Below are 59,286 nucleotides of genomic sequence, written 5' to 3'. Positions count from 1 at the left end.
ATAATAAAGTTTATCATAGTCAGTTTCTTAGTTTTTTTTATCAATGATTGTTTCAGGTTTTTTGTGGGACTTAAATTTGATTGTTACGGGTCAAAAGTTGGTAAATAAATTGTGTGGTACGAGTTAATTACATTTGGCTCAAAATTTGTTACGGGTCAAAAAGGGTTATATGAGTATTTTTAAAAGTTTGAGAATACAAGTAGATTAAAATCATTTTCATGGTGTAGAAAAGCCTTTTTTGAAATTGGTTCATAACCAAAATTCTTTCAATTATATATATATATATATATATGATACTGAGAATTAAATTTCCAATAGATGGACCGTTCTCGGGTATGTTTTTGTACTTGCGTTATTATTATTATTATTATTTATTAAGTTCATTTTTTTTGAAAAAAAAATCATTTTCTAATATAGATATAAGTGTAGATGTAATTATTTTTTCATATATAGTATTACTTATTTGTTTTATTTATAAATTTATTATTTGGATTATTTCGTGTGTTACACGAGCTATAAAGCTAGTTATAAATATATGACGAAGATAGTTGAGAAGGGGAGATATTTTTCTTCTAAATTTATGTTATTATAAGCTATTATAAGTATTATTGTCTTCAACACTTAAGCTTCCTTATGTTACATTGAGTATACACCAAGTTTAATTAATGCCTAGTTTGAATTTAAATAAAGTCAAAACTAGAAATCTATTTGTGTTCATCTTCCTTGAAGGTAACAAATTTGATTTTGAAAATCAATTTAATATAGGTTGATAATTAATCAGTTTTTTCATTCTACAAGTCATAACAAAAATACCAAATCCACTCTTGCAAATTACAAGTTTATAAAGGTCAAACTAGGTTGGGTGGTGAGTTAATGCATATTTTTCTATATAATTTTATGGATATCCATAAAGACACATGATTGTTATTAAATAAATAAACAAATTTATAAGTCAATAAATCAATTGGGAACCAAATTTCCGGGTCGAATTAAATGTAAGGAGCACATGAATTATAATATCTAGAAAGGTTTAACAATAATATTAGTGATTTATAAGTTTATAGGTTGCGTTGTTATTTGGCAACTCATAACTCATTTGAAATTCACTCGTAGTTAAACTCAATGAGAATTTAATTCAGCTCGAGCTAGCTGGTTGTTATAAAAATGCGAGTAAAATCAAAAATTAATGTTGTTAAATAAATTTATTTTTTATATTTATGGTAGGTTAAAACTCTGTTGTTTGAGACTTGTACAATTTGATATTATTGGTAATATTCTTTTAGACTTGTGTATCATATATACTTGATGATATTGTGCATTTCTCGTATCTTTGGTATGGTAGTAGAATCTGAAATTATAAAATTTCAAGAACAAAGTGGTTTCAAAACCCACTTTTATACATGTAATTTTTACTTTCCTAGCTTATTGCTAGTTTTTTAGTTATAAAGTTTCGTCTTTCAAAAAAAAAATAAAATCCGAGCCTGTAGCACACCAAGTTACAAGTTGACTCAGGTTGAAGATTACAGGCCAAGATATCTCGGCTCGTATAGTTATAAGTCTCGACCTGACCCTGGCTGGAATTCGGCTAGACTTGACTTGCTGGTTAAATGTTGATTGATAATATGAATGAAAAATTTTGGTGAGTTTGAACGTCTAAGCGTCACACGTGTTTCTTATTTATATGTGAATAGAGCTCATATTTTGCATTTGTTCCAAAAGGCAATGGCCCAATTGAAGCCCGATCAATGTATTTGTCTCACATCAAAGATACGTATCTAACATTTATGAATATGAATAATGAGCTCCAGTTATGTTTGTTACGGTGGATGGTGGGCATAGGGAAGAAGAATAGTGAGGTGGGGCCTACTTATATTATTATTATTATTATTATTATTATTATTTATTGTTAGAGGATAGTTTGATCATTTTAAACAGACATAACATAAAAGTTTTATGGCATTAGCGGGAAACAACTACCATAGTTAATTCATATATATGGACCATGTTGCTAAATTCGCCAGAAGACCCCAAAGCTACGAATTGGTTCATGATGAACAAAATCCAAATTCGTTACCTTTTAGCTCGCTCCGGTACAGCGTACCAAACGAACGAATCCGGTGCTCGATTTCGCTCCAGCACGTTGTGTTAATTTCTTATGCCGGTGTCGCCATTTATGCCGGAAAAGGAGGAAGGTGGAAGAGAGCGGCACATATGAAGTCAAGAGCGTGGGTTTTATTATTTTAGGTTTTCATAAGCTTAGTTATTTTGACATTTAACCCCTTAATCTTTCGTTAGTTTACATTTAGTCTCTAAAGTTTATAATTTTTGCATAAAAACAAATAAAAAAGTAAAATTAGTTGTGTATTTAAACAATTAACCCCCTCTATTTTCAGTAGCTTATATTTAATCCTTAAACTTATTTTTTACACATAAAAAGTATAAAATTAACATTATATATATATATATATATATATAATAAATAACTATTTTTTATTGGGTATATCGAACCGAACTACATGGTGCAGCGTACCGGTTCGTACCGAAAAGAACCTACCCTCCCGGGTACCGAATACATTACCTTTAGTGAATTACGTACCCGATTCACGTACGTGTACGGATCGAATCGCGACTTAGGTAACTATGATCTAGACCACCTTAGTAGCAAGTTTATATAACTATTAAGAACAAGTTTATAATTAGTTAAACTTTAGAATCAAACATTCAATTTCTACGAATCATAGGACCAACCATGCAATTAATTCTTTCCTGTTATATATATATATATATATATATATATATATATATATATATATATATATATATATATATATATATATATAATTCCCCTCTATTTAACCCTAGAATGCCCCGTTCGATCCTCAACTAAAAACCCTTTGTGCTATCTATCGATTTGCCATCGCTGTGACAACCAACAACATTGACTATTTATCCAGGTAACTAATATTATATGGGCATTGTTTTACTATCATCTAATTTGAAAAAAAAGAAAAACTGATTGTATTGGGGTTTTCCCTTGGATATCAAAGTTTCTTATTTAAATAAGTGTATTGTTTAAATAGTCATAGTTTAATTAGTTTGGATTATTATTATTATTATTATTATTATTATTATTATTATTATTATTATTATTATTATTATTATTATTATTATTATTATTATTATTATTATTATTATTATTATTATTATGCTAAACGTTTATAAGTTTGAATTCTTATATTATTTTGTTAGATGGAGCAAAAGCAGATTTCTTGTTATCAGTCTACTTCCCCGTTCTCAACATATCAGTATTTTGTACGTCAGAAAACCGGGAATCTTACAATTGGCGTGGAATCAATGAGCTCCCGGGGGACAAATCCGAGCATGTTTCCATGGTTGGGTGATTCTGTCTAACCATTCGGTCGACACCTCTTTTGGTTTCTTTGGAACCCACTCACCTCTAAGTTGATTCACCTCCCACCTTTGAATCGTAAAAAAGACGACGAAGAAGAAGAAGAAGGAGATTTTCCCTATTTTTGTTTGTCATCTCCTCCTGGGGATCAAGGTTCGGTTTTCTTGTTGTTATCATACAAAACTCCTACCATTATTTTTTGTCGGCTAGACTGTAAAAGTGAAGGAGGATTAAAATGGATTGAAATGTCATACGCTGAACAACTCCAGAGCATAACTGGCATGGATGTCGTCCAACTAGCATGCCCAACTTGTTACAACAGTAAAGTATATGCCAGGACCAGGGGTAAGGAATCGGATTATCAGTTCGTCATACAAGTTGACATTGAGGATAAAGCGATGGAAGTTGTTATAAGTCTACAACAGTTTGTGAAAATCCCTCAGGCATATACTCGTTTTTCTACTCGTAACAGTGATTGCTTCACATATCCTTTTCTTAAAGGATCTTGTACAGAATTGTTCTACATTGTAGTATGTTTAAAAGATGATAAGAGGATTGGTATGGTGAGTTTGTTTAAACTTAATACGACTAGTATTGCGTTTGAGGAAAAGGAATACCTCGAAGACGCTATATTTTTCGTGGAATTATCTACATCCTCAGTATTCTACAAGTCCGGAGTTGCCTCGGACGTAGGGGGTTATGTACATGTTCTTGATCACATGGACAAAATAATGTACTCATTCAACGTCGAAGATAGAACGATGTCTCTATCTTTAATGCCTTGTACGTTACGAGAAAGCCAGCCGTTAGTGTGGGCTATGCTTGAATGCAGGTATTGCTTATTATTTATTTCTTTTAGCTATAAAATGTGTTACTTATTATCATGTATAATTTGTGTAGGTTAGAAGTTGATTATTGTAAATCTAAGCAAGAAGAAAAAGACAAGGACATTGAGATAGTCATAAGACAAGTTAAGCCTGATGAGACTAAATCTGATAGCAAAAGCGAGTCACACTTGCTCAATGTTCCGTTTCATGTTTTGGAAATGATTATGGAGCACTGCGTTGGTGTCGAATACATGAGGCTTCGTGCTACATGCAAACTTTGTTGTTTAGCAGCGCCTCAGATTCAATGGAGCAACGAAAGAACATTAAGGAAATGGCAAATGTATTCATTAGTTTCGCCATGGTTGATGGTGTTAGATAATTATGCAGGCATTGTCACTTTCAATTTTATTGATCCGATATGTGGTGACGAGTATTTTATACTAAAACCTCGCGAACTGAACGATGATTGCCAGATATGTTATTCCATGTATGGTTGGTTGTTGCTGCAGGATAGATTTAATATGATACTTCCTCAGATGTGGCTCTTCAACCCACTTACAAGTGATGTCATTCAGCTTCCAGTGATGCCTGGTGATTTTCGAACCGTTTGTTTTTCAGCACCTCCTACTAAAGATGGTTGATGAAACCAAACATGGATGGACCTGGTATTCTAGTAACGGGTTGTCAGTCACGGTGGATAACACCCTCAGTCCTGCTCGTACACTTGTTCAGATCGTTTATCGTGATAAAAAGGACTGTTGTATGATGTAATGGGAACTTTAAAAAGATTACAACATTCAGGTACTCATGAAGGTTAAAATTCACGGGTGACAATTTTTGACACGACAATACGACATGATATAATCAATCACAGTTTAATAACCCGGTCGTGTTCGGGTTGGCCTGTTTAACCCATTCATTTAACCATGTAACCTTCAATCCATTTTAGGGCCAACTGTTTAGTACAAGATTCATAGTAAATTGAGTTCAAGTACATATTAATAGAGGATCAATGAGAGGCCACCCATGAATTTGAGTTAAATCAATGAGAGACCTCTATTTAAAAATCAAGCAATTTGGTGGCTTCCATAAAAGGGGGGAGCGACCACATCACGACACGTATGATTTTAGGGGTTTCGTTTACGGTGGTTGTTTTACATTATTCGTTTTTAATATTTATATATGTATATTTGGATTTTAATTTTATTTATTGTAAGAAAGTTAATAATTAATATACTTGAGGTTTGATGATGAAATGGTTTCACAAATAAATGATATGTTATAATCTGGTTTAAAAGCAATCTGGGTTTGGGGATACTCATTACCCGTTTATTTTCTTTATTATAAAATTATTTCTTAATTATAAATTATATCATTTTTTTTAAATAAAATAGGATATTAATTTATAGTATATTCCTATTTTATAGGATTTTCATATCAAATATTTGATGAGATTATTTTTTAATATAATGAGATGTTATAACCCGTTTAAGAGCTATCTGGGTTTGGTGAGACCTTTACCCGTGAATTCGGGTCAAATGCTTGAGAAACCTTCATTTACAAATAAATCAATCTGATGGCTTAAGAGAATGGTTGTTTTACATTTTTGTTTTTTAATATTTGTTTTTTGGATTTTAATTTTCTTTATTGTAAGAAAGTTAATAATATACTTAGGGTTTGATAATGAAAGGGTTTCATAAATAAATGATATGTTATAACCTGTTTAAAAACTATCTGGATTTGGTGTAATTGGCTAATGACCCGCTTATGTTTTTTACTATAAAATTGTTTATTAATTATAAATAATATCTTTTTCTTTTTAAATTGGATATCAAATTTTAACATATCCCTATTTTATTGGATTTTCATATCAAATAACTGGTAAGATTAATTTTTAATTTAATTAGATGTTATAACCCGTTTAAGAGCTATCTGGTTTTGGTAAGACCCATACCCATGAATTTGGGTTAAATCAATGAGAGGCTTCCATTTAAAAATCAAGAAATCTGATAACTTCTATAAAAGGAGGGAGCGACCACATCACGACACATTTAAAGGTTTCGTTTATATATATTATACAGATATAGATTAATACATATATAGAGATGATATATAAAATGCAATTAGTTAATAATATTTTAAAATGTTAAATTTAACATATTCCAACTACAAAATAGTAATACAATAACATGTTTAGTTTTGCGTCATTTGGGTGTCTATTATCATCCTATTACTATTTTTTTAAATATTATTATGCATATGAAGCTAATTTTAAAAACCCATTTTTCTATGCATTTACTCAAATTTGATTTAGTTTAAACTCATTAAACAGTTAAACCTGTTTTCAGGTCCCATTTTTATTACTTGCATAGGGTTCCACTATTTTAGGGTTTTTGGAGACGGCCATGTTCATGGCGTTAACGTTGAGTTGGCAAGGGTTAATGAGTGACATACCACTCTCCTCATGAGTTAAGGGTGTTAAAATGCAAAGCGGTTTAAAAGGTTAATGGATTTTAAAATCCTCTACACATATACACACACTAATTTAAGAGTTAGTTAGAGAGGTAAATAAGGTTAAATAATTTTCTTAGGATAAGGTGGAGTGGAATGGGGTAAATTATGTAATGTGATGTTTACGTGGAGTTAAGGAGCGTGAATGTATACTCCATGGCCTTACAAACTTGATTTTGAAACACAACTTAACATAAGTTGAAATGTAATCAAGTCTTTTAATTCGACAAGCATACCAAATCCACATTTATAATTTCTTGGTGGCAACCTTTATATTTTCGATATACATGTGTATGCTTTATAATTTTAGTGGTCAACTAGAGGTGCATAAATCGGTTTCAAACCTTAAATCGGTTTGGTTTAGTAAGCAAAAGTTTAAAACCGGTTTATGACTGATTTATAACACTATTGCATGTATACAATACAAACAATTGCATATATGCTATTCAACACTATTGCACATATTAAATTACACACTAGTGCATATATGTGATAAAAAAATCGATGTATTGCATATGTGCACTACAAAGAGTTTTTTTTGTTTTATTTTTTTATTATTTTTAATTTTTATATTTTTTTCTAGTGAAGTATGATAACAAATAAGAAGGCTGAAAGAAAAAAAAAATCTAAAATATATTTTTTAATTAAATTAAAAATATTTGTTTATTAGTTCTTTAGTTTTCTTTTAATAAAGAGTTCTTTCTTGATCCTCTCCCTATATATATATATATATATATATATATTAGCAACAGAGTAGACATGGATTAGTAAGTTTTACAAAGCCATAAACCGTCAATAAGTTTATCATTGTTTTACAAAATAATAAACCGTCAAGGTAGTTTGTAAGGAATGAAAAGGCGTCCTAAAAACAAATTAAACATACGGACAAAGTTTCCTTACATACTAACTGCTAGTCTATAATTTTAACTTAGTCAGTAAATTGCTTTAACCTTTACTTAATTATTACAAAGATAATATCAGAACCATTTCTTAAAGAGGTGTTATTATGCCATAATTCAATACTTTAAGGGCTTAGCCCATCATATAGTTTATAAATTTGTAATGCAAATATAATAGAATCAGAACTTCTTACTTGAATAAGAATGACAGACTAGTAACACTCCAATAGTAAGACTTCAAAGCTTGAAGTTTTTATTAATTTGCTGGATATTATACAAGAGTACTGAAAGGAAAGAAGAGAGGTGCTAAAACTTAGCGTGCCTCTATCTAAAATCTAACTCCCCTTTTATAGGGAAAACACACGGGAAAAGTACAAACAAATAAATTAAAATTACAAAAGTTATAGAGAAGTAAAGATGCTCTATAAGAGCAGGGCCATTTAAATTGGCATCCAAAGTCTCCATTATTGTGCTATGTCGGAGAATCTTATCATGATTTATAGGCTGTCTCCTTTTGTCAGAGCTTTATCAGAGCACTCAGAGATTCCCATTATGAACAGGGAATGAGCTTTATTAATTTTGGACCTTTTCTTTTTCTTTGTCGGATTTGCTTTGGGAAGATTCCCCCGGTTGGTCTATGAATTCTTCTTGGAGTTTTCTTAGATATTTCTCCAAGTCTGCATCTAGGCATGTGATGTCTTCTATTTCTTGTGCCTCTTCTGCTAAAATCTCCCTGACTATTAGACGAAATGGACATGGCCTTTGAGGAATCTGTTGTAGAAAAATGTTTCTTTAATTCCCTCTTCATCTCTTCTATATAAGACTTGATAATTTCAAACTTTGAAACTTCTTGTTTTCCTTCTATTAACCTTTTCGAAATATTTTCGAACGGACTGTTGATTTCCTTTTGTTGTCTTTTTACCATCTGGGTTTTATAATATTCTATTCTTGAGGTGATTATATCCACCGTATCCTGGCCTTCATTCTTGTTGGTAGACATATTTATCCTGGTCATTTTTGTCCAGAACTTGGTATAACAAGTTCTTTTAAGGCATGGCAAATTATCCCTTAGGGTATACCCTGTGTCGGCTTCCATTTCCAAATCCATAGAATTGAAAATTCTATAAAAAAGTACATTGAGGCTATTCCCTCAAACCATGAATTATTATTTTTTGCTTCTATAAGATTGGGTGATACTTTTACCCATTCCAAATATAACTCTTTAAATGATTCAGGAAGAATCCGAACTGTTGGTCCATATAGAATGAACCATTTTTGGAACCAACAAGGTATACCTTGTTTGAAGATATTATCACTGACTTTTATAAACCATGAATGTTTTCTTTTTGGATTCTCATAAAACAAACATTTCTCGAATCCATGGATATAATCCCAATAGTTATATTTATAAGTTTGCCGGTCAGTTGTTTCGAGATATATGAATTCCCTTTCTTTTAGCGTACTTAACCCCCATTTTTGAGAAGGTATAATTGTTTTTATAAAAACTTTACTAAAATTATACATACTTCTTTCTCTCTCTCCGGGATAAAAGTGTCTTATTTCTGCAGTTTCTGTAAGTCGCAGAATATTTTCATAATATTGCCGTGTTTTATAAGACGGCGCTTCATATGAAGCTGGTTCTATATATTTTTGCATAAGTATCCAAGGATCATCAAAAGATTCGATACCTTCTTGATTTAGAAGGATTATTTTCTTTTGTCTCTCGGTTATGAACCAGGAATCTTCTTCATCATTGTCTTGAGTAACATATGCATAAGTAGGAGCTTTTGAAGCTTCCTCTTCTTTCTGGGCCTGTATCATAGCCCTAATCTTTTCATATAACGGATCATTCGGGTCAATTTGAATTTCTGTATCATTTGTGTTGTTATTAACAACATTTGAACTGGAGGCAGCATTTGAGCTAGAAGCAATGTTTGAGGCTATAACCCTCCTGGTTCCTATTTGGGCTAGGACTATATCCTGCCTGTTATTAATACTGAGTCCTCTACCTCTTCCTCTATTAGGAGAGCCTCTTCCTCTTTCTCGAGGAATCATTCCTGAAAACAAAAAATTAAGCCGAAGAGATTATTTTCTCTTTTTCTTTTAGGATTTTTATCCTTTCTCTAGCATTATAAATTGTATTATAATAAAATCTGATCCTTCTTAGTCTATCATATGGATGAACAGTGAAATCAAGCTGTATATCATGGATTCAATGCATTTGATCTCTTATAATTAGATTATGAAGGTTTATATCCTGCGCTATATTATTAAATGAAATCTTTAAAGGACCTTTAATTTTTCTTCTCATTTATGTATTCACTGGAAAGAAAATCAGGAAGACTGTTGTTAGTTCCTTTTTTATATAATATTTCAAAGTCAAAAGAGGCTAACTGTGACTGCCATCTGGAAAACATTTGTTTAGAAACATCATGCTTAAAATCCTTTTTAAACATGAATCTAGCCGCTTGGCAGTCGGTTTTTATTATAAATTTTTTGTTATATAAATCATCCTGGAATTTTAGAACACACTTTAATATTGCTAAAATCTCTTTAGCTATGGTAGCATAATTCTTTTGGCTATCAGACCACTTTCCTGAATAGAATCGGACAAGATATTCTTGTTTAGTTTGAGGAGAAATTTGTTTTAGTATTCCTCCAAAACCTATGTCTGAAGCATCTGTCTCTACAATTTTATCCCAATTTGGGTTAACAATGGTTAAGCACGGAAGATTAGAGACCTTTTGTTTTATCTTTATTACTGCTTTTGTATGATTTTTGCCCCAATGCTTAGGATTCTTTTTTAATCTATCATATAATATAGACGAATCTTTAGCTAAGTCTTTATAGTATGGGGCAATATAATTTAAACTCCATGGAAATCTTTGCAATTGGGTTTTATCAATAATTTTATCAGGGAATTTATTTGCAAATTCTATACTCCTACTGATAGGGACTATTTTCCCCTTTTCAATTATATGTCCCAGGAACCTAACATTTGTTTGAAATAGCATCATTTTTTGACTAGAAATAACTAGTCCGTTTTTTATTATAATATTTTTAAACAAATTTAAATGTTTAAAATGAGTCTCAATATCTTTTGAAAATACTAATATATCATCTATGTAGACAATTATAAAGTTTGAAAATGGAATGAATATATCATTCATAATTTTTTGAAATTCTGAAGGGGCATTTTTAAGCCCAAAAGGCATAACGTTCCATTCATACTGGCCAAAAGGAACGTTAAAAGTTGTCTTATATCTATTCTTTTGGTCAATCTGGATTTACCAATACCCAGATTTTAAATCGAATTTTGAAAAGATTAGCGAATCATATAATTTGTCCAACAAGTCTTTTTTGTTTGGGATTGGGTATCTAATTCACTTTAATACCTTATTTAGAGGTTTATAATTTATTACTAACCTTGGCACTCCCCTTTCTTGTTCAGAATGTTTATTTACATAAAAGGTTGTGCACGACCAAGGAGATTTTGAGGGATGTATTAATCCCTTTTGTTGAAGCGAAGATATTTCCTTTTTACATAACTCTAAATATTCAGAGTTCATTTGACACGGTCTTGCCTTTATCGGGACATTACTTTCATGGAAGTCTTCTTCATAAGGGAGAGAAACTATATGTTGTTTTCTATCCCAGAAAGCATTTGGATGATCATTACATATGTCATTTGTAAATTGGTTTTTTAGGAGTTCAATTTTTTATAATAGTTTAGGGTTTTTTAAACTTTCTTCAATTATATGAACATTAATTTTTTCTTTGAGAAAATTAATCCGACTAGTTTGTGTAAATTGGTTTTTTAGGAGTTTAATTTTTTATAATAGTTTCGGGTTTTTTAAACTTTCTTCAATTGCCTGAATCAATATTTCATTTGTAAATTGGTTTTTTAGGAGTTCAATTTTTTATAATAGTTTCGGGTTTTTTAAACTTTCTTCAATTGCCTGAATCAATATTTCATTTATCATCTTTTCAATAGGTTGAGTTATAAACTCAAAGTAGAGATTCTTCCCATTATAGGTTGCTGTGAAACCTTTTTTGTTTACTTCCTTTAATGGAAATATTTTTAGATAAAAACGGTGTTCCTAAGATAACTTCATTAGATATATTTTTTACTAATAAGAATGAAGTAGTAATACATTCTCCATTGTTGCAAATCTTTGCTTTAGGAAGCTTGTATTTCACACCTATATCTTGGTGGTTAGCTGTTCTAAGAATATGCGTTGTTTTTTCAAAGTATTTTGTGGGAATAAGACCTTCTCTTAAACAATTTAGGTTTGCTCCTGAGTCAATAAGAGCTATAAAATCCTTTTTGAAGTTATTCTCAATTAAAAAAGTAATCTTCACCAGCCATTTTTGTGATATAATATTTTCTATAGTATGAATATGTTCATCTTCTAAATTCATAGGAGGGAAGATTTCGGAATAAGTGGGAGATTTAGTAGTTGTTTCTCCTAATGTAGTATTATAAATACTAGTTTTTCTAGATCTAGGATCCTTTTTTCAAAGTCATAACTTTGTTTTTTTAGATTTATTATTTCTCCTTTTAGTTTGGCTACTTCAGCTTTTAAATCTTCAGGAGTTGAAGAGTTATGCTTTCTATTATTCAATCTATCACGAATATGTTTCGTTGTACAAGGACCTTCTGGTTCTTTTGGTATATCATCTTTCTTTTCTTCTTCTTGATAGATTATATCAAGAATTTTTACCTTTTTTTCGGGATCTTTTATTCTTTTAAAAATATCTTCTAAAGTTTTACTATTTATAATATTAAGATCACTCCCATTAACATCATTATCTTGAAATTGGGATATGATTATATAAATTTCATCATCTGATTTTTCATTTTCGCAACAATTTTCACAATCTTCGGGATCCGAATTTGGTTCAGAATCATAGTCTGTAGATTCTTCTGTATCAAGAATCCTACATAGTTCTTCTTTGATTTATTCTTCTATATTTAAATTATTAATTTTACTCTTCATATTTTTTCTTTGGTAACATCTATTTGCTGTATGACCCTTTTTTTTGCATATATAACACGTTGGGGTCCATCTTTCTTTTCTATTTGCTTTTCTTCTATAACGTTTTTCTCTTCTTTTAGCAAAACATTTTTCTCTAGAAGCTTGCTTATAATTTTTATATGGACTTCGTTCTTTATCTTTTTTTTTACATTCCATTCCAAATTGTTCACAGAATTGACCTAATTGTCTTTTTTCTGTTAAATTTTGTTTTTTGATTTGGTGATTTAATTTTAATTCATTACATAAGGCTAGACCTTCTTGCACACAAACCCCAATAAGTCTTCCATAAGTATAACTTTCATAGGGAATTTGGACATTATCTCCTCTAAGACTTTTTCTTACCCTTTTGGCAAATAAAGGTGGAAGACCATCAATAAATTTTGACTTCCAATGAGAACTATTATTCTCTGGGAGTTCATAGACTCTGCTTAAAAATACATATTTATACCACCTAAATGATGTTAAGGTGGTACACCTAAGACCATTTAACAATGTTCTTATGGTTTCAGAATTGTCTGACCACCTTCCCGTAAAATGTTCTATGATGGTAAGTATTAAGGTGTAAACTGCATCAGAAACATTTTGGCCATTTTCTGATTTAACATGATTAAAAATTTGAGGATGATTTTCTGGTTTGATATAATTATCCCACCATCCTCTTAGTTGGCTTGTAAATCCTGCAATTATCATTTTGCATACATTGACATCACTATTCTGATTATTTTTTGCTATCGTAGCGTACATCATCATACGATGCGTCATCATGTATATTTGTGTATCTGTATAACCATCTAGATTCCATTCATATATGGTCTTTCCATTTTAGGAATTGGAAATCTCATATTCTTGTTCTTCATGAAGAACATCTTGTGGAGTGGGTCTAGGATAGTAAAACATTCTTTGTCTTGGCTTATCAGCAAATTTTGTATTGTACGATTCTGGTCTTTTTCTTTCATTTAATCTATTTATAGAATCTATTGTATAAGCCTCGAAAGTTTCATCACTCATGTTTTCTTCTTCCAAAGTATTTAATTCTAACTTGGAAAATTTTTCTTTTAAGACTTCCATCAATTGATTTATGGGTTTTATTTTATAATCTTCTATTTCTAGGGGAGGTTAAACTGTAGTTTGGATTTTTATAAGGTTATTATTATCTTTGGTTTTACTTGTTTCTCCTTCTTCTTTATTATTTGAAATATATTTTTCTATCTTATTATTTGTTTCTTGAAGGATTTCTGACAGATTGTTCAAACATAAATTTGTATAGTTATTTTGCTTTATTAATTGATTGACATGAAGGACAGTTGCCTGAAGAGAATCATTGGCTATTGCCTTTTTAAAAGCAGAGAAATATATTTCTTCATTTTCTCTTTTCATTTCAAAATCTTTTCGGGAAGGAAATATTGACTTGATAATAGTTTCTGTAGTTAATTTATAATTTTTTTCCATTATAGAGACATATTTTTGAAAATATTTGTTTATGAACCATACTGGAAACTCTATAATTTGTTGTAGGATTTGAAGATCTTTATAAAATTCTTCTCCTAGTCTTATTCTCTCATCTCTTGGAAATGATTCCATAAACCATTTTATAAAAGGTTTCTATTTTTCTTGCTTATATTTTTCGCATATCTGTTTTCTAATAGCAGATCTGGACTAAAATCTAATTTTTTTTAATCCATTAAAGATTGAAACTCATTTGAGAGACGATATCTTCCTCCCTAACTTGTTGGTGATAGACACCTGAGACTAGATTATCATTATTTATATTTAAATTTTCTGCCCTATTAGGTCTTATTTGAGAAGTAGAGGCCCTAGAAGGTTTAGGAAACTCTATATTATAATCTAGAGGTGAAATGTACGACTTAGCTGAAGATGATCTATTAAGTCTTTGTGATATTGATTTAAAATCATTATCCTAAAATTCTATTACAATATTTCCATCAGCTGTTTCTATAAGCTTATTGAACTTATGTTTTATTTGTGGTTGTTTTTTTATTGCTTTGTTTATTACCCAATTTTCTGGGAATGTTATTTCTTCCCATTTAACTGGTCTTCTAATAGAAATATTTGATTTTCCATATTTTGTTTCTATTAATATTGTTTCATCATTTTGTTTATTAATTCTTTTGCATCTAGCATTCATGGTGGTTAATAACCTATAATTTATTCTATAACAAATGCAAATTATTTCAGAACCCTGAGCATAATTGTATCTATGGATTTTTATATATAAAGTTAAAGCGTCATCTATATTTTGATCAGATAAAGACAAATGTAAATCTGGATAAACATCAAAATATACTGAACCATGTGCTAGACTGATTTCTATAATACCCATTAATGATTGCTTCCAGTTTAGATTACGAGCATCTCGTAATACCGCTATAAAACTTTCCGATAATCCTTGTAAAGTTAAAGGCTTAAAAGCAACTTGTACTAAACCAACATGAATAAAATTATAATCTTTTTTGTATCTGACTAAATCAGAAAGATTTAAAAGCTTTATTATCATTTCTTCATTACTGACTGACACAGCTTCCTCAGTTGTTTTAACAAATTGTTTCCAATTTAAAAAATTATCAAAACTTCCAATTTGGTATATAACCCTTGGGTTGATATGAGAAATTGTCCATTTATTTAACAAATCAAGATTTTTTGGAATATCATATTCTTCGCTTGTACTGTTTTTAACAGTATTTTTCTTTTTAAATAGGTTAATCATTTTAGTAACAGAGTATGAGAGCTATTTATAGAATTAAGACTTACTAATCCATATATATATATATATATATATATAATTGTATCCGTTGATTTACGTCATCAACGCTTGAAAATAGGTGTGGCAAAATTGAAAATATAATCAAATTGAAAATTGTTTTTTTTGTTTGTTAGGAGTTCTTAAAGTTCCTAGCAAAATCATGAGTTCCTAAGTGATACTAACTAACTATATATATATATATATATATATATATATATCTTTTATATTTCTTTTAGGTTAGAACTATGTTATTCAAGACTTGTACAATTCCAAATTATTTTTGCACGATCATAAAAATTCAAAAAGAAACCGAGCTAGAATACGAGTCACAACTCACAAGTTGACCCGGATTGTAGATTACGGGCTAAGATATTTCAGCCAGTATATTATAAGTCATAATCTTAAACATGGTATAAATGTGGCTAGACTAAAATTGTTTTTAACAAATATTGAATCATTTTTTGTCGTCTATGTAAACGAATAATTTCGGTGAGTTAACCTTGATAAATATTAGGCTACAAGCCCTTTGATTAAACATGCCTGAATGAACAATTTCGGTGAATTAAACGTGTGAGGGTCACTATACCACACGTTAACTGCCGAGGGCCTTAGGCCATTGGTTTTATGCTTTGTCCATTTGTTCCAATAAGCAAAGGCCCATTTGGAGCCTGATCAAATAGATACGTAGGTATCCAGCATTTTATAACAAGCTAAAGTGCAAAACTAGCTTAGACAAGAACATAAAAATCATACCTCATGTAACTTAATTTTTTTAATTTTAAAACCATATAACCAATATAAGCTAAGTATACTTCTTAGAACCATATTACCAATATGTGCTAAGTTGTTAGAACCATATAACCAATATGTGAAAATTAAATGCATTTATTTTCAAAAGACAAGTCCAAGACGAATTGTGATCAGCAGCTGCTATGCATCATCTGTTGCCACCGCTTCACCCTCAAGTACACCAGCAGCATCATGTTCCACTACGTTTTCATCCTCCTGAAAAAAATTTAATCAATTTTGTTAGGTCATGTTCAACAACGTTTTCGCCCTCAAGTAAATGCATTTGGTACAACAGCAATCTCAGCATACCTTTAGGCTTGCCCTTGTTCTTTTTTGATTCCTTTCTGTCTTTGATAGCCCTCATTCTCGCGAGTTTTGCTTTCGAAGCGGCTTCCCGCTCTTCACGAGCAATCCTCTCCCTGTTACTCTTACAAGGTTCGTGTGTATCAACATCGAACTTTGATTTAAGAGCTTCCAACAGTCAAAGCACCGCAACAAGTTCGATCTGAAAATGAGATCACTGCAAAACACAGCAAAACACAATTTGTTAGATAATAAAACCTAGAAACAGAAAGTAACATATCTAATTCACCCTGGTTTTGTATATTTGCCACCCAAATAGAAAAAAAAATTATAATATTCAAGTCCTTTAGTCGCGACGAGTTAACTACTAATAAACTAATCGTGTAGGGAATGTAAACAGGGTAAACTAGTCGTAGTGACTAAAGGACTTATGAATTACTCGTGAGCGTTGATTACGATGCATGAAACTTATTTAGTCGTGACGAGTAAATGATTAGTGAACGTGCCCTTTACAGTTAGTTTAAGGACACGTGCAAGTTTTGATTAATTCTACAAACTACTCGTCACGACTAGTTTATAATACCTATTTCTGAAATTTTTTGCAAATTCTACCTAAAACTAGAAATTTGTTTTCATAAATGCTTATTTTGGGAATTTTCCCTTTTTTAAAAGTCCATTAGTTATGTCCATCACCTTTTCATTTATAGAAAAAAATATATATATTAACCGACCCCTCTACGTAGCAGCGGCAGTTCAAACAACATGCACCTATTAGCCCCAGCGAGGCGCGCATGTGAGTCTATGACATATGTGATCCAACAACCCTAATCAATGTTTTGATTACATTGATTCGTATTGCATCAGTCATCGTCACTGATGTTTATTCAAATTTTCAATGAATCAGATTTTATGTTAACTTTTATTTGTTTTTATGATATTATGCCGCCTGATGTTTATTCAAATTTTCAATGAATCAGATTTTATGTTAACTTTTATTTGTTTTTATGATATTATGCCGCCTAAGCCTGACTACTTATCTGATAGTCAATAACATAAAAGAGGAAAATAGAAAAGGAGGTAAGAAAGGCACAAATTGAGAATGATGTATTTGAGAATTGAGACCATGGATTACAAAGAGTTGATCAAAGATTTTGCTTTCAAAATTGCTATAAGATCATTACGATTTGTTTAAGTAGTTTAGCCAGATTAGTTTGCTAAAAAAAAAACTTTGGTGAAATGTAAGGTATGGGATTGATCTTTACAAACCACTTTTCGTCTATGCATGTCGTATAAGGCTATACGGGTCTTATAGGGCTGGACCGTATAGGACATGGGTTGTGTTAGTTTGTATCAGGTTCTATACTAGCAGTTGAAGCCCCATATGGCTTGTATAGGGCTATACGGGCCAGTATAAGCTGAAAAGACTGTTTTTTGTCCCCTAAGTACACTTGTCAGCCATGTGTGGCTTATATGGCTCGTATAGCCCTATACGAGCCATATAGGCCTATACAGTCAACATTGGTATGGTGTATGAAGATTGAAGATCAAATCCCATAATAGTAGATTGGTAATACTCAAGGTTAAATAAATAATTGTACCTTTGGTCTGGCGTAACTTATTGTTGCTTGATTTAAATTTTTTTCCCGTTTAAGACCACAAGTACTATTCTATTCTATGATATTTGACCAATCAACGGTCAACTTTTTTGACCAATAAATATGAAAACAAAAGGTCAAAGAAAACCGACTACTCTATTTTCTAGAATGCAAGAAAGATTTATAACTAAGTGAATAAATATATGAAATTCCATCATGTACATTAATCATGATTCTACTTTGATGGCATCTATAAATAAAAAAAATATAAATAAAAATAAAAAAAGAGAGAGTGTAAAAACATACAAGTTAAATAAAGTTTATTAGAAACAGTAATGTAATGTTATAAAACAGATTTGTTTTTTTTCTCTATGTCCTGATGTAATGATATAATGTCATACCGTATTTAAATATTAATAACAAATATTTAGAGTCATTCAACTTATTTGTGATACAATTTGCATAAAATTGCATTTAAAACCAAGTGCTATGTGCGTGTGAAAGAGGGCATGAAACAACCACATTGGCAGGGACGATCTACATAGTTGTTTACGGAACCTCGAGTTTCAAAATTATAGTAGAACGTTATATAAAAAAGTAAAGTGGAGTAAACTCCCTTATAAAATATGGGGTTAACCCTCTACAAAACTAAACAAGCGATATAGTCGATAGCGCATAAGTTATTAACTATAAGGTCTTGGATTCGATTCCCCTCTACTACATCTTTTAAATCAATTTTAGCTAAACTATTTATAGTTAAATCATAAGATCTACCACATTCAAACATTAATAAAGCGTCGAGTTTTGTACATACGTTCAATTATATGTTATATCTAGTTTACTCCTAGGAAGAGTTTTGTCTAGAGCTATAATAAATTTAGAATCATAGCTTTGGTATTAGTATAAAACTAAAACAACAATCAAAGTCTATGGTTTATTACTTTAAGGCGGGTGCTATGAATTTTTAAGGTATATTGGTTTTTAATGATCCTAACTGTTGTCTTTTGGTTACTGTCGGTCCTAACTAATGAATTGGCTACTAATGGTCCCAACTTTTAAAGTATTTATTTCTAACGGTCCGCGACTAGCAAAATCCTAACGTCGTTAGTTTCAGGTCGCCAGAAAAACGGTTTTGACCGGAAAACTCAATTTTTTTCCCAAAAACTCAACATTTTCGTCCCAAACATCTTGGTAACTTCGTATAGAACCTTTAGGAACCTTTTTCTAGTAAAAGCCCCAATTATTTAGGTCGCCGGAAACCTTAGAACCATCGTTGGAATCGGTTGATGGTGCTCAAGTGGTGGTAGTTGGTTAGCGGTGAGTCAAGTGGCGGTGGTTGCGGTGTTCAGATGGTGTTTTCAAGCAACAAATTTGAATTTTCCGGCCAAAAACATTTTCCCGACGACCTGAAACTAACGAGGTTAGGAGTCTATTAGTCACGGACCATTAGGAACAAATACTTCATTAGTTGGGACAATCAGTAGCCAATTCATTAATTGGGACCAGTAGTGACCAAAAGACAATAGTTGGGACAATTAAAAACCAATATATCTATTTTTAAAGCAAATTCATCCTACGTTTAATCAAATGTTGTTCATAGGGTTTTGGCAATTTGCTTTTCAAGGTTCAATTTCCGTAAAATCTATATATTGTGGTGACAAGTTAATTGATATAGAGCTTCTTTGTACAATACCTCAAATTTTAGCTCGTCCTTAAAACGGTTGAGTCGTTTCTGCCCGAACTGAAAAGCTTAGCAACTAAAAACAGTGATACATGTTGGTGGCATCTGATGACAACAACACTACATGCTTGGTATGGAATGGTGATACCCTAGTTTTGGTAACCACCATAGCGGGCGCTGCCCCTCTTTTGATCCCACCATTTGTTCTTCAAACCAATTATTCAATGCATCTCACTCTACTTCATCCATAATCGCATTTCATACTTTACCTTCTCATTATAACGCATTCAACTTAATACTACGTAGTTTTCGGGTCGGTTCGGTTAACCGGTTTATTTACCCACCTCTATCTAAGTCGTTGAGACCAAAACACAACGATTGGTATTATTATAGAGTTTAGATTTACTTAATAACTAGTTTTACACCCGGCGCATTGCGCGGGGCAAGCCAGCAAAACCCAGGCGTTAGTAAAACCCATGCATTGTCAGCCCAGAGCGTTGAGGCAGTAAATCGACGCGAATTGGGCCGGTTTTGGTTACATGTGTTATTGTACTAGAACTAAAACCAAAAATTATAAAAAATTATAAAAATCGAAGTAGACCAATTGGGTGGTGTCGGTGAATAAAACTCGAGCATTGGTAAAACCCGTGTAACGCCCGTTAATTCCGTTTTCAAGAATTAAAGCTTATAGAGTATGTATAATTCTCGGATTTATCCGACGTTTCTCGGAAGCCTTTACGTTATCCCGGTACGTTAAAGAACTTAACTTTTCCTTCTATTTTGCCTTACACTTCAATTTGGAGGGACTTGGATGTAACTATTATATTTATATCATAAAACAAATAAACCCTAACCCCTAACCCTTTCTAGCAGCCGATCGGACCTCAAGACCCCCCTGCTCGTTTTTCTTCTGCCCAGCCAAGTTTCAGCCGTGAAAACTTCAATTTAAGGTCGGTTTTATGATTCCCCATGTCTTTTACACCTTAATTGATCATATTAACGCGCTTATTGGTCGTTAAGGTTGAGTTTTGATGATAACAGTTTGCTGACAGATTCGTATACGTTTATTGTAGGGTCTGTAACGCGATGATAATGCATTGTTTTTGATCGATTCTTGATTCCATGATTTTCTACTTTGAGTCTAGTTTCCAGAAAGGTATAATACGTAATTTTTGGACGAGATTTGAATGGTTTTTATGAATTTATAAAATCGAGTGTCAAAGCTGATGCGGGATGACGGATTCTGGTCTGTCTTCCTGACGTCATAACCTTTTTTCGACAGGTCCAAATTGGTTGGTTCCACTTCTGGAAGTTAGTATTTTGAGTAAGGAACCAAACCCAATTGGAATCGTTTAATTTGGTTCAGTAATGAATTTTATAAAAATAAAACCATTTTGTTGCGTACTGAAATAGCTGCACGTACCTTGCTGTGTTGGACGAATTTTTATAATTTTTGTGTCCAATAGAAAAATATAATAAAAATATTTTTATAAACCTAATACATTTATCAAAGTCTGGTAAAAATTTAATAATTTATTTCAAAAGTTATCCTATGTAATTAAATGCATCTTCGCATGCTAAAATCTACACGTTTTACTCGTTATTAATCGATAAGTTCGTTTTAGGCTTAACCGGTGGATTTGGTTAGTTGAAAGGTTTTAGGGGCTGAGGTAAAGTTGTTGGGCCTTGGGCCAAGTTGTTGGGCTTGAACGGCCCATTAAGCAAGAGTGTTCTTACGGTCTAGTTTAGTAACACGTTGTGTATACTATACAGGCCCTTGCTTGTGATTGTGCACTTAGGGATTTCCTAGCTCGTTGCAGGTGTTCGATTGATTTCAGATAAGTTCATGATGCCCCTTTTAACTCTTTTTAACTTTTGGGCTAGCATGCACACCTAAGTGTTTTCCTACTGGATGAAATGTTTTAAACGATTTTATATAGGCTTGCTAGAATAAGGTAGGCCTTGGAATGTTAACATATATACATATATATATAAATTATTGTTTGGCCTCTATTTGGCGAATGTTTTAGTCGTTTCGACTACTGAATGTTGCGTATGCCTACTTTGTGTTTGCATGCGATGAATGTTACGTGTTTGGGTTGTACGTTTTCTCGGCCCTGAATGTTATGGCCAATATTTGGCGAATGTTGTAGTCGTCTCGACTATTGAATGTTGCGTATGCGTACTTTGCGTTTGCATGCGCTGAATGTTACGTGTTTGGGTTGTACGTTTTCTCAGCCCTGAATGTTATTATTGAATGTTATATATATATATATATATATTGATATATATAGGAATGCACGTATAGAGATGCTCATACGTAAGAATGCCTATTTATCGAATGTGGTGACCTAACCGATGTATTTCCGTTTACCGTTTTAAAACCGTTGGAATGATTATTTAAGACTTTTGTTACTTATTTAAAACTTGAACTCACTCAGCTTAAGCTGACTTTGTGTGCACGTTAGTTTGAGTTTCAGGTTAGGAAGAGGATGCCTTATCGCTTGGACGCGCACGAAGCTACTTGGACGGTGAAGGGCATACGGGGAATGAAGATTTTATTATTAAACATTTATTTTTAAAAGTTTTTATTTAAAGATAATTATGTTGATTTTGGGCAAAATTCTCGGGTTTTGGGAACTCATTTACTTATTTACGTTTTCCACCGAATTATACTTTGTGATGCTTATTTTAGTGAAAAGAATTGTTTTCAAGTTTAATTATTTTTACGAGTGTTTTGAATGATTACCAACTGTGGGGTTCCCGGGGTTCGGGGACTTACAACCCGACATTGTCGAACCCAGGTGTTGAGGCTGCAAGTCTATAAAAATTCGGCCGGTTTCAATCAAGTTTGTTAACTGAAGCCAAGGCTCAAAATGGTTGAATATATATACTCTTAATTCACTCATACTACCACACATATCTTTGACTTAAGTTTATGTATAGATTAAAGACACATTACTATTACGATGTTTTTCGTGAGATGATAATACAGTATATGCTAATATGAATACAACATTTGGGATAAACAGTTAACATTTAGAACGTGTGCGTTGCGGTTCACGCTAACGCAAATTTGGTAAGTCTCAGTTACGTTCATTACGATACCGGAAATAAAACAAAAAGGTCGTAAAACCCGAGCATTGTCGGTCTCGGGTGTTGCGGCAGTTAGTCGACGCGAATTCGGTCGGTCTCGGTTACGTTCGTTACGGTATTGGAAGGAACAAAAAGGTCGGTAAAACCCTGGTGTTCCGGTGGTGGGTTGATAAAATCTGAGTGTTGTCGGTCTCGAGCATTGTGGTGGTGAGTCAACGCGAATTTAATCAGTTTTAATTACATTTGTTACGGTACCGAAACTAAAAAAAACATAATATTGGCGTGGCCCAATACCGAACCACCGCTTGGCTCAATAGGTTGTCTAGCGGAACCAAACTTTTATTTTATACATATTAGATAATAATATTATGATCAAAGAGTTACAAACTTACAATTGTACCCCATGTACAAAGATGCAAGCTAGTAGCTACCTTCCAACTTTATAAAATGCATATAGACGTATAAAACTTTACACGATCGTTTTTTATTATAGTTATAGGTTGTGAAAAGAAGTGTATGATTATTATAGGTTAACATTTGTTGATAATTTTCATTATTATATATACAAGGAAGGTGACCAAAATAAGGAGTTAAAAAGTATTGTAAATATCAGTAGGTTGATGATTTATTGATAGCCAAAAATTTTAAATATCTGAGTCAAACACCACATAATAGTTTAAAAGAAATTTGTGGTTTAAAATAAAGAGATGTTGTAAGCATTATTGTCTTCAACACTTAAGCTTCCTTTTATTAATGCCTATTTGAATTTTAATGAAGTCAGAACTAGAAATCTATATATGTTCATCTTCCTTGAAGGTTACAAACTTGATTTTGGGACACAACTTAATATAGGTTGAACTATAATCAGTCTTTTAATTCTACAAGCATATCAAATCCACTTTTATAATTTCTTGGTGGCGACTTGTTTATTTTCAACATATATGCGTGGGCATTAGAATTTTAAAGGCCAACTATAGGTACACAAACTGGTTTCAAACCCTAAATCGGTTGAGTTTAGTCAGCAAAAACTTAAAACCAGTTTATAATCGGTTTCGGTTTAGATTTAAATCGGTTTCTTGACCCGTTTTGGCCAGTTTTTAGTTCGGTCAATTGGTTTCGATGGAGAGAATTACAAATGGTTTCTACATAATCGGTTTCAAACCGGTTCGGTTCGATTAACCGATTTTTCCCCCACCTCTAAGGTCAATTAGGTTGGGTAGTGAGTTTACGCGGATTTTCTGTATAACTTATAAATATATACCCTATACTTTATAAACTTATTAAACAATTATTATTATTTTATCATCTTATCTTAAATATATATAAATGAAACTTTTAAAATTTCTACGGTTGATTCCTACATTCTCTCAGACTACCGGATTATTTTATTTGTAAATGAAGGTTTCTCATGCATTTGACCCAAATTCACGGGCATAGATCTTACCAAACCCAGATAGCCCTTAAACGGGCTATAACATCTCATTAAATTAAAATTAATCTCACCAAATATTTGATGTGAAAATCCTATAAAATAGGGATATACTAAAAATTAATATCCGTTTTTTATAAAAGATATTATTTATAATTAAGAAACAATTTTATAATAAAAATAAATAAACAAGTCATGGGTCTCACCAAACCAGATAACTTTTAAAACGGTTTATAATATCTCATTTATTTGTGAAAACCGTTCATCATCAAACCCTAAGTATATTATTAACTTTATTACAATAAATAAAATTAAAATTCAAAAAATATATAAATATTATAAACGAATAATGTAAAACAACTCCCGTAATACGGGGGATAAAAACTAGCTATATGATATATTAACTGAAACCCGATTAAATTATGAGCTAACTCATTGTAACGCACGTGTGTGGTTCAACATTTTTACGTTTAACGGTATCGCTGCAATGCGCATGACTTTTTCACATAAAACTTTCGAATACTGTCAACCTCCTTACTATAAACACGTGAGTTTCCATAAAAGATTTGGCTTTTTTTATATAAACTTCCAAAGTCGTTAAACTTTCTTGTAACTTTTATGCCCCAAATTCGTATATGTTTACCATCAACATGCCCTTCTTCACATCTATTTTTCATACAATTAACGACTCCGTCACAACACGCGGGTAGTAAATACCATTTAGACAGAATAGCAAAACTAGTCCTTTATGTTTACACGTTTTTTCAATGGTTGTCCTTTGGCAAACTAAATGCCAGAAAACATCCTTTTTGTTTAAAAACTCTATCATGTGAAGTCCTTTGATCTTAACTCAGTTAGATTTTTTCATTAAATATGGTCATGTGCAAGGCACAAGAGGGTATTTTGGTTATTTTACTCTTGAAAATCTCTCCTTCCTTCCCGGCACCACCCACCACCACCACTTGCCACCACACTACAATTCCTTCTTTCCCTCCCTCATTCCTTCTTTAATGTTGCGACTACACACAGCCACTACACACCATCAGCACAAAGACCGCCACTTCACCGTCCGCCTTATGTCGGAGAAGGAAACCCTAAACCTGCAAGTGTTGGTGGCAGCATCGTAGGCATTTTTTACATAAGTTGATCAAATTTTTTGGTTTTTAAACTTAGCTCATTCTCGAAATGTAATTGGGGATAAATCACATCTCATCCAAAATTAGACCAAATTAGATATTTGTGACTCCGAGCATCTTCTTCAGATCCTCAATTTCGTCGGTGCCTAGCTCGATTTACCGACTATTTGTGACTGTAAACAAAGAGGGTGTTGGTGGTGTTTTGATTATTTAATTTTTTGCCAACTGCCACCACCTGACTCTGCCGCTACCACCTACCGACGCCGCCATTTACCTCCACAAACCACCAATTCCATCTCCATCTCCGTAGAATGAAACTGGAACCCCATGACAACTACAATATGCTACAGATCTCGTTCTTCCTAACTGAGTTAGGTTCTCCGGTGATAATGAAGAAGAGCCAATTGTTTCATTGATGGCCGGAGGTGACGATTTTGGCCGGAGATAAGGTGGCTGCTATTCTATCTTTTTGGGGAGAAAACCCTAATTTTGAAGTGAAGATGATGTATTACAGGTGGTGTGGTTTTAAATATTTTTATTTCTTTTATTTCTTATTATAAAATAAATTTGTAAATTACAAGAATCCCCTCATATGCCTTGCACTTGAACAGATTTAACAGAAAATTTTAACTAAGTCAAAGCCAAAGTGTAACACCCCGGCTTTAAGCGGAATATGCCCAGGTGTAACGTACAGATCATTCATAAGCTCGTAACACTATTAAAGCGACATTAATTATATTTAATTCATCTCATATCTTCAAAAGTATACACATTGTTCATAAATAAAAGAAAACAATAACACTTCCACGAAAAAGTAAACAAGTTCTTTATTTCAAATATCCTAAGGCATACTAATGATCTTCGTCCTTAGCACACCATCGATTCAACCTGTAGCACATTGAAATAATATATTTTATCAACAATTAAGTTTGTGAGTTTTCATAGGTTTTTGCGCATACATATATATAGAAAACTCGCGATTCAACGATCGTCATGCAATAAATATTCAAGCGTAAAGTAAATGAAATCATATAGTGTCGTCCTCCCGTTCATTTAGCCGAATCCGTTGAAGTCGGGGAAATGAGAACCACCTTACGTAAACAACCGATTCGTAACGTTAGACGGTGCGGGTACGTCCCGTCGGACCCTCCCACTATGTGTATGCGTTTGCGTAACTTCCACCATAAAAACAATAAACACGTTGCAAGCAAGTTCACGTATAATCATAAACAATATGCACGAATAATATTAACATTTACGATATAAGTGAATCGGTTTGTAAACCAGCACATAACTAACGAAAGAAAAACTTGTGATGTGCTACCCCCAAAATATTATAAAGCGTTAAAATGGGGTTATGAAGAACTCACGTGGAATGAGGAATACGGTAATGAGATGGCGGTAACGATTAGAGTAAGCTAGCTGATCCCGCGAGAATTCCCGACAATTTGTCCTAATTATTAAAGCGTAAATGAAATAAATACTTAAACAACTAAATGAACAAGACACAAAGAGATGGGTTTGCAACGGATTTGGGGTCGTTAACATATTTGTTATTCTTTATAGAATATTGCTAAAGATGTAATTAAATTTTATTAATTTTAATCATTAGAAAATAATTATAAAGTCATATTTAGTTCGTAAAGAAAATCCTTTATATAATATATATACTGACATATGAAAATGCTTTATGTAATCTAAAATAGTTTTTAACGGGGTTCAATTTAGTTAATCAAGGAAAGAAAGATAAGAACACATTTATTATTATTATTATGGTTATTATTATTATTATTGTTATTTTTAATGTAAAATAAATATAGGTATATATAAATGATTATGGGTATTTTGTATATTTATATATACATGTATATGAAATTTATTTTAGAAACTTATCGGAGTTTGGTTCGTTTAAACGAGTATAACAAAAATATGGTTTTAATTTAAATATAGTTGTCATATTAACTAAAACAAACAAATGACAAAAATAATACCAAAAACCGGACCAGGGGGGGTCAAACCTGAGCCCCTGGTCGGTTAAGTGTTTGATGTGATATGCACTGGCCATCTGAGCCAGTTTCTAATTCGTTAGTAGACACAGAAAAGAATACATATAACAAGTTAATCAAACAAACCCCCAAATCATATAAACCCTAGAAATTATAATCAGATCTTACACCCTCTGTCAATCGAAATTGACAGAGGGGTTTTGTAGAGGATGAAATCGCGATCCATAAGCTATTTTCAATTACCTGAAATGGTTAAGGATTGATCAATATATAAAAGTTAGGGTTTTCGGCCAAGGATGAGATCAAACGAGTCCAACAACTGATTCAACGATGCAATTAGGATGGGGCTTAGGTTCGCAGTGTGCTAGAGAGTGTGAGGGACAAGTTAATTGCGTTTTGGTTGAGTATTTATAGGCTAACAAGGTTATGGTCAGTCCGCGGCTCTAGTTAATGAATTTGATTCAAATTGATTCGTCTTGGCTGTCAATTACACAAGGTTTCCGTAATAGATTGAAGGCGTGGAGGTTAAGGGTTCATAAACTCCTGATTTTGCGGGTCAATTGAAGCGAAAATATGGAAGGGGGGGTCGTCGGTGATGACGGGGGACGGGAGAAGGGGGGCAAAGTTTTGTTATTTTGCACTTTGGTCCCTTGTGTTTAGTTGAGGATCAAGAGTGGGTAAAACTATAGTTTAGGGATCTAAATGCAAATATTTTATACTATAAACGATTTTTGAATAAATTAAAGCGAGCCACGCGTAAATACAATAAAGAAAAAAATCGGTTAACATAGATAATAATCTAACATCTTTGTTAAATATGAAGATACGATAACAACGAGTACATTAAACGGATACAAACATTAAACCGAAATTGACGAATGTCACACAAAGGACTTAATGTGATAATGTCTTTAAACAAAAAGGATATGTTTTGATATTTAGGGGCTATTTGGTAAGGCTCTGAATAAAACCATTCAGATGTGAGATCTGGATCGTTCAGATTCAGAGTGTTTGGTTTGGTTGGGTTAAAACACCACCTCTTAATGAATCCATTCATCTCTTATTCGCTCAGACACATGATAGCGATGAATGAGAAAGGAGACCAAATTAACCCTAACCTAATACAACCTTCACTCTCATCCTCCAACCCTCAAATTTAACATTGCCTCTCACTCCCAAATCACGACTGCTACTAGGCATTGCACGATCGACTGCTACACCCTTCAAACACATGTGCTCAATCGATCCCATCTCATGTACTTTTTTTCTCCAATAGCAATTTATGAATTTTATTTCTTAAATTGATGAACCGTTTGGCTTCTTTTTTGTTTTCTCATCTGCAATCTGAATGTAAAATGTTTATGTGTTTATTTCATAACATGGATTAATTAGATTGATATGATTGGCTCATAATTGTTAGAAAATAGGGCTAGTTTTTCATCAAAATGGTGAAATAAAGTGGGATTAATCATGTATGTGTTTATATTAAGGGGATGTTTACTCACCACTTGTGCTAATTTCAGTTTCAGGTTGAATGGTTCAGGTTCGGGTAGACTTTCAGGTTTAACAAGATTAAAAAAAAAAGAATGTTAAAATTAAAGTGAAAGTTACTTACATTACTCTTTATTGATTATTGTTCCATTTATAATTGCAATTTAAGAATCCAAAATCAAATTTGGTTCGACCGGCTAATCTTATTCGTTTACGCGTCTCCTTCCTTTGTCATTTGTTAGACACAAAATGGTATTTTGATATCTAGCACCTTTCTTTCTAATATATATATATATATATATATATATATAAAACAAATTCTCATAAGATTCATTTTACCATATTTAACAAAATGGTATTTTGACATCTAACTTTTGCCCTAATGTTTAATAATCAGTTTGTTACAAATAATTATCTCATTGTTTCATTAACTTGTAAAACGTGTCATAGATATTGTTGAGATTATATGATCCAAAGGCTTCTTCAACTGCCAAAAAGGTTGGTTGTGATGATGAGTTTCGCAAAGCCACGTTTAGACTCCCCACTATGGGGTGCCGTGGAGGAGGGAACACCGCCTGGAGGCGCAGAGGAGGAGGGCGCGGTGGAAGGTTGGGTGGGCCCCCCAATGGAATTATTACCGTTTAATTAAAAAAAACAAATTTAAATAATATAACACACACACACACACACACACACACATATATATATATATATATCATTCACCTAATCTCTACATTACGTGCTTTTAAAGTACAAATACACTACTGACTTGATCATCCACGCTATTAGTCATATGGGGTCCCCTTGCTCGTGTCCTATTACCATTAAGAAACAGACTACAAGGGACACATCATATGTAAGCCCTATAGATGAATTCGTGTATATTAACCTATGGAGATGGACTCTGGGGTGTTGCTTGATAACGTGGGTATGCCATCTAGTGGGGCCCGTTGGCTAGATAGTTATCTAATTGCACCTTAACTGTATCTAATGGCCATTCTAATAGACTTTGATGCTTAAATTTAGGTTGGGTGATAATATCCTTGATTGTTTTAGCTATTACATATGGGCTTAAAAGTGTACACTTTGTTGTGCAAAGTTGATCGTCTAATTTTTAGGTTTAAGTCAAGTTGGGGTGGTCTGGCTCGGTAAAACCATAATGAAGCATGGTAAGGTGGCTTCAGGGCTTTGATGTGTGGGTCCCACTTAATCATATAAACTAATAAATTTTTCATGCTTTATTGGTACCGTAAGTATTAGGGCACGGGTTTAAGTGGATAGCAATATAGACAATCGCGCTTTTGTGTTTTCTGTTAATAATAATAAAAATAATTGAGTATTTAGCAAAAACAGTTTCCAGTTCTGATTTCATTGTACATATTTTTCGGGACGAAAAAGGATAAGTGTGGGAATGTGATGTATGGGTGAAATATTGTGCGTTAAACGAGTCATGTTGTGTGTTTTGTGTGTTTATATGTCAGAAACACGATTGCTTTGAGTGGTTTTATGATTGCAGGTGAGTGGAGCTTAAAGGAGCTAAACTGGAGCATAAGAAATGGAGTGGAAATGAAGATTTTATTGCATGAAATGATAGAGGATTTGAAGACGTGGCCGGAAACGGGACGTAAATCGGAGTTCGAATGAAGAAGTTAAGGGTAAAAGACTACGGTTAGGGGCAAAAGACTACGACTGATGACAGGACCACCGTAGCCAACGGTGACCCCACCATAGCCTACGGTGGGGACTGCCACCGTAAGGCAGTGATTGTGGACCGTAGCCTACGGTCCCAACCATAGCCTACGGTCGCCTGGACGAGGAAACTCGAATTTTAGGTTTTTGAGTGCTATTTAAGCCCGATTCAACCCCATAACGACTATCTTTGATATCCTAATGTACTTGGACAAATTTGGGTGCCAGCATTCTAACACATCTGAATCATCATAATCATCCATGTCATCATACATTGAAGAATCAAGAGAGCTAATGAAGATAACTATGCAAGGCTAATCCACTCGTGACCATCTCCGGATGTAGGGTTAAATTGTTTGTTGGATTATCGGTACTCTAAACCTAACTTTTGGATTTTGTTTGTGTACTTGAAAGTATTTTGGGTAATCAATGAGATTTGCAGTTTATCAGTTAATGATTTTGGTCATCAACAATTATGATTGAGTTCTTAGTGTCATTGACCTCGTTGTCTTTAACAATAACACTGAGTGGGTTCATCATTACCTAAAATTAACAATCAATTAGATTATTGTTTAGCCGTGTCAATCATTCGGATTAAGTTCTAACAATCAACATAGTCAAACATTTAATCTTTTGGTTTAACTAATTCAAACAAAGATTAAAATTTCAATAGGTTTAATTATCTATCCAATTTACTTCAAAACCCGAACCCTTGGAGATTGGTTACCTTTTAATAATTATTTACAAATCAAATTAATAGTGTTTTCGTTTAACAAATCTTTTAAACCGCTTGACATCGTTTGTCCGCCTGGTATAATTAGTTATCACAAATTGAACTTGATTAGCACTTTCTACTTATTCTCTGTGGATTCGACATCTTACTTGCCCTAGCTAGTGAAGGTATTTTACAAGTGTTTTTAATTGATCTTTCGACATCGATCAATTATCGGGTTCGGACAGTCAAACAAATCAATGCTTTCACAGCTTAATTCGGGTAAAAAGGTCAAAAAAAAATGTTTTCACGTTGTTTGGATGGTGAAGGAGGAGGTGGCATTTTTGCTATTGGAGAGGTTGTGCATCCAAAGATAAAAACATCGCTTGTAGATGACTCGTAAGTTGTCTTCCCTTGCGTCTGCATTATGTTTTATAGGTTGTAAGTGAGACATAATTACTAAAATGCCCTTTAAAATTTGGTATAATATCAATCAGACCCATTCCTAAATGGTCATTTTAATAAATTGGGTAAATTTGAAATTTTACATGGTTTGAATGGGTATATTTAATATAATTTTTTTGGTCTGGTAAATATGATATTATGCATGTAAATATGATAATTTTTTTGGCATCATGTAGTTAAGTTGTGGGGAAGAAAGACCATTACATGCTGATACGTGTCTATTAAATTACTTAGCAGTAACTATCAAAACTTAAGCTTTCATTCTTCCAACTTGGAATTAGTCCCCAAATTACATCAATTCATTTGTAATTATGAATATGTGAATTACAGGTCTGATTGAAGGAAGAATGGGGAATTGTGAGAACAAGCGGAGCACCATGTGATGATTTTTGAATTTAGGTCATTCAACATCAATTTGGTATGTTTGTTAACAATTAATGATTACTTTGTTATTTTGGATCTTCAAGTTTCTATTTATATAACGTGCAATTTAACTCAAAATCAGGCCACTCTCTAGAGAAAAAACGACAATGCCTTTTTGACCATGGATTGAAGAACAAACCTCACTTTTGGAAAATATAAGCATCAACTCAACCATGGAATGAATAAGTAGATATAGCTCAAGCATTGTTTGATGTTTAGGGGTTTGTATACTTGTGAGTGTATTGTTAAGTTATTTGTGTCATAGCCAATGTGAACTATTTTTAAGATGTATTTTAGTTAGTTATAATGAAATTTTGCTTTATGATGTATTTTGGTTGGTTACAATGGAAGTTTGGTCATTCAGTGCAGTTATTAAAAGCTCCGACTAAATAGATGTGTTTCATTCAGCACAAAATAGTTTAAAGGGTCAAAATAGTCATTCTGCGCAGTCGTTCAGAGGTCCACACAAACAGCACTTACTGGTTCAGAGTCTTTTAATCATTCAGACCTCTTACTAGTTCAGCACTTAATGACTCAGCACTTGCCAAACAGCCCCTTAGTTTGCCAAAAGACAACCATTGAAAAAACGTGCAAACATAAAGGACGAGTTTTGCTATTTTGTCTGCAATTTATTATATATATTTTTTTAGAACGATGACTTTCTTCAAATTTGGAGAGCCCTGATGCCCTACTCTGGCCAGACTATGTTGTCTTAACCGGGCCCACGTTGGCTTCAGAGTTTGGCTTGCGCGTTCCTCCGGGAAACCATACCGCCGACTGCCACTTAACAACCGTGGTGCCGCCACAATTCTTCAATGCCAATATCCACCCGAAAATATTCAAACTTGAGTCTTCATTAAAAAAAAACCACCGAACTCTCGGATTACAATTTATTATATGCTCTTATCTTTTTTCTTCTGTTTATTCCCCACTTACCGTCTTCATCTTCTCTCTCTATATATACACATATATCTCGCAGTTTATTATTATTCTTTCTTCTCAATCAAATCAATTATTATCTTAAAACCCTAAAACCTCTGCATAATCAATCAATCAATCAATGACGCTTGGCTCAGGTGGATCGAGTGTTGTCGGTAACTTCATTTCTCAATCAAATCAATTCAATTCTTTTCAATTTCAATTTCAATTTCGATTTCGATCCGTTAGGGTTAGGGTTTCATCGATACGTTGCTTAGATTACCGATTGATGTAACGAGCTTGCTTATTGATTAGTTAATTGTAGTTTTAGTTATGAATTTTAGGTGTTATTACATTTAATTTAGTAAAACCCTAGGTCAATTGGTTATTAATAGAAGGCTGATTGTTTGATGTAGTTGTTACCTAATTGGATGGTCTTAATGTGCACGGTTCGGTTTGGGTCGGTTTTGGCGTAAAACCGAACTAAAAGCTGAAACTTCGGAACCGTTTGGTTTTTGTTTTGGGTTCGGTTCGGTTTTGCAATTTGAGGTTGAAAATTTTGGGTAGAAAAATATATTTGGTTCAAATTAATGAATTTGGGCCTAAATCATTTTGTTAGTTAATAACTAATTGATTATTATACATTTGTGCTACAGTAAATGAGTTACATATTTATTAAATTCTTTATATTTGTTTTGCTTATTGTGTCGACATGCTGCCTAGATTCTTGACTACTGTAGCAAACGTGCGAGTTGATTTTTTATTGTAATTTTAATTATAAATACTATGCATTGCATTCGACTCAGTTAGTGAGTTAACCCTAGGTCTAGGTTTAATTTTTGTTCTAATTCAAAATTGTTGAAATCCTGTAGAATTTGGCCTAAGTTCATCTTGATCATCGATAGAATTCTGATTGTTGGATATAATTGTCACCTAATTATGGTTAATCTTGGATGGTTTTATTAGGGGTGTGCACGGTTCGGTTTGGGCTAAAACCGAACCAAAACTGAAACTTTGGTTTTTGAACTTTTTATAGTCGTTTGGTTTCGGTGTTTTAGTTTTGTTTTGGGTTCGTTTTGGTTTTTCCATCTGAGCTTAGAATTTTTGGGTCTAAAATTTTGGCCCAAAATAATAAATTTGGGTCTGAATCATTTGTGCTAAAGTATTTGAGTTGCATATTTATTAAAGTCTTATAAATTACTTAAAATAAAATCTATAAATTTAGTTCTGTTTTTTGGTTTTTATTACATGCAAAGCCAAAACCAACCATAAGTTTTGTGTTTATAGAAACATAAAACCAAACCGTCAGTTTTTGTTGTGGTTTGGTATTTTCGGTTTCATGCACACCCCTAGGTTTTATATTGAATTGGAAGTGAAACTTGAAAGGTTATGCATCAATGGAGTGTGAATATTAGGTTTTAATTGTTTAATGTTTTGTGCAGTGCCTAGAAATTTCAGATTGCTTGAGGAGCTTGAGCGTGGAGAAAAGGGTATTGGAGATGGTACCGTGAGTTATGGAATGGATGATGGTGATGACATTTACATGAGGTCTTGGACCGGGACCATCATTGGCCCTCACAATGTATGATCTCTATAATCTCAAGAACCAAGAACCGAATCAATCATAACCAACTGGTACCAGTTTGTTTCGGTTTGGTTCGGTCCTGTTTGTCTGGACTGGTTTAGAACTTTAGATTATTGTATATGTTATTCAGCAGAAGAACAAATGTGTAATAATATTGTTTTTGTGGTTGTTAGTCTGTACACGAGGGCCGCATTTACCAGTTGAAGCTGTTTTGTGACAAGGATTATCCAGAAAAGCCTCCGACTGTTCGTTTCCATTCGCGGGTCAACATGACTTGTGTCAACCATGAAACTGGAGTGGTAAAAATCTTTTGTTATTTGCATCATAACTGTCGATCATTGTTTAGATTAATGTATTCTGCTTCTGTTTATATGGTTATTTTGGGGTTGGGTAATTTGTGTCATACTAGTTGCCGCATTATTAATGGATGTAAAAAGCCTTAAAATGTAACAACCGTAAAGTGGTTTTTTATACGAAAAGCTTTTATCTGCTTTTCATCTAATCGGTTTTACACTTTGACAGTTGTATATAGAGTGAGTTGCTAACCAAGGATTTTTATAACAAAAACAACCATTTTAAATTGTTAACTATATCACTAGGTTACGGTTAACGCCTGTCATATAAAGTCACCAATCTACTTAAGCATTTAACCTATTGGAGACTAACAAGACCTGTCTCATGTGTTCACAAGAATTTTGTTCATTTTAAGTATTAATTTCTTAAATATTAAAAAACAAAAATTTTCACACTTTACTATTAGTACCCGTTTTGCTACAACTGATTATATTATTCTGCGTAGTGGTAGCAGTGCTGACACGAAACGAAAATAGTCAGGTTTTGGGTTGTCATTTCTTGGATGTTTAATAAGCAGGCCATGTTTGGGTTAATCTGTTCAACCCATTTAATTTAACGGGCCATGCTTGGGTCACACGATTTGAAATGTGTCTGCGTACTGGTCGTGTTTGGGTTCAGTGGTTCGATCCCTAATTTTGCTTATCAAAACGCACATCCAAACACCCCCTCTAACTTAGATTTTGAGATTTCAAGAATGATTGTTATTACACAAAGATTTCATTTTTATGCTAAAAAAAGGTTGCATTTTCGATTCACAGGTGGAACCGAAGAAGTTTGGGATACTTGGAAACTGGCAAAGAGAGTACACAATGGAAGATATACTGGTTCGCTTGAAGAAAGAGATGGCATCCCCACATAACCGCAAGCTTGTTCAACCCCCGGAGGGTACCTGTTTCTAGGTACCTTTAAGAATGTTGTGATAGAATCAAATGATATTTTAATGGTTTTTCCATGCCTTAAAAAAGCCATCTGATGGCAGCAATTTGGAATCTTGGTCTTGTTTGATTAACTGAATTCAGGATTTGTGTCAAGTGTTTAATATAAGTGTTGCTTTACGAAATCTATATTCGATTTGGGTGACTTTGAGGTGGTAAGATTGTTGGGGCTAACCGCTAACCTGCCAAACTGAAGTTGAAGCAGGTCAGTTAGTTTGAGATTCACATGGTTCGGTCGACAATTTGAAAAGGGGTTTGGCCGTTTTAAAAAACCGAGTTCAACGGTTCGTTTCACGGATTGGAACATGTACAATATTTATGAACCGGTTTTATTATTTTTGAAAACTACACAAACTAGTTCCTAAAAGAGTTGAAATGAGCCGGGACTAATGGCCCAAACCGTCGGTCGGTTTGGCTTGATGTAATGGATTAGAATTTTTGTAAAAAACGGTTTTATTAGATTGTGAACACTTTACACTCTTATGAAATAAAGTAATGGATTAGAAACCGAAAATTTTGACAGGGTTTGATGGGATCAAACTAAAACTCCCTTTTGCTTTGTTGTAAATGCTTACTGTGTTACAACAAGCTTACTGAGAATTTGCATAAATAATTATATAGAAATGGTGGTTGTGATTAAGCATTTCCTAAATAAATAAATTAAGAAGGCTTTAAATATATTTTTATAGTAAAATCTTAATTAGAATGCCAAATGAAACAATGTGGCATTGTTAATAAAAAAAAAGTTAGATTACTATTTGGAATGTAACATATAAACTCTAATTATAAAACAAACGAATACTTAAACCTATTTTTTAAAAGATTATATAAATTAATCCTTGAAATAGCTTCATCAGTTTTCATGGAATATGAGTTGAAAGTAGGATTACTTGGAGCTAGTGGTGCACAAACTAGTTATTTTCCAAATCGGTTAGTGGTCAACGGTCAAATAACCGGTTAGATCGGTTAATATGGTTGGGTACTAACCGGTTTTGAGACAAGAAACCCCTACCCGGTATAACCGAACCGGTTAACCGGTAAATAACTGATTTTAAAAAAAATATAAAAAACAAATAACTGGTTCGGTTAACTAGTTTGTAACCGGTTTTGGAGATCGATAATATAAGCTGGTTTCTAATCGGAGGTTAGAACCGGGTATAAACCGGTTAATGGCAAACCAGTTACTAACCAGTTAGGATTTCGGGTTTTAACCGGTTTGGCTGTGCACCTCTACATGGAGTATATGATAATATCATAGCATTCACTTGTTTGAGTTTAGCATAAACGGAGTAGTAGTTTCACGTCGAAGCAAAGAACATGATTAACGAAGCAGGTCATGTTATGTTTCAAGTGTATGACACGATTTTGACACGATTTTTAAGTTCATGTTTTAACCCGTAAACCCGTAAGTTTCCAGATTGTTTTAAAAGTATAATTTTATATAGTTTCTAACTTTCTAAAAAGCCCAGTTCTTATAAGTTATGCTGTAATGGCCTGGCCCCAAGTACATTTTATATGGATTATTCATTGGCTCATTGCTGGCTGATAAACCCAAACGGATAGGTATCGGTCTGGCCCAACTTACCTTAAATATTAAAGACGTTATAATATACTTAAAAAACCTTATAATACAATTTGGACGGTTTTCGAACCCCTTTTTTATTAAGACTATCCGTAGTGGAAGAGAAGTCACGAACCCTCCCCCCCCCATGAGAAGTGACCGAGAAGAGGAGCACCCGAGAAATATTTCTCGGTCAAAAATTGTGGGGCACACCTGATTTTATTACCTTTTTTTGTATGTGTGCCTACAAGAAATTGGAAATATGTTGGAAAACACATCTGGTCCCACAAGATCTATGCCCCGATTATAACTCATTTCACAAGCAACACCTAAAAAATGATCGACTATAAATATTACATCTAGGTTGTCATTTTCAGAAAACTGAGACAACCGATGGTGAAATGTCAAAGCATTAATCGATTTGCTATATATATAGAATATGAAATTGATAGAATTATGATGAAAATCCTATCGGTAATAGACTCCTCAACGAGATTTGTCTTAAAAGAATAGGGAGGGATTTTATCAGAAATCCAATCCCGTATTGCTGATGAATTAACGAGGAATCACTGTTGGTGGAGCTCTCCCACCAAATCGACAAACTCTAAAAATCAAACGCCAGTTTTTAAAATGTTTTATTTTTTCCCAAGGGTTCCCTTCGGATTCTATCAATGGTTACATATTTGCATAAGAAATGTGACTATCAATATAAGGTCGTCAATGATACTCATTTGTTTAATAGTGTAAGTGTTTTAGTTTATACTCACCATTTCTCTAAGTCAAGTAATTTTATTTTATTTTTTGGAAGAAAAAACTCGCACACATTATCCACAATCAGACTTGAACCCTCATCGTTTGAGGAAAAATCCACATTATCTACACACTGATATCATTTGGCTACAAGCCACTTGCTCTAACCTAGCTATAAAAGCCTCTTAGATCAACTTATACATTATTTTTCATTTATTATGTTTTAGAAACATGATAGGGACTGCTTAGCAACCTTGTGCTTGCCTACCAACATGTTTGTGACCGATGAAGAGTTAGCCTATAAATAAGCTGCTAGCATATTTCTAAATCTTACTTGAATATTAAGAGGTTACATAAACCATTATGAGATGTAATTTAAATGAATCAAACATATTTACGTCTTAACGATTCAAATGTATTCTTTTAATGGAAAATATTAAATATCGGCATGGTCAATTTTATGTTGACCCAAGGTGCGGCCATGAACTTACTTTATATTTTATAAATATACTAGTTTTAGAACCCGAGTAATACACGGGATTTTTCAAATTTTAAAATCAATAATCATTTGAAAGAAAGAAACAACACTAATTAAAGGTAAAAGATAAGTCTAATATATAGATAAGAAGTTTAAAATATAAAATTTATAAATTCGAGAAAATCTTTTGCATAAAATTTTTGTATTAACTTATTTGTGAAGATGAACAAATTTGCATTGAATTAGGGATGAAATCATTGATTGAAGTTAACTAATATTGATTGGTAGATAATTTTGATATGAATTCAAATTTTATGCATGATTTATAAATTTATTTTGATTGATTTACAAATTTAATTTAAGCAAGCCTACAAAAACGCTCGCCACCTTATTTAACGACAACAAATTAAATTAATCATCAAGATATTTTTTTTTGTTTAATAAATTAGTTCCATTATTAAGTTACAAATCTTCTTCCTCGTTCAAAATGATATTCAAATTACCTGATAATTATAGGAAATTTTGTTATCTTTTTTATTTAGCTGAGTTTCTTTATTTTTTTTTACTTAGTCGAAAATGTAAATTTATTGACAAAAAAGAAATTAGTGGGCTTCAAAAAATCTCTTATTTTCAATATAATTTTAAGCTCATTTTAGAACAAAAATTAGAAAATTTTCTTCTATAATAAAGTATTTTATATATTTGTAAACAGAATGTAAATATAAAAAAATGAAGAATATAAACTTTTTTCTTGTTTATGGATATTTCTACTCAGTTAATTATCCTTATTACTTTATATATACGTATAATTAAATACAGTAGATGGAGTTTTTATTAATTTAATTAAGTTTTTTGTTTGACTATTGGTAGTAGTTCTCAAATATTATTTTATTCAACTGGTGTATGATATGTAAAATTTTAAAATCATTTATATTTGATTTTGCTTTTTAATAGTTTCTTAAAATAAATAACAATCTTAAATTGTCAAACATTAATATAATTACCATAAATATCTAGAATTAAGGAGATTGGAGATTAGAATTTATGAGGGAAAAAATGGTCAAGAATAAATATGAGACTGACATGTGGCAGCCAGTATGTTCTTTTATTAGTATAGTAAGATTAACTTTTTTGTTAGTTAAAAGTTAAAAGTGACTCAATATATTAACAGAAAAACATCTTAAGCTTTTAATAACCTCACATTGGACGAGGTTTAGTCGAACCCATTGACCAAATTCATGATTATGCTTTGTTTAGTCATGAAGAAAGGAACCGAACCACTCATGCCATATTAGGAAACACATGACTTAAGACCACAGAAGCACGTGCACAAGCTAATTTCACATGGCATGATTATTAGGAAGGTACCAAGAAACAAACCTTAGTTTCAAAATATCAAACGAGTATATGATCTTTAATGCTTCAACCAACATGTATATTACTTTATAATTTCTGTCTTATAAAGAAATGATAAAGGAAGATGTTTAGCACAAAAAAATGTGACATATTCGGCTAATATGTATAAGACGTTAAAGTATATATACATGTCAAACTGTAAATTGGAATCGTATGATAATCCGAATATGATATGACTTAACTTAATAAACGAGGTATTAAACAAAACGAAAGTAAATTTTTGTTTTGATTTCTTGTTATGAAATGAATGATAAGTTGCATATGTGTATATAGTTAAATGAACGTGATTAACTAACTAAATGAGCTTATGTGCTTAACAAGTTATTATTAACATTCACAGTTCTTAATCTCGGGCTTAAACATGCCCAAACTTTAGGTCTTAGCAAATAACTAGTATATTTAAAGTGTATGTTCGTAGATATTCACAAACACCAATATGAAGGAGAAGGTTGAGACGAAAGCAAGGGCGTAACATATAGTGTAACTTGGGTGGGTGGGTGAGTGGGTGGGTGCTACGGGCTTTTCCATTTTTTAAGTTAGAAGTATAATATAGCCAAGTTTACATATAAAGATAGCTCATTTACTTTAAATGTTCAAGTTTTAGCCCTCAATTGAAATATTCAACCCCCCCCCCCCCCCTCCCCCACACACACGCAATTTCAGTGTGCAGGATCCGTCACCGAAGGGAAGATAACTAGCAAGCAAAAAAACGTCACTGGAAATTAGGCCAAGGTACGAGTGCAAGGGTGCACCATTAGACTACCTCTACGAGAGGAAAAGTAGGGTGAAAAAAAAGAAAAGTACGTGGGAAGGAGAGAGAAAGAAGAGTTTTTGTTTGAAAAGTCTATTGTTGAGGTTATGAGGACACAACCACCAATCTACGTTGTTGATAGAGGTGTGCATTGCGTAAAATACCAGTTTTTTGAATTGAAACTAGTTTGGGTTTTTACTCAATAGAAGAAAAATCGGTTTCAACCCGATACAACCTAACAGTTCCTAACCACTTCATATTTCTTTAGCGTCAAAATGGTTTCTATGTGATTAATCAAAAATCGTTTTTTTTATTGTAGTTAAAAACCGGTTAACTGTCCGAACCGTTAGATCTTTTTATTGTTTTCTAAATCTAGCCGTTCGAAATGGCTATACGCTAATATACCCTTCAAATGAGAGATTAATTGTATTACGGAAAAATAAAAGTAAATCTAAAATTGGTGTTTTGAAAGTAAAACGTATAAACGAAAAATCAAAATACATGCGGTAGGTTGCTTTTTCTGTAATATATACTTTACTCACAAGAATAATAATTATGAAAAACAAACAGGCATCATCTCTTTTTCTAAACAATGAATGAAATTAGTGGCAAAAACCAAAACTAACACCTCTTTAGACTTAGAGGTGTTTGGGATTCCTTATTTTAACTCCTTATAACTTTTTATTAAGTTAATAAGTTACAAAAGTGTAACTCATAGAACTTTTTCTCTCACAATATAAGCAATTCCAAACACCTTATTACTTTTTAAAAAGTTAATAAGTTATAAGTTGATGAAAATAAGCAATCCCAAACACTTACCGACAAAAACTCATTGTGAGCTCTTGGAATCACATGACCATGACCCCTCCATCTCTCTCTCATGGAATCACATGGCAAAAACCAAAACTAACACCTCTCTGGACTTAGGCTATGTGTAATGGCGAGCTACAAATTGAAGAATAAGTGATGGGTGGCACCTAATCACAAATGGGTAATTTTTGTTTTAGAGGTATAATGGTGTTGTATAGGCGATTTTCACACGTGAATGGCTATTAATGGTCACATTATTATTTTATTATTATTTCCGATCATCACCAGGCGACAAATATCCCCCCCCCCACACACACACACTTGTCGCCCCACGTATCGCCCCGGGGGGGGGGGGGGGTGCATGTTCCATGCCTTTGTCGCTGGGAATGCCACCCCACTACACACACATACCTCATGCATATTTCAAGTTTTCTTTTCTAAAGTAATGCGCGTTTGAGTCTCATAAAATGAGTATTTTGTAGATTTTAGAAGGGATGTGCGATTGTATGTTGCCGTTCCAAAAATATTAATATATATATATGTTAATTTATAATATCATTCCTATATATTTATCTTTCCTCACCTAGTAGCTTAAAACAACTAACTATAATATGTTGAGAGTTACATAATACATTTGTATTGACTGTTTTGAATGTTATAAACAAGGTATCTCGGTTCTCAACGTAATGCTATTTCGAAGAGAAAAAAAATTGAGAGAGAGAGAGAGAGAGAGAGAGTGAATGATGGAGTTGGAGGGAAGTGTGCATTGGCAGCATACGAGTTCATGATTACAAAGGTGAACAGTTTGACCTATGATCAATTAAGTTATCCATATATATCCCCATGGGGGCTTAATTATTAATTTTACTCTTCTTGTCACCGTCCACGCTTTTCAGATTTTCAAATATTAAAGAGTCCGGGCTTCAACATTATTAAATTATGAACACAACTTAATAGATCCACACAAACCAAACACATATACACAAATATACAGATTAAGTTATGCGAATCACATCTTCAAACATTTGTAGAAAAATATACGGACCAAACATCTATAGTCTGAAAGAAAAAGACTGTTTGTTTTTTGGCGTCGATCTGTAGACTGATAAAATAATTAGTGGTGGTGTACGAACTGTGGTAGTGGGTGGTGGTGAGCGGTGATAGTGATAGTGGACGGTGGTGGCGACGGTGGACGCTAGTGGTGGTGGACGATTGGTGGTAGACGGTGGTGGTAGGTGGTGAACGGTGGTGGTGGAGAATGGTGGGTGGTGGTGTGATGGTAGACGGTGGTGGTGGTGGAGGCTGCCGGTGGATGGTGGTGGTGGTGGTGATGGACGGTGATGGTGGTGGTGGACGATGGGTGATGGGTGCTGGTGGTGGACAGTGGTGGCGGCGGCGAGAGTGGGTGGTAGTGGTAGACAGTGGGTGTTGATAGGATGTGAAGAAGCTTGAAGAAGTTGGATATTAGCTTATTTTTCAAGACCATAAAAACAATTTTCAGGTCTTTTTTAAAACACAAAACAGATTGTTTTCAGAGTTTTATGTCTGCGGCCATTGCAGACATTTTAAGCAAAAAACAAACATAACCTAAATATCAAATAAAAAGTGTTCTATCAAAAGGTATTTGGTCTAGCGATACCATTTCAAATGTTGGATACGTGCTTTGAACTCCCACAAGTTTAGGTGACTCACGGCTGCTATAATGTACTTATGTACCAATTTCATAACATACATTGATATATAGAAGTATAATCTACATAGAAGTTGAATATAATAATATTCACTTTTATTTTCTAAGATTAGTTTATTTACATTAACTCATGCCTATATACAAACTTGAGTTCGTTACAATTAAACATAAGAACGTAAATGCACCTACCCAAAAACAAATTTCAAAGCAAGTGTATGAATATTCATTTCACTGACAGCTTAATTCAATGTTATAATTTAAGTGCATCATCAATTTCTTTTGACACGATACAATCTACATGAAAGAAGCTGGCATTAATATTAGAACATGACCATTTTAATACATAATATTAAACAATCGGTACATCAGTATAAACGGTTGATATCCCGTCTAAAAAAACTCATTTAGATATTAATGTTATTTGGTAAGAGTTTCAAACGCGGTTAAAAACAAAAAATAAAATATGTATTTATTTATGTTTATTACGTTGAATCCTATGAGTATTATTTAATTTTGTCATTAAATTTGCATTAAACCACACTGAGTTGCACTTGTTTATATATTATTGAAAACTTTCAAATCCCAATGGTTTTACCCACTTAAAGACAACTTTTGCCTCTCCAAACCCTATGTTGTGAATCTTTGACGTTTGACCAAAACACAATCCACTTATTTTCTTTTCTTTTCTTTTTGAAGATATATAAGTGGTTTTGTTTGTTTAATTTTCTATATATCATGCAACGTTTGTGATTACAGATTACTGAAGGCTATTTACAAGTGTATGGTGCTAATTAAAGTGTAATTTGAAACTGGACTCGTAATACTATTGATCAATTGTACAAATGTATGTTGTTGAAGCGTGATCTCAAAACTTTACTCGTTAGTTAAGATTCATGAGTCGAAATGAAATTTTAAAGGGATAAGCAGAAGTTATTAGACAAGAGTCGTTAGATAACCTTACAAGAAAACTCTAGAATTTTATCTTATTTGGGCTCAAGTTCTATTCAATCATAAGGTTTCATAAAGCCGATTCAAAACAGATGGAAATAAATTTCAAACGAAACAAGCTAATTAAGCTCATATATTCTTGTTGTTTCAATCCCTATGTCCATTTTTTTTTCTTTTTTAATTTTTCCATCTTAAAATCTTCCAAACCTTACACTTGCAAGGATTTCAATCCCTATGTCTAATAGAGTAACTTATCAACCATTTAATTTTGTTATTCCATTGTTTTATCTATATATACATTTTAATATATATTCATAATATAAATAAACTATATATATGTATATATAACATATTAATTACTTGTTTTTCTATTACAATATTCTTAACTACACACAAACTAACAAACATTTAGTAAACCACAGACAAACAAGTACCAATTTACATCACATTACTTAAATATGCATAATTCAAGTTACATATTATAACATCATTTCATTACACGAAGACAAACTAAAATATTACACTTAATATCATAAATGATGTTATTAGCACTTGAAATATTAAATACATCCTACAACTAATTCCCTTATAATAGTACTACTTCACTTAAAATCAAAATACAAACACAAAAACAAGCCCAATTTTTCAAGTGCTAATAACATCACAAACCTAAATTACCTTAAAACCTTAAATTAGTTAATCAAATAGCCTAACCAAACCAAACATCACATGCACATGGATTGGTCCCCATGCATGAGTTTGGAAGACAAAACATTGTTCCAAATTTCAGTGAAAGCCCTAATAATAATCCCATGATAATAAGGAGAGTTCAACTGCAAAAAACAGTTTAACAACTCTCTCAAATCATCTCTTCCATATATATTCTTCTCCATTATCATTTGCAACATTGAATCCTTAAAATCCACGTACGGATCATCGGAATCTTTCTCCACCGCCAGACTATTGCCACCGATTCTTCCAAACCCTTGAACGGCTCTCAAGCTTCTCACTTCCGGGTCATCTCCGGCGGAATATTCCGGTGAGAATGTGGTGGTGGTTGTGGTGGAGGGTGTGGTGTCCCATGAGGTGGAAGTGGATGACTGCTGGTGGTGGTGGTGGTGGTATTTGTATTTGTTAGGTTTTGGGTGGAAGATTTTGGAGAGTTTTATTCTCCGGCAGCCGCCACCGCAGCCGACATCGACCTCGGTGGTGTTGAGTAAGATCTTCTTGTTGATTGTTGGCATTGTGTTACTTGTTTTTATAAAATGGCAATCTCTTATATAAGATTCACATTTGCCTTTAAAAACTATAATAAATGTAAACAAATAAACAAAAATAATATAATAATAATATAATATAATATAATATTTGCATTTTTTAGCAACAAGTATGAGCTAACGTCACAGTACTTTAGGTTAAGGTTCCGTGACAGTCCAATCACTATGGTTGACAGAATATAACCCTTTCCTACTAATAGAAAATATTATACTTTTTTTCCTTATAAATTTAAAAATATTTGAGAAATAATACCATATAAGGTTGAAAAAACTTGGATACATGTGATATATGTTTATTATTTAAATTTGAGTGAAATAATATACATACCTTTGGTATTTAAATAAGTAATAAATATTTATGTATGTAGTTGATATTTTGGTTCAATGGCATAGACGGTAATCGTTAAAACCTGATTTAACGATGTTTTTCATAATATTAGGTTTAATATCACGTCTCATAAAGGTTTATTCTGGTATTTGGATAGTTTCAAACGTCGATAAAAAAGTAATAAATATTTATGTATAATTGTTTTAAGTTTTAAAGTTTAAAGAATAAAAATGGATAACGTAAAAACCAAATATACTTTTGGGTATTTTGGAAGTAAGGGTGTGTATTTAAATATTCTTTAATTAATAGTTTAAAGTATACTCCTAACTTAAAACACATTAAATATAGAAGACCCACCTCACCAGTTAGGCAGTCATCAGTTAGGCTGAGGGGTGTGGAGCGCGACAGGGGGCGCGTGAGCCCATCCGCTCGCGCCCCGGGGCGCGAGCACCACACCACCGAGGCGCGAGAGGGGCGCGAGCGCGGAAAAAGAGGCAGGCGCAAGAGGGGTAGCGGGAGAAAATGGGCGTAAAGTTGGCCTGGGAATGCGTGAAGATGGATCTGTGTCACCATTGATGCAGGTTGGAGTTAATAAAACGGTATTGTACATATGTATGGTAGCCATTTTCTTCATTAATGCACAGTGAACACCAAGAATCCAAAGCACCAGAAAGATAATAATTTTAATTAATTAATTTATATATTCCATACCATAAATAAATAAATAAAAAAAGAATGATTAGATGGGTGAATAAAAGAGGAGTAATTAATAATACGTTTATATATTCCATACCATAAAAAAAATTTTTTATGAGTTGTTTTAATAATACGTTTTTTAATACATTTATAAAAAAATAAAAAAAAAAGCCGCTCGCGCCCCCTCTCGCGCCCCTCCACACCAGGGCCAAGGGCGCGAGCACCACAACCAACACCCATCTTATCAAGTTTCTCTCTCTGCCACACATCACAATATTATTGGCTGGAGCCCCCACTCGCGCCCCCTCTCGCGCCCCCACACCCCTCAGCCTTAAAGTAAATTTTACTTTTAAACTGTTATTTTATTTTTTAAATATATTAAGAGATATTCCAGACAATAAATGTATTTTAAATCTATATTTTCTTTATGTGAAATTGTGAGTTTGAACCAAATAAGTGCATGGTTTTAGTTTAAATGATTAAAATGGTCAGATAAATATAGAAAAAATAAATTTGTAGGGAAATGCTTCTGGCCTGAATTGATATTTTAATTATGATTTTTTTTTATGGAAATTGAATAAATGGTATATAATATTGTAGATTTGTGGATGCTGCCAAAAAAAGAAAATAAAATAATGTTAAGGTATAATTGGAAGAGTTTGGAAGCTGGCATGACAGTAGATGATTTGATCAAACTGGGAATTAATTAAAAAGTTATATATGCATTAACTAATTAAAAAATACATGATCTATAAATTATAGAAAAAAAAAAACCCATATAACCCGCCTGGTTTAACTCCAATGGATCCGATATCCCACCGGATAACATCAATTTCAACACTCCATTTATTGTCTCCGGCCTTTAAATAAAATCATATTTATTTTTGTCGATTTTTAGTTTTTACTACTTTATTAAATTAATAAGTTGTGTGTAAATATAATATTTTGATAATGCTTGAAACCTGTGAAATATTATTTGGGCTTTTACTATCGTTCAATTTTTATTTACATTAATTAATAAAAAGTTAATTTTGTATTCATTGATGTAAGTTTTAGGTCAAGTTTATTTAAATTAACAAAAACTAATTTTGTGCTCATCGATGTGAGTTTTAGGTCATGGTTGTAATGTTAAAAAATTGTCAGAAGTATTAACATTATCTTATGTTAGAATCTCATATTTGAGTAGCATGTCACATATTAGGTTGTACATACTATGCATGATTTTTTAAGATCATCTTCAATGTGTATATCAAAACATTAATTAAATAATTTGATGTAAAAGTTTATAATGTATATTTGTAAGTAAGCCTGCAAGTTTATTGTAGTTTTATTACTTTAGTTTTAACTTTCTAAGACTATTCGTAGTGAGCGTTTCCCCACTTGCAAAATGCCCAAAACACCCGGAATATCACCCCGGGGCGTTTTGTACACAACAGTGGTGGGGGGAGTTGGTCAATTATGATTTTTTTTCTTTTTATTTATATTAAAAAATTAAAATGCCCCAAAACACCCAAAATATCACCCCGGGGCGTTTTGGGTGTCCCAACGTTTTGTACACAACAGTGGTGGGGGGAGTTGGTCAATTATGATTTTTTTCCTTTTAATTTATATTTTTATTTATATTAAAAAATTAAAAAAGTTATAATTGTGTAACGATTGAAAGGGGGTTACGAGGTCTTTTACCACTAAACTACCTTTTAGAAACATCTAATTGCTGACTAAGACGTCACATGTTACAAATGTCACGTTTTACCACTACACATTGTCTAATTTATTGTTATTTTCTTAGTTTATACTTGTGTAATGTTTATATATACTAATAATAGCTATTTAGAATAAAAAGCAAAAAAGAATAATTACTAAAAATATATAGACTTAAGATGCTTAACGTTATTTACAAAGGCCCTTTGGCCTAATGGCATGAAGGTGTCAGATAAATAGTGTCTTTCTAAATTATGATGGTTCAAATCCCATAGACGACAAATAATTAATATAAAATTCATAAAAACATGTGTTAAACAATTCTAATTGTAATAAGAATCTAAACTTTCAGTGTGTTTCTAACGATGTCTAACAAAAGGATTTATAAGAAAATGTCACATTAACTCGCGTCGACTGCCATAACTCTTTGTGTCTGTAATAATGGACAGTGGTCACTTAGATAACAACATTGCAATAGTTTAATACTCGTAGCCAGTGTTGTAAAAGTCGGATTCTAAGACCTTGGAATTGACGATTCCAAGGTCCTCGGACATCAATCTTGGCGTCTTTTCCCAACTCGGCAACCATTAATCGCCAAGGACCAACTCGGTCAAAAGTCGGAGTACTCGGGATTACTCGGCCTCCAAGGTCAATTCGGCCACCAAATTTTTTTTTTAGTAAAAAATTAAAAATAACAACAAAACATGATTTTTTTGAATTATAGTTTTTATTCATATGAATTATGCTTATTTTGATGTAAATTATGCTTGCCTTAACATATATATAATATCCAATAATTATTTTATGTTATATTTATCATGTCCGAGTACAAGCCGAGTACTCCGAGTACTCCCTACAAGGGGGTTGGCCGCCTAGCGAGTTTTACAACATTGCTCGTAGCTGAATATTCTAATAGCTCACCCGTAACTACATAAATAGATCGAGTTTAAAAATATAAACTTTGATGATTTGTGAAAGATCCAAACAAGGCAATGATGCCACTCACTCCTCTCTGAGGACCGATAGTGAGTCAATTTGCACATGTGCGCGCTCTAAAATATGTGTAGCGTCACTGTAAATTAAGGGGATTTGAACTTGGATAAAGGAGATGGCAAGTGTTATAACCCTTTAGGAGAGATTTTTTTGTCATTGCGTCAAATGTCTTTCGAAATAAAACAAAGGGAGTAACTCACGGAATTAGATTACTAAATTCGAAACAGCAGTCTTTACTTGATCTTCAATGACCGCATTCACATAATGACAAAGTGTAAAGTTTGCTATATATTAATGTGACATTTCTTAAGTTATGTTTACCTCATAATTGCCATAATAAAGTATCACACGCATCAGGACTTGTACTCTACATTAGAGTCCATTGACAAAGTTTGAGGTCAGTAATTGAAACTAAAGGCTATTTGAAAGACATGACAAACATTACATCCACCTTGCAGACTGTAAAAAAATGGGCATCATGACCCTCTATGGAAATAGTGTAAATATGCATTAACTCCCCAACATTTATTTTTTGTTCAGTCTCAAAACTTAATATCTTCCAAAATATGAATCAATAAAAGCAAACACTCAAGACCCCACGAAAACGATCACAACTCCATTATTTCAAAAATATATATAAATAAATCAAACGGAAAAGATAAATTAAATATATAAAAAACATAACACCGGCAGGGAGCGAGGCCGTGGACAAGTTAAAATTATGTTTAAAGGACTCCAATCTTTCAAATCCAAGGTAGCAAATTTGCCTTTGGTTTTCACCCAAGATCTTTTACCCGTCCGTGTTGGAGTTGTTGAATATTCTATCATCTCTCGTGTTTCATATAAACCATAAGGTAGTCAAAATGATACATTGCCCCATATTTTTTATGTCTTGGAACCATTAACACACACAAACGGATACATAAAATTTTTGTACCACCACATGAAACGACGGCGGGTGCCAATGGCAGTAAGGCGACGTGACACGCTGGGAGGCAGAATATTATAAGTTGGAGCGGTGCCTATGAGGCAAAAATTGATTAATGAGTAGCATGATGCATTAAAAAATCAAAATTAATCAATTAGGATTAGATTTTAATTGGTTTTGGCCTATGTTGGATGCATCCCAAGGCCTCATAGTTGTCCAGTTGTTAATTACATCACGTGCCAACTCACTACCATAGTACCACGGCCATCCATAAGGTTCGTCCTTACCCATAAACATCCCGCACCCCCCCCCCCCAAACACCGTCTTTCATGTCACAAACCTTGTTCAATGGCGCCCTTCACATTGGCCCTCACAAGGGCCGTCTCCAAAAGTTCGGTGGTCCTTGTAGGCCTTACACGAGATATAAAAGTGAGCCTCAAAATATATTAAAAGAAGTTAAAAACTCATATAATATATAAAATATATTCAAAGACATTAAAAACTTATGGGCCTCAAATCTTGATGGGCCTTGTATGATTGTCTAGTCCGCACATGCTCTAAGCCGGCTTGGCTCTCACCCCCATGGGCTCTCCCCTCCAACAGAGAAGGGGTTGAGAAGTCTTTAGTTCAAGTCCCGTAGATAACAGAAATTCGTCGTTGAGAAAACAAAAACACCGTCTCCCATCCTCTTCACAGTCATCCACCCCCACCCCCTTTCTTGCCACAGACCATTTTCAATGGTGTCCTTCATACTATCCCTGCCCATGGGCTCTCCCTTCCAATATATGGCTCCACGTCATCTCATGAGCGTTTATTAGAGATTATCTTATCGTCTTTCATGTCGCATAATAACCTATGATAAAAAAAGATTTAAACCTCTTGTAGATCACTAAAACTAACTACATATTAAGCATTAGTGAAGCTAACATTCTATCTTAACAACTAAAATTTGATAAATTCCAAATCACATAACCACTTTCTGAACACAATGCCAAATACAGGTGGGCAAATAAACCGGTTAACCAAACCGACCCGAAAACCGAACCGGTTTAAAACGGACTGTATAAAAACCGATTTGGAACCGATTGAAACTGTAGGTTTGGAATCGGTTTCGGTTCCAAACTGGTTAACCAAACCGAAACCGGTGAAAACCCAAACATAAATAGATCAAAACCCGAACCGAAACCGATAGTAACTTGATCAGGAAACCGGTTTCAACCTGAATCGAAACCGATCATAAACCGGTTTTAACTTTTATTGACCAAACCGAACCGGCTTCAACCCACACAGGTTTTGAATTTTAAACCGGTTTGTGCACCTCTAATGCCAAACACACCCTAAAGTGTTATGTCAAACAACTAAAAATAAAGATTCACTACAATAATCTATTTCATATTCTAGGGGTACAACATGTTATGCATACGGTACAAGTATTTCAAGCATTTAACCATCAATAGGTTAATGATGAAAATGGGATTGTCATGATACCTATCAAGGGTGCAAAATTGGGCATAATTATGATAGAATGAACATATAGATGATAGAGTACACACTACATACACACCTTTGCATTGATTTTTACAATTAATAAGGAAGGTACACACATTTATTCACAAGGTTCACGTTATTGGTCCTACAAAGATTGAACCATGGACCCTGTCAAGCTACAGTTTTGTTGATCAAGGTTGCAACGTGACGAGCCACCCACACCGAACCAGCCTCGGTGCAGCAGAACGAGTGTGTGTGACCCTCTCTTTCTACTTCCACCACGGCGTCTGGCACCTCTTTCACCACCTAGTATGTTTAAATTAAAAGGTTAGAAAAAAAAAAGTCATTCGACCTAATTTCTATATATGAAAGTTGTTTAACTATAAAAAGTATATAAAAAGTCACTAAACTAATTTTTGGCTATTAAACAAAAACCTATGTAGTTTAAAAAATAAAGAATAAGGATTTATTAACTTTAAATTGGTCAAAAGATGTTTTACAAACTTTTTTTACAAAGATTTTGCATGTAACGTTTTCAAGTTTTGACCAACTTAGAGCATTCACAGCCCATTCCCTTAAAATATGTGAGGGGAGTTTGTAAATTATATGGTATGGTTATGAGTGGTTGTGAGTAGAGAAGAGAGAAAATGTTATAGGGAAAAGTTAAATTTAGGGATTTAGTGTTCATACCGTATAATTTTTAATATTTTCTAAAAGTGGTTGTGAGTGGAGGAAAGAGAAAAAATAATGATAAATGTATAAAAAGTATTATTTAATTAAACAAGAGAGAAAAACAGTGATTTTTAGTGTAATTATATGATATATATGGATATAGGGTAGGGAATGGGTTGGGAAGGCTCTTAATAGTTAACAAGTAAGAAAAAAAATCACAAGCGTGTGCAATTTAGAGTTTAGACAAGTTATTTCATATATAATCACTATAGAACTTTTCGTGCATATTTTACAAGTTGAGGGACTTTTTCGTTAAAAATAAAAACATATATTTGTTTATAAATATATTAACCCACAAATATACCCTTTATATTTTCTTCATTTTGAGTAACCAACTTTTAACTGAATAGATTCAAGGTAACCAAATTTCAACTTTTACTACTTTGGGTAGTTATGTGTAACCAAAATTGGTCATTTAAACATAAATAATTTGAAGTTTGTACCTTTTTAGAAGAAAAACTTTGTTACATTTTTATGCAATTAGCCCAAACAAATATCTTGAAAAAATACAAACTATTAAAAACAAAGATTATGATTTATGCATGCCAATGACATAAATGGTTTACCTCATCATGCATGTACAATGGGGCCCAATGATCATCATCACCATACAAGAATGCAATCCTATTTCTCTTTGTTCTCATGAATTCCCAATCTGGTACCTTTACAAGCTATATAAAAAAAGTAATAAATAAATAAAATAATAATAATAATAATAATAATAATAAGGTATATCAGTTTTTATTAATCCCAACTATTGTCTTTTGATCACTGCAGGCCTCAACTAATGAATTGGCTACTGACGGTCCCAACTTTTAACGTATTTGTTCCTAATGGTCCGCGACTAATAGAATCCCAACACCGTTAGTTTCAGATCGTCGGAAAAACGTTTTTGGGCGGAAAAGTCAAACCTGTTGCCGGAAAACACCACCTGAGCACCACAACCACCACCAATTGATTCACCGCCAACCAACTACCACCACTTGAGCACCATCAACCGATTCCGACGATGGTTCTAGGGTTTCTGGCAACCTCAATAATTTAGGCCTTTACTAGAAAAAGGTTCCTAAAGGTCCGATACAAAGTTACCAAGATGTTTGGGACGAAAATGTTGAGTTTTCGGGGGGAAAATTGAGTTTTCTGGCTAAAAATGTTTTTCCTACGACTTGAAACTAACGAAGTTAGAATTCTGTTAGTCGCGGACCGTTAGAAATAAATACATTAAAAGTTGGGACTGTCAACAGCCAATTCGTTAGTTGGGACCGGTACCGACCAAAAGACGATAGTTGGGATTCATAAAAACCAATATACCTAATAATAATAATGTTTAACAAACAATCTTAGAGTGCAATTCATCCTTTTCTTTTATTTGTAAAAGTCGAATATGTGTTTATAAGCTCGGGATTGCATACCTCTTCAAACTCGGTCATGGCCATATAAAGCACATTGCGCATCGTATGATACTGAAACAAGATAAACAATAGTTAACATAAGAACAATTAATTATATCATTGTTAAAAAATATAAATAAAAAAACATTGCATTTTGTGGATATTAACTTTTGAAAATGAAGACACAAAGGACTAAATGGACCACTTGAACAAGAGGAAAATAGGACCCATACCAACTGACACAATTATTCTTAATTTGGATGCATAATTATGTACATGTTTGAAGATAATAAATAATCAACACTAAATATATAAAGTGGTACTTATATGTCACATACTTATTATAGTTGTTGCAACAAGTTTCAAAGTCTTATTATAAAGGTATATTGGTTTTTATTAATCCCAACTATAGTCTTTTGGTCGCTGTCGGTCACAACTAACAAGTTGGCTGCTGACAGTCCCAACTTTTAACGTATTTGTTCCCAACGGTCCGCAACTAACAAAATCCTAACGCCGTTAGTTGTAGGTCGCTGGAAAAACATTTTTGGCCGAAACACTCACGTTTTTTTCCGGAAAACTCAACATTTTTGTCCCAAACATCTTTGTAACTTTGTATCGAACCTATAGGAACTTTTTTCTAGTAAAAGCACCAATTATTAAGGTCGCCGGAACCCTAGATCCATCGTCAGAATCGGTTGGTGGTGCTCAAGTGGTGGTGGTTGGTTGGTGGTAAGTCAATTGGTGGTGGTGACGGTGTTCGGGTGGTGTGTTCTGGAAACAAAATGTGGCTTTTCCGACAAAAAACGTTTTTCCGGCGACCTGCAACTAACGGTGTTAGGATTCCGTTAGTCGTGAACTGTTGGGGAACAAATATGTTAAAAGTTGGGACAGTCAGCAGCCAATTCATTAGTTGAGACCGACAACGACCAAAAGGAGATAGTTGAGATTAATAAAGACCAATATACCTATTATAACACGTGATTCTCCCAATCACCTACAGTAGCACTACCAAACCCTATTATATATATTTGAGTTCTGCCGAGTCACAAAATCCTTTTTCGGCTCACCGTTGCATCTCACCACCCACGCCATCTTTCTCGGAATCCTTCAATCTATATACCCTGAAAATTTCGGGCCCAACTGACGTCGGACGCGCCGCCACTTGCCGCCGAACCGCCGTCACGCGCCGAGGGAGATATCCAGATCTGCTCCTTTTTCCGGCAAGTGAAGACTCACCCCGGAACCGTTGTGATAGCCATCCTGCTCCAGTAACGGGGATACCTACCTATCCTGTCCTTGTCGTCGTCTTCGCCTTCTTCCACCTCCAGCCCCTGCCGGAATCCGTCTCCGGCCACTAGCTGCACCTGTTTCTTATTCCAACAGTTTCCAGTCACCTTTTTGACCCGTTGTTTCGCTGTATTTGCCTTCATCATCTTCACGGTATACTCGTTCCTTTCTCACTATTATTATTATTAGTATTATTATTATTATTATTATTATTATTATCATTAGAACATACGTGAGCCGGATCTTTGGAGTTTATTTTCATTTTAAGATCTCTTGACTATTATTGTTATTGCTACACACTATTATTATTATTATTAGTTTTTGTTACTATTATTATTATTATTATTATTGATTTGGTGCTCTATTGCTTGTGTTTGTGTGATTAGTTGCAACCATAGAGCGTAGGAACCATGACTATTACTTGAGACCATGTCCTGAAACGAGGGGTGTAGGAAAGAGTAAAGATAGAGAGCGTATATTGCGTTTGGCTTCTTGGAATATAGGAACATTAAATGGTAAGTTGCTAGAATTGGTAGATGTGCTTAAAAGACGTAGGGTTCATATAGCATGCCTCCAGGAGACTAAGTGGAAAGGACATAGAGGGGCTGAGTGTAATGGGTATAAGTTGTGGTACTCGGGGTCTGATGGAGCTAGGAATGGAGTGGGGTTTCTAGTGGCTAAGGAAATACACACTAGGGTGGTGGAGGTGATAAGACATAATGACAGGATTATGGTGTTGAAATTAGTACTAGGAGAGGAAGTTGTGGCAGTAGTCTCCACCTACGCGCCTCATGTAGGCCTAGGGGATCAGGAAAAGAGAGAATTTTGGGATTGCCTAGACGCAGTGGTAGGGGGCATACCTAGGGGGGAGAGGATTTGCATAGGAGGTGATTTTAATGGACACATTGGTAAGGCTAACGATGGTTTTCAAGCCGTACATGGGGGTTTCGGTTTTGGTGATAGGAATGAGACCGGAACAGATCTTCTAGAGTTTGCGGTGGCACATGACCTAGGTATTATAAATTCTTATTTTAGGAAACAAGATTCTCATTTAATCACTTTTAGCAGTGGCGGACGCGACACGCAAATTGACTACCTTTTGATGAGGCAAGGAGACCGACGTTGGTGGAAGGACTGCAAAGTCATACCTGGGGAGGCAGTTGTGACTCAACATCGACTACTAGTGACAGATATAACCTTCAGAAATAAGCTGACTGTTCGACAGAAGAAAGGTACACCGAGAATTCGATGGGGAAATTTGAAGGACGAAAATATCCTACTGTTTAAGGATAAACTCATACTGCATACGCGGGCTCGACTAAATGGGGACTCAACTCATATATGGGAAGCTATGGAGACAAAGATCATCCAAGTAGCAAAGGAGACTCTCGGGGTCACAACTGGAAAGACAAGTGGGCATAAGGAGTCTTGGTGGTGGAATGACGCAATGCAAGACAAGATAAGGGACAAACAAGGATGTTTTAGGGAGCTAATGAGGTGCACGAATGAGGAGGAGCGAGTGGATTTGAGGGACAACTACAAAACGGCCAAGATAGAGGCGAAGAAGGCAGTGGCGGAAGCAAAGAAGGCGGCCTTTAAACGGATGTATGAAAGTCTAGAAACAAAAGAGGGGGAACATGCTATGTTTAAGATTGCCAAAGCCAGGGAGCGTAGAAGGCAAGATCTAGGACCGGTGAAGTTCATAAAGGATACAGATGGGCATGTACTGGTCAAGGAGCAGGACATCAAGCTAAGATGGCAAACCTACTTCCACAATCTTTTTAACAATGGGAGAGCTTACCAAGAAGAACATGACAACACAAACTTTCAACGACAACAATCGAATAACTGCTACTGCCGACGGATCACACGAGAAGAGGTGAAGGATGCACTTAGGAGGATGGGAAGGTCTAAGGCGGTTGGCCCAGACAACATACCCATCGAGGTGTGGAAGTGTCTGGGGGAGGAAGGAGTCATGTGGTTAACTACTCTGTTAAATAGTATTCTCAAATCAGGTAAGATGCCAGACCAGTGGAGGAGCAGCGTTGTAGTTCCTATCTATAAGAACAAAGGAGACGCCCAATGTTGTGGTAACTACCGAGGAATCAAACTACTAAGTCATACTATGAAGCTATGGGAAAGAGTGATTGAGGTTAGACTTAGACGAGAAACTCAGGTTACGGTCAACCAATTTGGCTTCATGCCGGGGCGTTCCACCACAGAGGCAATACACCTTATAAGAAGATTAATGGAAAAGTATAGGGAGAAGAAGCGTGATCTACATATGGTATTTATTGACCTAGAAAAGGCCTACGACAGTGTGCCACGACAGGTGCTCTGGGAGTGCTTGGAGGGTAGAAGAGTGCCAAGGAAATACATAGAGATAATTATGGATATGTATACCAGGAGTGAAACAAGTGTCTGTGCGCCAGTGGGGGATACTGATTTCTTTCCTGTACAGGTAGGTCTTCACCAGGGGTCAGCGTTGAGCCCGTTTCTTTTTGCAGTAGTCTTGGATGAGTTGTCAAAGTCGATTCAGGGGACTCTCCCGTGATGCATGATGTTCGCAGACGATATTGTGTTACTTGCTGAGAAAAAACAAGATCTAAACATGAGGCTTGAGGAGTGGCGAACAACCTTAGAGACAAAAGGTTTAAAGATTAGCCGATCTAAGACGGAGTACCTCCACTGTGATTTTGGTGGGATAAACGACAATGAAGACGCACAGATCACAATTGAAGGGCAGGTGGTCCCGCAGGTAACGAAGTTCAAGTATTTAGGATCATTTGTACAGAGCGATGGGGAACTAGACAGTGATGTGACCCACCGAGTTCAGGTAGGATGGTGTAGATGGAAAGCAGCCACAGGTATATTGTGCGACAAGAGTTTCCCGACTAAACTAAAGGGAAAATTCTATAGGGTGGCAGTTAGACCTGCAATGCTATATGGAACAGATTGTTGGGCCATCAAGAAGGCACAAGTGCGGAAGATGGAGGTAGCAGAAATGAGAATGCTACGTTGGATGTGTGGGCACACAAGGCTAGACCGAATAAGAAACGTTGTGTTTCGCGAGAGATTAGGGGTGGCGAACATAGCAGACAAGATAAGAGAGTGGAGATTGAGATGGTTTGGACATGTAAAGAGAAGACAGACGACGAATCCTGTTAGATCCGTAGAAAACATTACTATAGAGGGGATGAGGGGTAGAGGACGACCGAAATTGACTTGGGAGGAGAGGATTAGGCATAATTTGATAGACCTAAACCTCTCCGAGGACATGGTTGAGGATAGGAATTCGTGGAGAAGTAGAATTAAAGTTAAGGATTTTTAGAGAGATTTGAATACCTTAGGGCTTAACTTATTTAGGTCACATACCATAATGGTATTTCCCTTACATATATTATTATTATTATTATAATTATTATTAGCTTTTATATAGCTGTTAAACTGTGATCTTATTATTAATATTATTAATATTATTATAATTAGTAGTAGTTTTTATATAACTGTTAAACTTTGATTTCCTTTATTTTGCTTCATACACATGTACTTAGAGCCGAGGGTCTCTCTGGAAGCCACCTCTTTATTCCTTTGGATAGAGGTACGGTGTGCCTACATCCCACCCTCCCCAGACCCTACTTATAGCTTTGCTGTCGGTGGGATTTTACTGGGCATGATTGATATTGATTGATATACCTATTATAAATAATTACATACCAATATTAGAATTCTTGCAATATAGTAGTTTCACCTTAAGAGTGCTTGTACAAAGTGCGTCGATGGCAGTACCAGACCACGACTTCGCCAGTGATTTTCTTGCTATAAATCTTGACACCGAAATTGGTAGAAATCCCAAAAATGCCACTATTGCACTGATCAGATTCGATAGAAGCCGGGACCTGGTATTAGCAAAACTAAATTAATAATTATCAGATTATTACAACTGTAGACAGTTATTATAGTAACTTATCTAGTCCTAGTTGTTCAAAATCAAGAATTATTATCAGA

At 33.8% G+C, this 59,286-nt stretch overlaps 3 protein-coding genes across 3 annotated transcripts; 1 reads left to right on the top strand and 2 right to left on the bottom strand.

Annotated features, from left to right (window-relative positions):
- The first annotated feature begins 33,243 nt into the window (after positions 1-33,243).
- Positions 33,244-36,164, top strand: LOC143598064 (ubiquitin-conjugating enzyme E2 variant 1D). The gene is made up of 4 exons (XM_077076384.1): positions 33,244-33,355; positions 34,622-34,761; positions 34,938-35,063; positions 35,877-36,164. Exons 1-4 carry the CDS (start codon positions 33,322-33,324, stop codon positions 36,015-36,017), a joined length of 441 nt encoding a protein of 146 aa, XP_076932499.1. The 5' UTR covers positions 33,244-33,321; the 3' UTR covers positions 36,018-36,164.
- A 9,018-nt stretch (positions 36,165-45,182) lies between these two features.
- On the bottom strand, positions 45,183-45,701 carry LOC143598063 (uncharacterized). Its single transcript, XM_077076383.1, has one exon. It carries the CDS (start codon positions 45,699-45,701, stop codon positions 45,183-45,185), a length of 519 nt encoding a protein of 172 aa, XP_076932498.1.
- A 6,177-nt stretch (positions 45,702-51,878) lies between these two features.
- Positions 51,879-59,177, bottom strand: LOC143598062 (uncharacterized; the record flags this gene model as incomplete). Its single annotated transcript, XM_077076382.1, has 4 exons — positions 51,879-52,174; positions 53,167-53,271; positions 54,013-54,063; positions 59,030-59,177. Coding segments are annotated over 4 exons (439 nt in total), but the record flags the coding sequence as incomplete, so codon positions are not given.
- Between the last annotated feature and the right edge of the window lie 109 nt (positions 59,178-59,286).

The sequence above is a fragment of the Bidens hawaiensis genome, unplaced genomic scaffold (assembly GCF_021521415.1).
Source record: "Bidens hawaiensis isolate Kalapana, Puna unplaced genomic scaffold, B.hawaiensis_p1.1 tig00049600_1, whole genome shotgun sequence".
NCBI classification, from domain to species: Eukaryota; Viridiplantae; Streptophyta; class Magnoliopsida; order Asterales; family Asteraceae; genus Bidens; species Bidens hawaiensis.
This window is presented reverse-complemented; position numbering and strand designations above follow the sequence as displayed.

Excerpts from the sequence above, each read along its gene's own strand:
- LOC143598064 (XM_077076384.1), top strand. The coding sequence starts at position 33,322 with ATGACGCTTGGCTCAGGTGGATCGAGTGTTGTCG. Across the intron at positions 34,762-34,937 it reads CCATCATTGGCCCTCACAAT|TCTGTACACGAGGGCCGCAT; the intron begins GTATGATCTCTA and ends TGTGGTTGTTAG. Across the intron at positions 35,064-35,876 it reads TCAACCATGAAACTGGAGTG|GTGGAACCGAAGAAGTTTGG; the intron begins GTAAAAATCTTT and ends TTCGATTCACAG.
- LOC143598063 (XM_077076383.1), bottom strand. The coding sequence starts at position 45,701 with ATGCCAACAATCAACAAGAAGATCTTACTCAACACCACCGAGGTCGAT.